Here is a 68,884-nt window from a genome sequence, read left to right on the forward strand (position 1 = left end):
TAGCAGCTGTTGCTCCTTCCTCAGCATTCAAACAATTCAAAGAGAGCATAATAGCATACAGTATCAAAATTCTCTGTCTATTTTCCATCTTTGTACAGCTTTGTTTTAACCTCTATTTAGTTTATTTTTACTTGTATTTTATATTCTCTGTATATCTTTGACCTGGAATAACTCTGTGGACCAGGCTGTCTTTGAACTCTCAGAGATCCGCCTGTCTCTGCCTCCCCGGCATTGGGATTAAAGGTGTACGCTACTACACCTTGAACTCACAGAGATCTGTTTGTCTCTGCCTTCTAGGCACTGGGATTAAAGGCGTGTGCTACCACACCTTGAAGTCACAGAGGTCAATCTCCCTCTGCCTCCCAAGTGTTGGGATTAAAGGTGTGTACTACCACACACAACTCTCTTCCCTTTTTTTTTGTTTTTTACTTTAAGAATTTTAACTTTTAGTCTGCATATATTTTTAACACACTGTAAATCATTTAAAAATTTTCTTTGTCTTTGATGCTCTCTTTACTGTATCTCTCTCTGTTTTTCTGACCACATGAGTCTTTAATTTACCAAGCAATATGGGTAGGATTAAAGGCGTGGCTTTGCCAGCTAGATCCAGTCCATTCCTTAACTTTCCAGCCTCATGGCTGAGGTACTGGCTGTAGACATGCTTACTGTCACAACTCTATGGCATTTCAAGGTCCCTGCCAGCAAGCGATGGCCCAGAAAGCCGGCATTTTAAAATGGCGCAGCTTTTTTCCTGCTACGGCTGAAAACCGAAAAGCACGCGTTCAGCTTTTTGTCAACACCATTTAAGTGTTACGTGGCAGGACCTCTTAATGAGCTGCAGGGTTTTGCAGCTAAAGCTGAGTCAGGAAGCTTCTCTTAGATGAGAGCGCTCGCTTGCCTCTAGCAAGCAGAGTGCCACAAATGCTTTAAAGTCAGAGTTCATGCTGGCAGCACAGCCCCAAGGAGCTGTGCTTTAAAATGACACAGTGTTTTTTCTGCTGCTGTTGCCGAATCAGGAAATCTCTCTACAGCACGCCACCAACAAACAGCAAAAATCTGTGTTAAACTCTCTCTCCCTTATTTTTAAGCCTTTTCAGGATTTTTAAGTGGGTTTAGTCCATCACGTCGGGCGCCATTTGTTGAAATAAGAGCGGCGGGGCTGCGTCCCCAACACCCCAGCCGCCTGGCTAGCTTATGCCCGAAATAACAACACACAAACTGTATTCATTTAATCACTGCTTGGCCCATTTCTATCTAGCCTCTTCTAGGCTAATTCTCACATATTAATTTAGCCCATTTCTAATCATCTGTGTAGCGCCCCTAGGTGCGCTTACCGGGAAGATTCTAGCCTATGTCCATCCTGGGTCGGAGCTTCATTGCTTGCTTTTGCCTGGGAGCTGGGAGCATGGAGTCTCTCTGAGGCGTCTGCTCCCGAGAGGAGAGCTGTGGAGTCTGAGCTCACTTCCTCTTCCTCCCAGCGTTTTGTTCTGTTTACTCCTCCCACCTATCTTCTAACCAATGAAATGGGCCAAGGCAGTTCCTTTATTAGCCAATGACCTTCCTCCCTCAATGTGTGATTACTGAATCAGCCTTTTCTCAGCTCAGGGCAGTTGCCCATTGGAAACCTGAAAATTGTCAATGGTGTCGTGTACAAATTCTGCAAAGTGGAACACATCCATCTGCCAGATTTCATTCCTTTGAGTACCTCTTTCTTTAAACCTTTGCAACTGACATGTTCCTTGTGAAACTCTGAGGCCTTCAGCATACTTTGCGTAAACAAGGAGCCCATTTCTGGTTACCTTGAGCTAGAGGACCTGGCAGACCCGCATGGGATCAGATGTGTGTTATGTACATAGGACAAAGCTTGTTCCTGAATATGTCTTGCACCTGGATAAATAATGAAGTCAATTCTGTGTCATCTGGTATAAATTCAGTGGTTTCAGTATGCAATACAACTCTGCATATTGTGAAACTGTAACTATAGTAAGAGGGTCTCTAAAACCCTTAGCACCACGAGAATAGCATATAATTCTGCCTTCTGGACAGAATTATAAGGGCTTTGTTCCACCTTACGTAATTCTTCTGACTTGTAACCTGCCTTCCCTGAATTATTTGCATCTGATAAAATGTACGGGCTCCAGTTATTGGAGCATCAAGTACAATTTGGGGAATAATCCAAATAGTTCTCTTCATAAGGTTAATTCTATCACTTTTAGGATAATTGCTATTAATTTCTCCCAAGAAATTAGCATAAGCTCTTCACTAGTCCATGTCTGCCTTTTCCTCCCTGCCTTTCAGGTGCAGGAGTTTGAACCTACAACCTTATGAGTGCTAGGAAAGTGCTCCTCACTGAGCTACAGCCCAGCCTGAATCTGCATCAGCTGACTGTACATGCTTGAGATATATCAGGGTAGCCAGCAGGGCTCACACGGAAGCCAGAGGGGTCCAAATGCAAGGCCTCCCGTAGAGTTCCTCCAGGACACCCCTGGAGACCAGTCAGGTGGTGGAGGACGGTGACATGCCTGCACAGATGCACCAGTCCTGCCTGGTCACCAGAGAAAAACCTGGAGGCACCATCCCATGCGCGGCGTTTCCTAGTTCTGATCACTCTGTGGTACCTCGGAAGAGGTCCCTGTTCTCAAAAGAGCACGTGGGTACCGCTGGGGCAGCAGGACCTCCAGCGGAGTTTCAGGGGCGTAGGGAAGCCACGCAGCCCCACCCTTGTGCTAATTGCCTTCCGGGAAAGCTTAAGACTGTTCCAGAAGAGAATAAATAGCAGAGCCCAGGAGATGAGGACAGAGCCCACTTGCTTTTGGTTAAAGAAATTCTGGGAACCTCGGGCTTTTGTTAGAACCAAACAGTCCCTTGGGGACCGGAAGGATTGGAATTTTCGCCGTTGTATTGATGGTTTCAACCCTGCTCTTCTACGGGGCACCAGTCTGTGTCCATCTCCTGGAAAACAGATATCCTTGATCTGTGGGACACCCGCGACTCTTTAGAGAGTCGACAGTCCCAGGAACGATGCTTTGGTCCTAAGCTCTGTTCACTGGTGGTTTTCATCCACGCAGGTCGTTGGGCACCCCTTATTGTTTGTAAACGCTGCCCAGCTGCAGGGAGACCTCGGCTCTAAGCAGGGAGCCTTTTCCTTGTAGTAGGGCACCGGTGGCCGTGAGTAGACCGCCACCTAGTGGTCATTATGAGCATCGCCACAATCTCGACTTGAAGCATCGCTGATCTGGAGCTGTTCAGGGGAGACCCTCCATCCTCAGGACCTTTCCCCAGACTCACGTAACAGGAAACGTGGTATCTGCTTTGAAATGGAGAGCCGGAGAAGTGCCAAGAACCAAAGCTAACGGGTAAGAAGAGCCAGGAAGCCCAAAACAGTTCCACAAACTGGAAACCAAGCATCCAAATACAACAGATATTCTCATTCTGTTTTGGGGTGACTAGGAGGTGTGGCCATGTTAGAGGAGGTGTGTCATTGGGTGTGACTTGGAGGTTTCAAACGCCCTCACCAGGCCCAGGCTCCCTCTCTTTCTGCCTCTGATTTGTAGGTGAGGTGTAAGCTCTTAGCTACTGCTCCAGAGCCTGCCTGCCTGCCTGCCTTGCTGCCGTGTCCCCATCATGGTGGTCATGGGCTCACCCTCTGACGCCGTAACCAAGCCTCCATTAAATGCTTTCTTTAGCTGGGCGGTGGTGGCACACGCCTTTAATCCCAGCACTCGGGAGGCAGAGGCAGGCAGATCTCTGTGAGTTCGAGGCCAGCCTGGTCTACAGAGCTAGTTCCAGGACAGGCTCCAAAGCTACAGAGAAACCCTGTCTCGAAAAAAATAAATTATTTCTTTTATAAGCTTCCTTGGTCATGGTGTCTCTTCATAGCAATAGGACACTGCCAAGGCCAGAAGATGGTTTAGATGCCCTGGAGTGGAGTTGCAGGCACATGAGTGCTGGGAACCAAGGAGGAGCAGCAAGTGCTCTTAACTGCTGAGTCACCCTCCTCCCCTGCCCAGTTAATCTATTCTATATAGCTACACCTGAAGTTACATGAACAATTCTCAGAGAAAAGGGTTTGAGGAGACAGTTAAGCAGCAGTGCTCCCTCTGGCTGAGCCTGTGGTGCCTCTCATCATGACGACAGCAACACACTTTGTTCCCCCTCTGGTAACCCTAAGATGAGACTGCACCTCCATTCACCACCAGAGTGTCCAGGGCCTGCAAGGACCTGTGTTAGCCAGGGCTCTCCTGGTACCTGAGGGACAGAATGAACATCTGTAGCAAAGGGCATTTATTAGATGGGCTTACAGAATACGGCCTATGTTGCAGTGGCTGCTGCGCTCTGCAGAGGCTGAGTCCCAGTCTGGCACTGAGGGCCTTGAGGGGTCCTGGGGAACCACCGGTCTTCGTCTACCCTGCAAAGCTGAAGGAACAGGGTCTGACGTCAGTGAAGGAAGGTGGTGGCAGAGGCCACGACAGAGTGGACACACTTGCCACAAGAAGCAAGGGCAGCAGGCAGCATCACTGCACGGACTGGAAAGGACTTCACCTCTGGGGGAGTGTTCCCCCTCACCAGTTAATCTCCCCTGGAGAGGCTCTTATAGATCAGCTAGGCCATCCCTTCGATGGCCCAAGATCCAATCATATTGACAGTCAAGGTTGGCTAGCACACCTGTCAGAAGTTGGGGTATCACCCTGGGTCTGGCATTTGTTGTGATCTTTGGACTGGCATTGTCTCCTAAAACCCTGTCTTAGTCAGGGTTTCTATTGCTGTGAAGAGACATCATGACCGCAACAACTCTTTTTTCTTTTTTAAAATTTTATTGATTTTTATTGAGCTCTACATTTTTTTCTAATCCCCTCCCTGCCTTTCCCCTGCCCGCTTCAACCCTCTCCCAAGGTCCCCATGTTCCCAATTTATGCAGAAGATCTTGTCTCTTTTCTACTTTCTACTTCCCATGTATTAGATCTACGTAAGTCTCTCTTAGAGTCCTCATTGTTGTTTAAGTTCTCTGGGATTGTGGTTTGTAGGCTGGCTCTCTTTGCTTCATGTTTAAAGACCACCTATGAGTGAGTACATGTGACAATTATCTTTCTGGGTCTGGGCTACCTCACTCAAAATGATGTTTTCTAGCTCCATCCATTTGCCTGAAAAATTCAAGATGTCATCATTTATTTCTGCTGTGTAGTACTCCATTGTGTAAATGTACCACATTTTCCTTATCCATTCTTTTGTCGAGGGGGATTTAGGTTGTTTCCAGGTTCTGGATATGACAAACAAAGCTGCTATGAACATAGTTGAGCATATGTCCTTGTGGCACGATTAAGCATCCTTTGGATATATACTCAAAAGTGGTATTACTGGGTCTTGACGAAGGTTGTTTCTGATTTTCTGAGAAATCGCCACACTGACATCCAAAGAGGTTGTACCAGCTTGCATTCCCACCAGCGATGCAGGAGAGTTCCCTTTTCCCCACAACCTCTCCAGCATAAGTTGTCATCAGTGTTTGTGATCTTGGCCATTCCTACAGGTGTAAGATGGAATCTCAGAGTTGTTTTGATTTGCATTTCTCTGATGACTAAGGATGTTGAACATTTCCTTAAGTGTCTTTCAGCCATTTTAGATTCCTCTGTTGAGAGTTCTCTGTTTAGGTCTGTACTCCATTTCTTTTTATTGGATTATGTGATCTTTTGGTGTCCAATTTCTTGAGTTCTTTGTATATTTTGGAGATCAGACCTCTGTCTGATGTGGGGTTAGTGAAGATCTTTTCCCATTCTGTAGGCTGTCATTTTGTCTTGTTGACTGTGTCCTTTGCTTTACAGAAGCTTTTCAGTTTCAGGAGGTCACATTTATTAATTGTTTCTCTTAGTGTCTGTGTTGCTGGGGTTATATTTAGGAAGTGGTCTCCAGTGCCAATGCGTTCAAGTGTATTTCCCACTTTCTCTTCTATAAGGTTCAGTGTGGCTGGCTTTATGTTGAGGTCTTTGATCCATTTGGACTTGAGTTTTGTGCATGGCAATAGATATGGATCTATTTTCATTCTTCTACATGTTGAAACCCAGTTATGCCAGCACCATTTGTTAAGTATGCTTTCTTTTTTCCATTTGATATTTTTGCTTCTTTATCAAAGATCAGGTGTTCGAAGGTGTATGGATTAATATCCAGGTCTCAGATTCAGTTCCATTGGTTCTCCTGTCTGCTCTTATGGCAATACCAGGCTGTTTTCAGTACTGTAGCTCTGTAGTAGAGTTTGAAGTCAGGGATTGTGATGCCTCCAGAAGTTCTTTTATTGTACAGGATTGTTTTGGCTATTCTGAGATTTCTGCTTTTCCATATGAAGTTGAGTACCATTTTTTTCTAGATCTGCAAAGAATTTTGCTGGTATTTTGATGGACATTGCATTGAATCTGCAGAATGCTTTTGGTAAGACTGCCATTTTTACTATGTTAATTCTGCCTACTCCAAGAGCATGGGAGATCTTTCCACTTTCTGTTTTTTTTTTTTTATTCAATTTTTAAAGTTCTTCGAAGATTTAAAGTTCTTGTCATACAAGTCTTCCACTTGTTTGGTTAGAGTTATTCCTTGATATTTTATGCTATTTGTGGCTTTTGTGAAGGGTGATGTTTCTCTGATTTCTTTCTCAGCTCATTTATCATCTGTGTACAAGAGGGATACTGATTTTTTTTAGTTAATCTTTTATTCTGCTACATTACTGAAGGTGTTTATGAGTTGTAGACGTTCCTTTGTAGAATTTTTGGGATCACTTATGTAAACTCTCATATCATCAGCTATAGTGAGAGTTTGACTTCTTTTCTATTTGTATCCCCTTGATCTCCTTTTGTTGTCTTATTGCTCTAGCTAGGACCTCAAGAACTGTATTGAATAGATATGGAGAGAGTGGACAACTGTGTCTTGTTCCTGATTTCAGTGGAATCGCTGGGAGTTTCTCTCCATTTAGTTTGATGCTGGCTGTTGGCTTGCTGTATATTGCCTTTATCGTGTTTAGGTATGTTCCTTGTATCCCTGCTCTCTCTAAGATCTTTATCGTGAAAGGATGTTGCATTTTTTTCTAAAGCTTTTTTGGCATTTAATGAGATGATCATGTGGTTTTTATTTTTCAGTTTGTTTATATGGTAAATTACGTTGACAGATTTTCATATGTTGAACCATCCCTGCATCTATGGGATGAGGCTGACTTGATCATGGTGGGTGATGGTTCTGATGTGTTCTTGAACTTGATTTGCCAGTATTTTATTTTATTTTATTTTTTTTGTTTTTCGAGACAGGGTTTCTCTATAGCTTTGAACCTTGTCCCGGAGCTAGCTCTTGTAGACCAGGCTGGCCTCGAACTCACAGAGATCTGCCTACCTCTGCCTCCCGAGTGTGTGCGCCACCACTGCCCGGTGATTTCCCAGTATTTTATTTAGTATTTTTGCATCAATGTTCATGAGTGAGATTGTTCTGGAATTCTCTTTCTTAGTAATGTCTTTATGTGGTTTGGGTATCAGGGCAATTGTAGCCTCATAAAAAGAGTTTGGCAATGTTCCTTCTATTTGAGGAGTAATTTGAGGAGTATTAGTATTAGTTCTTCTTTGAAAGTCTTGTATAATTCTGAGCTGAAACCATCTGGTCCTGGATTTTTTGGTTGGGAGACTTTTGATGACTGTTTCTATTTCTTCAGCAGTTATAGGTCTGTTTAATTTGCTTATCTGGTCTTGATTTAATTTTGGTAACTGATATTTATCCAGAAAGTTGTACATTTCCTTTAAGTTTTCCAATTTTGTGGAGTCCGGTTTTCGAAATATGACCTGATGATTCTCTATATTTCCTCCGTGTCTGTTGTTATGTCTCCATTTCATTTCTGACTTTGTTAATTTGGATGTTCTCTCTCTGCCTTTTGGATAATTTGGATAAGGCTTTGTCTATTTTGTTGATTTTCTCAAAGAGCCAACTCTTTGTCTCATTGATTCTTTGTATTGTTTCCTTTGTTTCTATTTTGTTGATTTCAGTTCTTAATTTGATTATTTCCTGCCATTTAGTTCTCTTAGGTGATTTGGTTTCTTTTTGTTCTAAAGTTTTCAAATGTTCTGTTAATTCACTAGTGTGGGATTTTTCCAGTTTTTTTTATGTAAAGCATTTAGTTCTATGAACTTTCCTCTTAACACTGCTTCATTGTGTCCCATAAATTTGGGTATGTTGTGTGGTCATTTTCATTGAATTTTAGGAAGTTTTTAATTTTTCCTTTTATTGCTTTTTTGAGCCATTGATGATTCAGGTGAGCATTGTTTAATTTCCATGTGTTTGTGGATTTTCTGGAATTAGTATTGCTGTTGACTTCTAGTTTTAAGTCATGGTGATCTGATAAGATATGTGGGGTTATTCCAATTTTTTTGTATTTGTTGGTTTTTTTTTAACCAAGTATGTGGTCAATTTTTGAGAAGGCTCATGAGGTGCTAAGAAGAAGGTATAGTCTTTTCTGTTGAGATAAATTATTCTATAGATGTCTGTTAAGTCCATTGGAGTCATAACATCTGTTAGTTCCTTTTTTCCTCTGTCAATTTTTTGTCTGACTGACCTGTCCAGTGGTGAGAGGGAGTGTTGAAGTCTCCTACTATTAGTGTGCAGGGTTTCATGTATGATTTAAGCTTTAGAAGTGTTTCTTTGACATATGAGGGTGCCCTTGTGTTTGGGGCATAGATGTTCAGTATTGAAATTTCCTCTTGATGGATTTTTCCTGTGACTATTATGAAATGACCTTTTTGTCTCTTTCGATTGATTTTACTTTGAAGTCTATTTTGTTTCTTAGGTTCATTTGATTGAAAGTTTTTTTCCCAACCCTTTACTCTGAGATGATGTCTGTCTTTGAGGTTGAGAGGCATTTCTTGTATGCAGAGGAAGGATGGATTCTGTTTTCGTATCCAATCTGTTAGTCTGTGTCTTTTTATAGGTGAGTTGAATCCATTTACATTAAGGGATATTAATGACCAGTGGTTGCTATCTCTTGTTAATTTAGTTTTCATTGTTGGTGGTGTGTTTTCCCCTTCTTTGGGATTGGCTGCTAAGACCCATCAATTGTCTATGTTTTTGTTGATGTAACCAACTTCCTTGGGTTGGAGTTTTCCTTCTAGTATTTGGTGTAGGGCTGTGTTTCTGCTTAGGTATTGGTTAAATCTAGTTTTGTCATGGAATGTCTTGTTTTGTACTTCTACGGTGATTGACAGTTTTGCTGGGTGTAGTAGTCTGGGCTGGCATCTGTGGTCTCTTAATGTCTGCATAAAGCTTGACCATGACCTTCTGGCTTTCATTGTCTCCATTGAGAAGTCAGGTGTAATTCTGATAGGTCTGCTTTATATGTTACTTGGCCTTTTTCCTTTGCTCTTAATATTCTTTCTTTACTCTGTATGTTTAGTGTTTTGATTATTATGTGGCAAGGGGATTTTTTTTTGATCCAGTCTGTTTGGTGTTCTGTAAGCTTCTTGTGTCTTCATAGGCATATCTTTCTTTAAGTTGGGAAAGTTTTCTTCTATGATTTTGTTAAATATGTTTTCTGTGCTTTTGAGTTGAACTTCTTCTATACCTATTATTCTTAGATTTGGCCTTTTCATGGTGTCCCATATTTCCTGGATATTTTGGGTTAAGCTCTTGTTAGATTTAATGTTTTCTTTGACTGATGGGTCTATTTCCTTCATTGTATCTTCAGCACTTGAGATTCTGTCTTTCATCTCTTGTATTTTGCTGTTTATGCTTGTGTTTGTGGTTCCTGATTGTTTTCTCATAATTTCTGTTTCTATAATTCCCTTGGCTGGTGTTTTCTTTATTTTCTCTGTTTCAGTTTTCGAGTCCTGAATAGTTTCTTTCATATGTTTGATTTCTTTTACTTGATTTTCTTTAAGGGATTTGATGATGTTTTCCAATTTTTTGTTTATCTTTTCCTCCATTTCTTTGAAGGAATTTCTCATTTCCTCTTTAAGAGTTTTAAACATTCTCTTGAAGTTATTTTTTAGGTCATTTTCTTCTGCTTCTTCTATATTTGGTTGTTCAAGTCTTGCTGTTGCAGGCAGTGATAACGCATGCCTTTACTTGAGAGGCAGAAGCAGGTGGATCTCTGTGAGTTTGTGAACAGCCTGGTCCACAAGAGCTGGTTCCATGACAGGCTCTAAAACTACAGTGAAATCCTTTCTCGAAAAAAGAAAAAAAGAATTGCATGCCGGGTGGTGGTGGCGCATGCCTTTAATCCCAGCACTCGGGTGTCAGAGGCAGACGTATCTCTGCAAGTTCGAGGTCAACCTGGTCTACAAGAGCTAGTTCTAGGACAGGCACCAAAGCTACAAAGAAACCCTGTCTCAAAAAAACCACCAACAACAAAAGTCTTGGTGTTATAGGGTCTCTAGATTTTACTGGTGTCGTGTTGCTCTTTGTGATGTTGCCTGTGTTTGTTGTAATAGGGAGCGTCGGGGCTGCGTCCCCGGCACCCGGCCACCCACATGGCTAGCTTATGCCCTGAAATAATTACACGGAAACTGTATTCTTTTAAACACTGCCTGGCCCATTAGTTCCAGCTTCTTATTGGCTAGCTCTTACATATCGATCTAACCCATTTCTAATATCCCTGTAGCACCACGAGGTGTCTTACCAGGGAAGATCTTAACCTGCGTCTGTGTCCGGTAGGAGTATCATGGCGACTCCTTGACTCAGTTTCTTTCTCCCAGCATTCTGTTCTGTTTACTCCACCTACCTAATTTTATGTCCTATTAAAGGGCCAAGGCAGTTTCTTTATTTAACCAATGAAACAACAGATAGAAAGATGACCCTCATCCATCATTTCCCTTTTTTCTGTTTAAACAAAGAGGAAGGCTTTAACTTTAGTATAGTAAGATTACATATAACAAAACAGTTATCAAGCAAGAATTACAGTTACAGTATTTATATCTATTTTATCCTTTATCATAACTAAGGAAAACTATAACTATAACTAACCATTCTTCAACTCCATCAAAGACTCCAGAAGGATATAATATTACCTAAGCAAACAAGAAATCCAAAGCTCTAGAAATGACAGAGACATCTTGCTGCCTGTACAGTCACCCAAAGTTCCTCTGTACCATTGGGGCATCCATCTTCAGCCTTCAGGCCCATAGTATCCAGCAGACATTTCCATGAAGCAGGAAATTTCAAAGACAGTTCAGTCACTATCTGCTGTGTCCTGCAGAATGTCTTGCAGACTCTTTCATGAGTCATGAACCCCAAAAGACCATCTCACCTTTAGGCAAGTTCAGCAGTCCTCTCTCTGTGGGTTCTCTGTGTCCATTTTATGCAACAGTCCAGGCAAGAGCAGTTTCTTGCCCAAATGGCTATCAAACTCCATAAGGATACTCTTCGATGCCCATCTTCCTCTCGAAGTAGATTGGTGCTGCCAGGAGCAGAGTGTCTCATTGTCATGAAAAAGTCCTAAGTTATTAAAATATTTTAAATGCCATATTCTGCAGCCTTTGAGAGATATGAAGAATGCGTATCTGAAATATATCTCTATATATCTAGAAAATCTAACTAACATGACTACAAGCTTTACTATTATCGATGATTATCCATTAACAACCTATATTTCTTAATTATACAGTACATTTTTAAATGAACTACACAATCACAATACCTTAATCAAGATCAAGAAATACATATACATATAACAAAATTGACCTTAAAATCCATACCAATGCAAATTATTCATATCTATATCATATCCCCCTTTAAATGTAAAAGAACATTTATAAACAATATTTTGGGAACATGGGCGCAGTTTTTTCTCTCCAAACTGCTTCCTGGTGAATGGGGGCACTGTTAATCAGATCATTTAGGGTGTAACCTGTGTGCCAGGTTTATCTCAGTTGGCAGTTGAGCGAAATAATTTTTTTGAGAGTGTTCACAGCAACTTTTCGGGAGGTCGTGGTCTATCATACCATATCGGGATAGAATCAATCCACAGGGTCTGGTCCTCTGTGAAAACAAAAGAAGACCCTCTCCAAAGCATCATATCCTTAGACCCAAATTTTGAAATCATAATACCCTTATATCCATTCTGGTTTAGCTTGGCAGCCCATGTAATGAAATGTCTCTCTGTACTTAGCTCCTTCACAGTCAAAAATTTTAAAGAAAACACAATGTACATAATCCAGACTGTCTGTGAATTTTCCATTTTTACGTGGCTTATTTTTCTTTATTTCTTTTAATCTCTTAACTATCTGTACTCTGTCTCTTTAAAGACTTTACCCTTTTTTTAAAGACATTAACTTTATTCTTTATATTCTTTTTCTTCTCTCTCCCAAGCCTACGTACATTCATCCAACAGTGTCTGAATCTGTTTTATTGTGAATCTGTAAATTTTCTTTTTACTATCCAGGAGCACTTTGTTTTGCGCCTTTAAATCACTAAGCGCTTAAGAATCTAAGCTGTGACAATTCCTAGGTCAAAAACAGGTACTACCTGCTCGTCCCACCCAGTCCAACATGGTGGAGCCACTTGTGACTGAATCAGTTGTGTCTCTGAGCTGCAGAGAGGAGGGCTGCTCTGAATGGTAGCTCCACCTCTCTCCAATATCAAAATGGAGGATGTACCATTTTCTACTAGCTCTGGGGCTGCCAGGTAGGAGCCGCACTCAGCACTTTAACTCTGAGACTGAGCATGTGGCACAGAAACTCTTTTCATCGAAGTTACATCCAAATCTGACACGCAGAGCACTGCACAGTCTGAAAACATCTCTCTATATGGCGGCAGGAATCCACCATGCTCTTCTGCCTGCCTAAGCCTGATTCAGCCGTCTGCCCAGGTGCAGGCGGGGAGCGCTGAGCCATCGGCATGGTCTCCGAGCACTCTCCTTCCAATCCAAGCGGGAACAGAAACATCCAGTCCCATAAAAGCCCTTGAAATGCTTTAAAGCCAGAGTTTGCACTGGTGGCACAGCCCCAGGAAGCCGCGCTTTAAAATGACACAGCGTTTTTTTTTCTGCTGCTGTTGCTGAATCAGGAAATCTCTCTACACCACACCACCAACAAACAGCAAAATTCTGTGTTAAACTCTCTCTCCCTTATTTTTAAGCCTTCTCAGGTTTTTAAGTGGATTTAGGCCATCACCTCTGGGCACCACTCTGTTGAAATAGGAGCGGCGGGGCTGCGTCCCTGGCACCCGGCCGCCCACATGGCTAGCTTATGCCCTGAAATAATTACACGGAAACTGTATTCTTTTAAACACTGCCTGGCCCATTAGTTCCAGCCTCTTATTGGCTGGCTCTTACATATCGATCTAACCCATTTCTAATATCCCTGTAACACCATGAGGTGTCTTACCAGGGAAGATCTTAACCTGCGTCTGTGTCCAGTAGGAGAATCATGATGACTCCTTGACTCAGCTTCTTTCTCCCAGCATTCTGTTCTGTTTACTCCACCTACCTAATTTTATGTCCTATTAAAGGGCCAAGGCAGTTTCTTTATTTAACCAATGAAACAACAGATAGAAAGATGACCCTCCTCCATCATGTGTTCTTGTCTGCTCATTTATCCTCTAATTGGTGTGGTTGGGGCTGTCTGTGATCCTGGTGATTAATCTTCCAGGTGCCATGGTTCTAGTTTCCCCGTTGGTCACTCCATGTTCCTGGAGGTCGCTCAACGCTCCCGGGCTTTGCTCGGCTCCTGTGGAGTTTCCTGTCTCAGGCCTGCTCTAGCCTAGGTTTTGGCTCGGACCTGTTTCTATAAATGTCCATGGTCTGGATCCATTCCTGCAGAGGTCCCTGGCTTGGGGTTGGTCCTGTAAAGGTCTCTAGCTCTGAACTCCTTCCTCAGAGTTCCCAGACTCAGATGTACCCAGAAGGGCAGAGGACTTGGCTCAGGCCTACTCACTCAGAGGTCCCAGACTCACGCCTGGACCTGCAGAGGTCTCTCATTCCTGCCTACTCCCTCTGATGTCTCAGATCGAAGCCCAGACCCACAGAGGTCCTGGCTCAGGCTTACTCCCTCAGAGTTCCCAGACTCAGAGGTACCCAGACGGGCAGAGGACTTGGCTCGGGCCTACTCCCTCAGAGGTCCCGGACCCTCATGACTGCAACAACTCTTATAAAAGAAAACGTTTAATCAGAATGACTCGTTTGCAGTTTCTGGGGTTCAGTCCATTGTTGTCATGGCAGGGAGCATAGTGGTGTGCAGGCAGACATACGCTGACTACATCTGGATCAGAAAGCTGTGTCAGGGAGCGAGCAAAGTCTGTCCCCATAGCGGCACACTGCCTTCAACAAGGCCACTCCTTGTGAGCTTATTGGGGTCAATTACATACAAACTACCACAGCTCCCTTAGTGCGGCCTCTCCCACACGCCCCTTGACCTCCTCTCAGTCCCACCCCAGGTGGAGGCTCTCGAGCCATGGGATGAGGGCCAAGGTCCTCAGTGCCCTTAGCTCCTTCCATTTCCAGGCTGGAGATGGGGGATGTGCTGGCCATACCCTGTGTCATAGCCATATTTTTATTATGAGGATGTAAGCTGGCGTATTTGGAAGGTGCTTCTTACATAGCTTGGTGGCGGAGTCTTCTCATGTCATGGTGCTTTGAGCTGTGAGGACCTAAGAGTCGGCTACCAGGAGGACACAGCTGTGAGGACCTAAGAGTCGGCTACCAGGAGGACACAGCTGTGAGGACCTGAGAGTCGGCTACCAGGAGGACGTAGAGCTCTAGCACCATCTCTGAGGGCGTACAGTTTGGAAGCCCCAGAAACGGAAGCCTCATCTTGGTCACTTGCTATCCGATTAGCTGGCTCCGTGGTCACAGAGTGGCTGCTTGAGCATCAGACATTAAAAACAGACCCAATTCTAACCAGGAAGAAGAGATGCGCTCTCTTTGAGGGAAAAATAAATAAAGAAAGAAAGAAAGAACCTGTCCCTAGAAATCTCCGTGGAACCCACAAGCCCATCGATGGGAGAGGTGCAGCCTCTGGTGAGATCCGAGTCTTGGCTTGACTCTGGAGTCCAGTGCAGATGGATCATCTTAGCACTCTGGAGGCTGAGGCAGGAGGAGCTTGGGTTCGAGGCCAGCCTGAGCTATATAGCGAGACCCTGTCACCCCTTGTCCCCCACTCCAAAAGAAAGACATGTATAGTTGGACCCTGAACCACGCACCTCAGGCTTAACTCCCAGGCTGGATGGAATGGGGCCTCAGAATCAATGGGTGGGCATTCTGTTACTGTGGCAACCACATATCCATTTGGGTGTTGAAGGAGTGGGGTTAAAGGGTTAGGAGGACCAAGCACATGGGGGAACTCGGTGAACGCAGAGCCAGTTTGCTCAGCAACCCTGTCCCGGAGGCCAAGACTTCAGGGGGGTCAGAGCATGGGCAGAACAATGGCGGTCTGGGGAATGGCAGTGTGGGCCCCCAGAGCACGTCATTTGACAGCCACTGGCTCCAGGGCTCCCAGGCCACCTCAGGGCTAGCCTCAGAAGACCCGGAGGAAGACATTCCCCAGGAAGAGGTGGCCGGGGAAGAGCTAGCTGAGGCTCCCAATCCAGATGGTGGTCGAGAGCTGGAGGTGGAAGTAGTTGAAATGAGGTAGGTGTTGGGGAGCAGGAGGCTCGCGCTGACACACCAGTCCACCCTGGCCATCTCATTGTCCTTCCCCTCAGAGTCCCCAGCTCCCCTTGAGGCCGGGGATGCTGTTGGGGTCCAGTGATCGCTGCTGAGAGAAGGGAGCGTGACAGCTCCCACATCATGACACAGAGACTTCATATTCGTTACGAATGCTCAGCCTTAATTTAGGCTTACCCCACTAGCTCTTATAACTCAGAATTAACCTGTTTCTCTTCATCTGTCGCCTCTTTCTGTGTGTCCTGCTTTCCTGAGATGGCAGCTGCCTGCCTGGCAGGCCCCAGGCGTCTCCCTGTCTTTCCCTCTTCTCTCCTCTATCCCTTTCCTGCCAGCCCCGCCTATCCCTCTCCTGCCTTGCTGTTTCCTGTTCAACTTTGTATTAGACCAACCAGGGGCCTTGGGCAGGCAAAGCAACACATCTTTCCATGGTTAAACAAACGCAATACAAACAAATGTTAACACCTTTACATACTTAAAGTAATATTCCACAATAAGTGAGCATTGTATTCTTCATTCTCTCACCGGCCCCAGGAGGTGGGAGCTGCTTTCTTCCAATTCCATGGGCTCAGGGCTCAGTTTCCAGACGTTGTGGAGCCTGGGTGACAAAGAGACCAGAGCCAACCAAAGATCCCTGATTGTGGGGGACTGTTCTCCGACACGTCAAGGTGGACCAGTAGACCCCTGACACCAAACTCTGTTGCAGCCAGCTGTCCATCACTGAGCGGACTCCCAGCATCTCCACAGCCAAGAGCAGGAGGAAAAAGAAGGGCCGGAGACTGCTGGAGCTGGCAAAACCCAAGACCAACTGGCAATGCCTGAGAGACAGGTGAGGGTTGGGGCCCATGAGGTGCTGAGGCAGTGGGAGCTCCAGGCCTGCTATGCTCTTCTGAACCTTGTCTCCAACCCGGTTCCCCTTCCCCGCATCACCATGGGCAGGGCACCTAGAGAATAAATGGGCCACTGGGGAGGCATCAGGCAGGACACCAAAGGTGGGGTCCTTGGGTGGTAGCAGAGGAGATTGAGGAATCTGGGAGCCAGTGGGGACCCAGAGGCAAAGGCAGGGCCTGGGACCCTGTCTCATCGCAGGAAGGGGTGCTGTTGTAAGGGCTATGCCTGGATTTCCCCACGTAAGAACAACTTGCAGTTCTGCCTGTATTGGTGAGTTGGGGTGTCCCCTCCCTGTGTCACCTGTCCATGTCAGGGACATGCCAGGCTCCAGGGTTACACCCGAGCTGCCTTTTCTCCAGGGATCAGGTTCTGGGGGTGAAGGGCTCTTGGCTGGGGGCTCCCGCGTGCTAGGATTGTCCTGCTTGCGCTCCCCTGCTGTGGACTGAGCCTGCTGGCAGTGTCTGTGTCGCTGGGGGTCCTAGGTCTCCAAAGGGCACTCGGCCTTCCCACCTGCCCCGTCTTGGTTGGACCTTGGGCATCGCTCTACACAATCTGTATTCCCTGGTACTCGCTGCCCTCGGTCGGCCCGACTTATGTCTCCTCCGGGCCCTCCCTCCAGTTTCCTTGGGCTGCCCTTCCTGGTTCCCCAGCTTCCGGTTCATTGTTCCAGGACCCCGGGCTTCCTTTCCCCAGCAGGGCGCAGGGCACAAGGCCTCTGCCCTGAGCTGCTCGGCTGTATTCCAGGCCTTCTGTATACTGGACCGAGCGGTTTATCGAGGACACCACCTTGAGCATCACAGTCCCCGGTAGGTCCCGTCTCTTCAGGGCAGCCTGGGTGTCCTCTGCCTGGCCTGGGACCACCTGATTCATCTTCCCAGTCTTCCCCCACCTCCCTGAGTGGCTCGAATCCTGCAGACACATCACAGGGCATGGGGCTCCGGGCAGTTTCCTGGGCAAACCTGGGCAGGGCTAGTATTTGTTTCACAGAGAGTCCCACCTTCCCCCCGAAATGGGATCCATCTTCTTTGAAAGCACAGACTTTTAACAAGAGCTCCTGTGTGGATGAGCGTAGCAAGCAGGGTCTCTCTTGGGGCTCCAGATTCAGTCACAACCCACAAGCACTAGAAATCCTAGGCCAACACTAACTTCCAACAAAAACCCAGTTTCTGAGCCTCTTGTGCTCAGCCCTGGACAGGGAGGAGCTGTAGTCCTGGTGCCTGATGTCCATTATGTATGCTGTCCTCCCTATGAGAAGGTGTCTGCGGACACCCATGTCTATGGCCTGGACCGGTGGAGGGTTGATAGGACCCCTGGGGTAGAGGGTGCTTCCCACTGAGGCCCAGTGTAACCATGGTGACTGGACCATTTCTGTTCAGAGGTATCCCGCCGAGTGGAGGAGCTGTCGCGGCCCAAGAGGTTCTACCTGGAATATTACAACAACAACAGGTGAGAGAGGGCAGGCAGACGCCACAGCTTGGAGGCCCTCCTCTTCCTCTCCCAGATGGGTTTTGCATGTTCCACTTCTGGGTCTTGATCTCAAGAGCTCCTAGCCAACATCCGACGGTGGACTGACCTCAGGGGTCACGGGGACCTGGCCTCGTGTCATTGCTGCTCTTGACTGAAGGCTATAGAGGCGGGACCTAGAGGACAGCCATGCTTTCTGAAGCCTGTCCTCAGAGCCACTCAGACAAAGCACAGAGACGATAAATCCCCACTGATGGCTGACGCAAGCCCCGTGCCACCACTGTGGAGTCCTGGGTTTCCATACCTGTGTTTATGCCGTGTTGTCACCTGAGGGGGCAATGCCCTGGCACTAGAGTGGATTTCAGGGTGAGCCTCTGGCAGCCAATGGGAGAGGTGGCTTAGCAGTCACAGAAGCCCAGGTCGCAGCAGGTTCTTGTAACAGTGTTTACTCCTGGACAGGGAAAACAGGGACCCGGTTTTACCCTTTGAGCTCAGCCTTTCGGGGTAGCCACAGGACATGTTATGTCTGTGTCTTCATCCCCATCAGGATCCTGATAGGGATGGAGCTGGCCACTCTACTCTCCGGGCGGGACATCTGGGAGAGGCCTGTTTTGACTCTCGTTGGATGTCCCAGTGTCCCCTGGCTCCCACATCCAGGAGCATTCTGAGAATTCTAGGAAGACCACACACACTGTTAGTCCCTCACGGGGGCCCAGAGGTGTGGGGTGACGGCGGAACTCGGGGTGCCTTTTAGGACCACGCCCATCTGGCCCATCCCTCGATCCACTTTGGAGTACCAGCCTTCTAACCGGGTGAAGCAACTGGCTATTCCTAAGGTTCGCAACAACATCTGGAGCATCGACATGTCTGAGGTAGGTAGCGCTGGCCACACTCCGAGTGGGGGGGACAGCGGGGACAGCTGCATTTGGGTGTAGGTGAGGGGGACAGGGATGCAGCCTTACGGAGTGGGTGGGTTCCCCCTCCCCCACCCCGGAGTCCAAGGACCACCCCCAGTCAAGCCAGCATCTGGCCTCTGGCTAGGGTGGGGTTCCACTGAGAAGTGACACCACCCAAAGGGATGTGACCAGTCACTCTGTGTGGTCATTTGAACCTTCTTTTTAAATAATTTTAAAGCCCAGGTGGGGTTCCCTGGCCAGACAGTCTAGCTGAGTCACTGAGCCCCAGCTTTAGTGAGAGACCCTGTCTCCAAAACCAAAAACATGTCAGGCATGGTGGTGGTGCGAGCCTTTAATCCCAGTCCTGCAGAGGTAGGAGGAGGCAGGAAGAAGCAGGTGGATTTCTGTGAGTTCAAATCTAGCCTGGACTACATAGTGAATTCTAGGACAGTCAGGGCTATGTAGAAACCCCGTCTCAAAAACAAAAACAACACACCCCCCCCCCAACGAAAAAGCAAATTAAATTCCCTGCTTATCTCAGAGGTGAATTTTGAATTTGGTTTTCCTTTGGATCCAAATGAGAAGACGGTTCTTCTGACCCACTGCCTCCTGTCCCTGCCCTCACACTCGGTGTGACACACCCAACCTCCTTCCTGCTGGGTCCTGCATTCAGGTCACTTCCAGTGCCTCAGGGTTGCAATCCCCTCAGGCCTCTGTGGTCGCCAGGACCCTCTGAAGAGTCCAGGTTCCCTGGCCTGGAGTTGAGGCACCACGGGGGACTTTCTGTCCTTCTCAAGCGCTCCCTCTGAAACAGGTGAGGGTCTAGCCTCAGCCAAGCCCTTCTGTCCTTCTCAAGTGGCTCCCTCTGAAACAGGTGAGGGGCTAGCCTCAGCCAAGCCTTTCTACCCTTCTCAAGCTCTCCCTCTGAAACAGGTGAGGGGCTAGCCTCAGCCAAGCCTTTCTACCCTTCTCAAGTGGCTCCCTCTGAAACAGGTGAGGGTCTAGCCTCAGCCAAGTCCTTCTACCCTTCTCAGTGGCTCCCTCTGAATCAGGTGAAGGTCTAGCCTCAGCCAAGCCCAGGCTTTGCCTAGTCACACTGGTCCTACACAAGGCCCAACTTGTGTGTGTCTCGTTCCTGTGCTCCCTGGCCTGGTCTCTCGGGTCACAATCCATCCGTTGTCCAGAAACCAGCTCGCCAGGGCTAGCACTGTGTCTTCCTGCATGCGTCGGCTCTTGTGGAGCTCAGCAAGTCCCGCTAGTATCATGTCTGTGCTAGTATATCCAGTCCGTGTATCAGCATATACACGCAGGCTTCTCTCTGGGCCCCTGAGAGTGTCAGTGGGGAAGACTCAGGCTGGGGAATGCAGCAGCTTTTCAAAGGTGGATGTTGAGCCACAGCCACGGATCTAAAGCTGAGGCCGTGGACAGTGGGCTCAGTTGTTATTAGCCCTGGCTGTTCTTCTGGAGGACCTGGGCTCCACCCACAGCACACCCCTGTGCTGACTCCAGTTCCAGAGGATTTGGCGCCCTCTTCTGGCTACTGAAGGCAGTGCACACATGTGATGCACAGACTCAAATACACATACAAATTATAAAAATATTTTTTAAAAAAGAACGTACCGTAGGAGAATATGTCTTTTGGCTTGCTTCCCTTTCCTTCCTCAGCAGCCCCTCCACGTCCTCCCACCTCTGCCTCAGCAGCCCCTGCGTAGCCTCCCCCTTCCAGGTGAACTCAGCATTGCTACCCGCTGGCTTTGCATGTGTGTTACGCATTGATGCCAGAGCTGCGAGGTTCACTCTGAGTCACAGGAAGCTGTGTAGAGTTTGCTCTCCTGCTCTGGTATCTGTAGCCTCTGCGACCACACTGTCACCAGCGATAGCCTCTTTTCTCTCTGTTTATTATTTATTTGTTTATTTTATTCATTTTGAGACAGGGTTTCATTCTGTAGGCCAGCCTGGCCTCGGACTCACAGAGATCTGTCTGTCTCTGCCTCCCCAATGCCAGACTAAAGACATGTTCTGCTATGCTGGGCTATTATTATAGTATTTCTGGTATTTCGCTTGATGATTTCCTTCTCCAAGTCAACTGAGAGCACTGTCATTTTGTTCCTGGATGGGTTCTTTGTGTACTAAGGTCATTAATCCTTGTTGACCACATTGCGAACCTCACTTCTCCCCAGGAGAAGGGCACTCTTGCTCCACAGACTTGAGGAATCGTGTCTGCTTCACTCTTCCTCCTGGTCCTGTTTTCAGGTTTCCCAGGTGTCCAGAGCAGCCCAGATGGCAGTCCCCACCCCACGGACCCTTAGCCTGGCAAAGCCTAGGCCCCCAGCCATCCTCATGGAAGAGTGGGACCCTATGCCGAAACCCAAGCCTTATGTGTCTGACTATAACCGTCTCCTCCAGCTGGCAAGTGAGTGGCTGCCCTCCTGCTGTGGGGTGGCTGAGGAGCCGGGTGGAGGCCTGCACTTGCCAGGGCTGTGCCTTCCTTGGGCTGCATCCCCCGCAGCTGTAGACTGGTTGTCTGAAACCTGGAACTATCAGAGGGTACAGCAGGCAAAGTGGGCGCAGGGCATGAGGTTGAGGGCAGGCACCTGGCAGCCAGGCTGAGCTGGTAGGGCTGGTTTGAAACAATTATTTGTTTAATTCCCTTCTGTGTGAAAGTCGAATAGCCATTCACCAGTGGCAAAAGTAATGCGTACTGTTCACAGGAAAAATGAAAGAGGCTAAAGAAGAAAGTGAAAATAACATTTAGCGTCACGGCTTAGAGGCCACACACACTGCAGTCCCCGTGTGGGCTGGTTCATACACCTCTTCCAGGCTATCCCCCACTCTCATACTGACCAGTGGGCTGAGCCGTTGGCATGCTGGAGCCCCGTGACTTCCAGGGCACAGCAGTCAGTGGGCTTTGGTGACCGTCACTGGATACCTTGCGTGCTGTTGGCCTCGGGACTCCCCTTCCTGTGTCTTTCCTGCACCCTGTCCACCTCAGACACAGAACCCTGGCACAGTTTACGTGCTTTCTGCACATGGCGTGACCTGTACGCCATTTTTCTGGTCACTGTGTGCTGGCCCCGAGAGTCCACCAGCTCGTAGAGCCGCTGGTCTGTGCTGCCCTGGGCCTGTGCCTGCACAGCTGGGGGCTTCCCCAGCTTCTCCTCAGCTGCCTCTGTCCCAGGTTCTGGTTACAGTTTGGAGGTCTCTTTATGGAGGATGGTGGCCCCCTGAGGTGATGCATTCCAATCCACTTGTCCTTTTACACGTTGCCTGTGGGGTTTTCTGTTTGTTCTCTCAACAGCAGATGGTGAGGGGTGAGGCAGAGGTGGCGTGAGCATGTGTGAGCATGCATGTCTTTGTGTGTGTGTTCCCTCTCACCCAGGCCTTACTGTGTACGCTGTGGGCTAGGGTTTTGCTGCCCAACACGAGTGCCCAGTCCAAAAGACTGTGACCAACACTTCCAGGCGCTGAGCTTTCCAGACGCTCCCTCTGCTGCTGACAAGTGGGGTGTGCTGAGCGGTGTGTGGGAGCGTGCACCCAGTTCTGCTTCTATCAGTCCTGCCAGAGCAGGAGGGGGCGGGGCTCTTCTCCGCTGTCACTCTGTGCTTCAGAGTTTTAACGCCCAGATGTTGGGGTTAGAGAGATGGCCCAGTGGCTGAGAGCATTGGCTGTTCTTCCAGCGGACTGGGATTCGATTCCCCCTAGCCCCCATGTGGCAGCTCAAAACCAGCAGTAACTCCAGCTCCAGGGGACCCGGCATCTTCTTCTGACCTCTGAGGGCACCAGGCACCCACAGATATGCACAGATGTGCATATGGGCAAAAGCATTCATAGATATTAAACAATAAAATTATTTTGAAGCAGAGATAAGCTCAGGCGTTACCATTGCTGGAAAGCTCAGGTGCTCTGAGTCCAGGGAGTGTAGAGTCTCCTGCCTTGGGGCCGCCGGCTCCCAGACGCTGGCTCAGTTTTGCCCCAGGACCTTTGCTTGTAGAGCTTTGATCCAACCTGAGGTCCTTCTGGGTTTTGAGGACAGGGCTTGTGTTAGCTGTTTACCCCGCAGTTTGAGGACACAGCCCCAGGGTTGGTGCCCCCACATTCAGGGTGTTCTTTCCTGGCTCTGTGAGAAAGGCTCTTGTAGACATGCCCAGAGGCGTGTTTCCATGGTGATTCTCCATCACAGGGTTCCAGTTCTCTCCCCAGGGCCTCTGTGGAGTAGGGCTGTTGACCCTGGTGTGTGTGTGTGGGTGGAGGGCTCAGGCAGACAGGGACTTGATAGAGGCTGTGGCTGCTGTTCTGGGAGGATGGGACTGTGAGGTGGGCTGGCCAGGAAGAGGCCCATGGCCACTGGCCAGGGAGAAGTATTGTAGCCTTGTACCCCATCTCATAGTGATGCCAAAGGCGTAGAACACACAGACCAGGGTCGTCTTCTTTCCACCACTGCCACCAGGTCCAGGTGGAGAAGGATCCATGTTCTCCCTGGTGCCTGTGTCTCCTTTCTGAGCACCATGACCAACTAAAACGTCTTCTCAATTCACCCTCTTAAAAGATGGTTTTTGATATATTCACCAAGTTGTCCAATTATCACCTATCCAGCTCTAGAACATTCTTTCACCACAAAAGAAAACCTTGTCCTCTTGAGCAGTCTCTTGCACCCCCGAATCCACCTCCTCTTTTGGGTTCCCCTGTCACGGACTCCTGTGCCATTGTGTGGTTTGAGTCTGGTCCTCTCACAGCCGCTCACGCGATTGTCTCCCAGCCTCGCTTGGTTCTGGTCATGGCTGTGTGTGTGCACGTGTGTGCCGTGTGCTCCAAGTGACACTGAGCGTGGCCCACACGATTCTGTCACTCATTTGCTGGTGGGCAGACCCAGCTTGGAGCTTTGCCTGAGAAGGCTGAGCCTGGCCTTGTTCCTCTCTTCTGCCCTCCAGCTCCCAAGGCTCTGTCAGAGAAGTGTGTTCCTGACCGCAGCCCTCAGTGGGAGGTCCTGGAAGTCACCAAGAGAGCAGTGGCCAGTTCACGGATCCTCTCCCTGGCCCAGCCTAAGATCCGCAAGGACCTCAACGAGGGCTACAACCCGTACTACATCTCTCCAGCCTCTCTGGTGGCCCAGGCGTCTCCTCGCATTTATGAGCTAGCCACCCCCAAATTCATCACCAAGAAAGTGTGACAGCCAGGCCCGACCTCCGGCCCACCCCCAGTAAACACCCAAGTGCATCCTCACCTGTGTGCCTGATTTGCTGAGCTTCGTGGCCTGGGCATGGGCGGGCAGGGACGCCTCAGGCCACAACAATAATAACGCTATTTTCACATTCTACCTGCAATGTGCTGCCCTTTTATTTCCCATCTCAAGGGACTCTGAGGCTGGGCCTCAGGCCCTTGCCCCATCTCCCTGACCTTCCCATCCTGTTGCCTCCCACATACCCACACGGACCTCAAGTTCAGCCCCATGGCATGCTGGTCTTCCTCTTATGGGGTTCCTGCCAGCGTCCCGAGTTTCACTGTTGAAACTGTCACAGGGTCATGGTGTTTGGAGGGAGGATTGGGAGGCTGGGAGGGGAGCACTCTTGGCCACTTCTGCCATCCGAGGGTACGTCATTGCACAAGCTGAAGGCACACAGCAGGACATGGCTTCCAGGGATGTCGGAAACAGACTTCTGTCTGTCAGGTCTTCAGACGTGGCAGCTGGTTATGCAGACGTGTGGAGCAGGCTCCGGGTTCCCAATGAACCTCCGCAGAGTCTCTCATCTCTCAGGTCCATGAGAGCTGAATGAAATAGAGGTACTTCTTTCTGGTAGATCCTGGGAGCACATACTGGTCCCGTTGTCCCAGAGTCTCAGGGGCCATATTAGCACGAGTCCCTTCCTTCCTCCTCTGGAGCCAGCAGCTCCTGTCTCCCAGTCTCTGCTCCAAGTCTCCTCTTCTCTGAGGATCCCATGGTGACACTTGGTCCACTATGGTCCCCAGTTTAGGGGTCTTTACCTAATCTCAAGGAGAATATTCTAGAGGGGGGAACTGCACAGGAGAACTCTCCCTTATTGTGGAACCTTCCATAGAACCTCCTGGGTGGCTGGCTGTGTCACGGTGAGCCAGCTGCCCTGGTCATGACAGTGAGAGAGGTCTGCATTATCGCTGTAAGCATCATCTCACAGATCCTGGGCTAAGCCTGGGAATCCGACAGTCTTGCTTGTGAGTTCTCGGAAAACATGAACTTTTCTGGTAATTCAGAGGATATGATTGAGCACTTGCTGCCCAGACCTAGACCAAGAGTCAAAAAGTCGGCATCCAAAATGAGACAACGGGGATGTCTCTGAACGGAGCCCCTCATGTTGTTGGAGGCGGCCGTTCTCGCAGCGCTGGCAGCTGCCAGGCAGAGGTGGCCAACCAGGACAGTGGGGGTGGAACTGGGGGAGGTAGTTGGATGTCTTATGTGGCCTGAATGAGGCTCTACCTCTTTAGAGACAGACCGTGCTCAGATCTGGTTAGTGCCCTTTGGGGCACAGACTGTGTGTGGCTGCTGCCTGTGGTCATGCTCCTCCTTCACAGACGCCTGGGGTCCTGAGCTGGGGGTAATATCTGATCACAGGTGGGTTCAACAGATTGCAGGACGGAGGCAGAGGCCCTGACAAACGGAATGATGACCATCTCGGGGTGTCAGAAATAGGTTAGTTTGTTTTCTGTCAATGAACTAACCAAAAGACAGGAAAAAAATGTTCCAGGAAATCTCAGGAAGTCCCAGAAGAGTCATCATATGATACCTGGGAAATTGGGGCCCCCCTCTTTGGGGTTCCCAGTCTTATTCATAAAAGAATTTAAGAATTGCTACAAATGGCAGTTGGAGGACCATTTATTAGAGTTTCAGATGGAAACTCCAGGGCAGGCAAGCTGAACAAATCAGAGCTGCCTGGAAGGGGCTGCGGGTGCAGGGGAGGCGGGGGAGAGAAGTAACAAAGGCTATACAATCTGAGATAAGGCAGAGAGTAGTGGCAGGAGGGCAGCTAAGGTGGACAAAGGAGAAGAAGTTCAGAGCATTAGTTCAGAGGTTGAGGCTCTGGACCAGCATCTGGAAGAAAAAGATACTTAAGGGAAAAGGAAATAGTTCCTTCCGCGTCAGGCCTCAGAACAGCCTCACAGTGGCTCCCAGGGGCTGCACTAGGGGCAGGGAATTTTGAGAGGAAAAGGTCTATTATCTCAAGGTGAATCTGCCTCCTTAGGGGTGGTTCCCTTCTGAGGTTCCTGGCAAGCTCTACTGTCTCTACCTAGAGGTAGATGTCATTCCTTACAGGGGCTCTGTGTCACCAAAGCAGAAATCATCAGTACAAACACAGGAGGCGACCAAGGAAGGGAGGAGAGCAACCCAATCACCTGCTCAGGAACATTCTGATCTTCTGGCCTGGGCCTTACCGTTTAGTTCAGGCTGACCTTGAACTCAAGGTATCATTCTGTCTGTACTGGAATTCTGTAGACCAGGCTGGCCTCATACTCACAGAGATCTGCCTGCATCTGCCTCCTGAGTGCTGGGATTAAAGATGTACGTCACCATGTCTGGCCTCTAGTTTTGCAAACAGACTTGCTCCAGAGGGCAGCTCTCTGTGTCACTCTCTCTGGGGAAGCCTTAAATGCTGAGGTCATCACGGGCTCTTGCCCACTGCCTGGCGGTTCCCTGACCTTCTGCCTCCACGTCCAGAGATATCCTCTCCCCATTATGAGTCTCTGTTTGCTTCTGTCTTCATCGAGGCTTCTACTGCTGTGATAAAACACTATGACCAAAAGCAGCTTGTGGAGGAAGGGTTTATTTAGTTCACACTTGCACATCACAGTTCATCATGGAAGAAAGTCAGGACAGGAACTCAAGTAGAGAAGGAACCTGGAGGCAGGAGCTGATGCGGAGACCACAGAGGGGAGCTGCTTACTGGCTTGCTCCCCATGACTTGCTCAGCCTGCTTTTTTTAATTTTATATTTATTTATTTTGGATTTTTCGAGATAGGGTTTCTCCGTAGCTTTTGGTTCCTGTCCTGGAACTAGCTCTTGTAGACCAGGCTGGCCTGGAACTCACAGAGATCCGCCTGTCTCTGCCTCCCGAGTGCTGGGATTAAAGGAGTGCACCACCACTGCCCGGCTCAGCCTGCTTTCTTATAGAACCCAGGACCACCAGCCCAGGGATGGAACCACCCACAAAGGGCTGAGTCCTTTCCCAACTACCACTAATTAAGAAAATGCCCTACAGGGGTGTCTACAGCCCGATCTTTTGGGGGCATTTTCTCAACTGTTGTTCCCTCTTCTCAGATATACCTACCTTGTGTCTAGTTGGCCTAAGAACTAGCCAAGGCTGCTTCCTAGAGAGTATGACCTACAAAAGGATGGGAAAGGCTGACTCCCAACACAGGAGCTTTTGGCGGCCAGGCTGTGTCTGGCAGCGACAAGGCACAGTTGTGGGACCTTGTGCTGGTGACTGGGAGAATAATGCAGACACACGGGTTGCTCCTGGATCACAGCACACAGTAGGCTGTCCTGCCATGCATTCTGAGGGCAGCTCTGACACAGCTGCTCACAGGACTAGGTGCCATCTTGTTTGGGGACATCTTTCCTACTGTGATGCTTCTTGTGACTCAAATGACGGTGCCCTTTCTGAGATTCATTCCTAATGTGACATTGTTAAGAGGGTGATTGAGTCTTCATGGGATTAGCACCTTATAAAAGGGTTTGAGGTTGAGGAGGTGGGGGCTGTTTGCTTGCCCTTCCACCCCTCCACCACGACAAGACACAATCAAAATATGCCCCTTCTGGAGGACCCAGCACTCGGGGTCAGCCACTGGCTAGACTGGCCAGCCAGTGAGTTTTGGGACCTACCTGTCTCCACATTCCCAGAGCTAGCTATAGACATGTAGGTCTGGCTTCTAGATGGTGCCAGGGATCCGAACTCAGATCCTCATGCTGTGTGTCAGGCACTTTACTGCAACTTCTCCCCTGCTCTGGGAAATGCATTTCCGTGGAAGCAGTCTTTGAGACTGGATCTCCTGACGTCAGCCTTGCAGGGGCTAGGATTAACATATGGGCAATATGCCTATTTTTTTTCCTGTAACTGTAACTTGAGTTACAGGCAGTTGTGAGTTGCCATGTAGATGCTGGGAATAGAACCTGGGTCCTCTGGAAGGGCAGTGGTACGCTCACAACTGAGTCACAGCCCTGAGGGTTTTTTTTTCTTCTCTATACAAGGTTTCTCTGTGTAGGCCTGGCTGTCCTGGAACTTGCTCTGTAGACCAAGGTGACTTTGAACTTACAGAGATCCGCCTGCCTCTGCCTCCTGAGTTCTGGGATTAAAGGCGTGCGCCACCACTGCCCAGCTCAAGAAGCCAGTTTTAATTTATGTCCTTTATAACCCATTTGTGGCATCGTTATTATCGAGAAGTGTCTTGTGGTGGTGAATGAGAATAGACCTCCACAGGCTCCTGTCTGAACAGTTGGTCCCCAATTGGTAGAACTGTCTGGCAAGGACTAGAATGTGTGACCTTGTTGGAGGTTTTAAACACTCACACTATTCCTCCTAGTGCTCTGCTCCCCTCCCCCCTCTTCCCCTCCCCCGCGCCATCCTGGGCTGTGGTTAAGATGCCTGCTTGCCTGCTGCCCCCCTGCCATGATGGTCATGGATTCACCCTCTGAACTGTAAGCCCCCGTTTGAACACTTTCTTTTGCAGGTTGCCATGGTCATGGTGTTTTGTCATGGCAATTTAAAAGTAATTAAAATACCTTGCTACACCACCACATTGTTCTTGAACTCTTGGGTTCAAGTGATCCTCCTGCCTCTGCTGTAGGAGGCTGCTTGTTTGTTCCCAGCCAGTTAGACCAGAAATAACCACACAGAAACTGTATTCATTAAATCAATGTTAGGCATGTTTCTATCTCACTCTTATCTCTTAAATTAACCCATTTCTATTATTTTATATATTATCACAAGGCCTGAGGCCTACTGACAAGGTTCTGGCTGTTCCAGCTGGCAGCTTGCATCTTTCTCCTCTGGCGGCTCCATGGCATCTCCTTGACTCTGCCTACTCTCTCTATAGATCTCTTCAAGCCTGGCTATATTCTGTTAAGCCACTGGCCGAGAGCAGCTTCTTTATTCATTAACCAATAAAAGCAACAAATATAGGAAAGACTTCCCACACCATTTCCTCTTTTCTGCTTAAATAAAAAGGAAGGTTTTAATTTTAACATAGTAAAATTACATATAACAAAAACAGGTATCAAGCAAGAATTGCAGTTACAATATTGATATCTACTTTATCTCTTATTATAACTACGGAAAACTATAACTATCTATTCTTCAACTCCATCAAAGACTCTAGAATGATATAATATTACCTAAGTTAATAGGAAGTGCATTGTAAGCAACTTCCAAAACTCTAGAATCGACAGAGATGTCTCACTGCCTGGACAGTCACCCAAAGTTCTTCTGTAACATTGGGAAATCCATATTCAGCCTACAGGCCCATAGTATTTGGCAGACTTTTCCATGAAGCATAAAGTTCAAAGACAGTTCCGCCTATATTGGCAGTTTGTCAGTCACTTTCTGTGTCCTGCAGAATGTCTAGCAGACTCTTTTATAGGTCAGAAACCCCGAAAGACCATCTCACCTTTAGGCAAATTTAGCAGTCATTTCTCTGTGGGTCCTGAATGTCCAGTTCATCAAGCAGTCCAGGCAAGAGCAGTTTCTTGCCCAAATGGCTAACCAAATCCATATGGAGCCTCTTCAATGCCCATCGTCCTCTTGAAGTAGATTGGTGCTGCCAGGAACAGATGTGTCTCATTGTCATGAAAAGTCCTAAGTTCTTAAAATGTTTTAAATGCCATATTCTGAAGGTCTCTGAAAGATTTGAAGAATATCTATCTAACTGAAATGTATCTCTATATATCTAAAAAACCTAACTAACTTGACTACAAGCTTGACTATTATAGATGACTATCTACTAATCTGCATTTCTTAATTATATATTACATTTTTAAATGAGCTGCACAAACACAATACCTAAATCAAGAGCAGATACACACACGCACACACACACAAATTGACCTTAAATTTGTATCAACAAACCAAGATCCATACCTATGCAAATTTCTATAGCATATCCCCCTTTAAATGTAAACAAACCTTTATAAACAATATTTGGGAATATGGGCATAGTTCTCTCCAAACTGCTTCTTGCTTTTTGTTGGGTGAAGTATATTTGGCGGTGTTCATGGCAACCTTTTGGGGGTCTCGCTCCATCAGACCACATTAGTCTGGAATTAATCCACAGGTTCTCATCTTCTGTGGAAACAAAAGCAGAACCTTTTTTCCAAAGCAACAAATCCTTAGACCCAATTTTTGGAATCAAGATACATTTAAAATATATAGGCTGGTTTAGGTTAATAGCCCATACAATAAAATGTTTCTCTGTACTTAGCTCCTTCGCAGTCAAAAAATTCAGAGAAAACACAATAATATACATAATTCAGATTCTCTGTGTATTTCCCATCTTTATGTGGCTTATTATTACTTTTTTACTCCTTTTAATCTATGACTGTCTGTACTTTGTCTCTTTAAAGACTTTGTTTTTAAAAGCCATTTAAACTTCTTTTTAGAACTTCTATACCCCCTTTCTTCTCTCTCCCAAACCTACATACATTTATCCAACTGTGACCCATTTAGAGGTCTTTTTTTTAAAATCTAAATCTGTCTTTATTGTGTATCTGTATTTTCTGACCAGAAGCATCTTTTTTTTCTTTTTCTTTTTGCTAAGCGAGTATGGCTAGGGCCAACAAGCAAGGCCCTGCCTGTTGGCTCTGCCCAGTCTCACATGGAGGAGGCATGTTCATTGCCTCTGAGGCTGCCTGGTGGGAGCCATCCTCACCACCTCAACTCTAGGAAGCACCGTGCAGCATTTAAACCCTTTTTATCTGAGTAAAAGCTAAATCTGCCATGCAGTGCACTGCATGGCCTGGGAATATCTTTGTGTATGGTGGTGGGAACCCGCCATGTTCTCCTGCACATCTAGCAGACCTGATTCTGCCGCCTGCCCAGGTGGGGAGTGCTGAGCCACGGGCATGGTCTCAGTTTCCTACTGACCCTGAGTGAGCACATAGGCATCAGGACCCTAAGTGGTCAGCCACAAACGTTTCAGACCACATTGGTGCTCCAATTTGTTGTAGGAGGCCGCTTGTACATTCCCTGCCACTTAGACCAGAAATAATCACACAGAAACTGTATTCATTAAATCACTACTTGGCCTATTAGCTTATACATATTTCTAGCTCACTCTTACCCTTTAAATTAACCCATTTCTATTATTTTATATTGTACCATGAGGCTCATGGCCTACTGGCAAGGTTCTGGCTGTTCCGGCTAACAGCTTGCATCTTTCTCCTCTGGCAGCTCCATGACTCTGCCTACTCTCTCTATAGATCTCTTCAAGCCTGGCTATATTCTGTTAAGCCATTGGCCGAGAGCAGCTTCTTTATTCATTAACCAATAAAAGCAACACATGTACATAATGGGTTCCCACACCATGCCTCTGGCTGCCAAGCAGCGAAGATGTGCACCTCTCCTATCTCCAATGTGGTATTGTTGGAGCAGCACTGACACATCAACATAGTCCTCCAGTCTGTTACTTCAAATCTTTAAGAATATGATTCAAGGGACTGGAGAGATGGCTCAGTGGTTAAGAGCACTAACTGCTCTTCCGGAGGTCCTGAGTTCAATTCCCAGCAACCACATGGTGGCTTACAACCATCTGTAATGAAGGTCTGGTGCCTTCTTCTGGCCTGCAGGCATACATGGAGGCTGAACACTGTACATAATAAATAAATAAATCTTTAAAAAAAGAATATGATTCAAGCCATATTATGACATAATAGACTTAGAGACATTATGGGCAGGAGGACACTAAGATCACCATTGGGGTCAGCCTGGGTGCAGTGGAATACTGGCCTTCTCCTGAGCCTAACAGCCATCATCATTTTCATGAGGGCAGTCATGAAGACTGTAAGACATCCTCAAGGTCGGGCCTGTTGATTCTCCCTCACAGAAAAGTTGAGAACTGTCATTAGCCCTCCTCTGAGATGCCATTCCTTCCTACACCACCCTCCCATCTGAGTGGTCCCAGTCTGTTCACGGCCTCAGGAGCTGATAGAGTTCACAGGGTGCAGGGGGATTGTCTGAAAGGAGAATCCCATTTACACAGACATTATCATCATTCCTGGGTAAGACTTTTGATTGTCCAGCTGCCTTGGGGTCATGCACAACTCTCTGTGAACCCAATACACTCACTGGCTTGCCAAGTCTGGCTTCAGGGAATAACACACAGTCTGTTGTAGGAGCCCTAACGGTGAACCCCTGCTTGTAGAGAGAAGTTTATGTGATACTGGGCCAGACGGTGAAGGGGGCGGGGCTGTGTGGAGGAACGACGGTGGCAAAGCCTCTGGAGTTACGGATGGTTGGGAGCCGCCATGTGTGTGCTGGGAACCGACCTTGTCCCTGCATCTCTCCATGTGTGTGCTGGGGACCGACCCTGTGTCCCTGCATCTCTCCATGTGTGTGCTGGGGACTGACCGTGTCCCTGCATCTCTCCATGTGTGTGCTGGGGACTGACCGTGTCCCTGCATCTCTCCATGTGTGTGCTGGGAACTGACCCTGTGTCCCTGCATCTCTCCATGTGTGTGCTGGGGACTGACCGTGTCCCTGCATCTCTCCATGTGTGTGCTGGGAACCGACTGTGTCCCTGCATCTCTCCATGTGTGTGCGGGGACCGACCCTGTGTCCCTGCATCTCTCCATGTGTACTGGGGACTGACCGTGTCCCTGCATCTCTCCATGTGTGTGCTGGTGACTGACTGTGTCCCTGCATCTCTCCACGTGTGTGCTGGGGACTGACCGTGTCCCTGCATCTCTCCATGTGTGTGCTGGGAACCGACCGTGTCCCTGCATCTCTCCATGTGTGCTGGGGACTGACCGTGTCCCTGCATCTCTCCATGTGTACTGGGGACTGACCCTGTGTCCTCTGCACCTCTCCATGTGTGCTGGGGACTGACCGTGTCCTCTGCATCTCTCCATGTGTGTGCTGGGAACTGACCCTGTGTCCCTGCATCTCTCCATGTGTGTGCTGGGGACTGACCATGTCCCTGCATCTCTCCATGTGTGTGCTGGGGACTGACCCTGTGTCCCTGCATCTCTCCATGTGTGTGCTGGGAACTGACCGTGTCCCTGCATCTCTCCATGTGTGTGCTGGGAACTGACCGTGTCCTCTGCATCTCTCCATGTGTGTGCTGGGAACTGACCGTGTCCTCTGCATCTCTCCATGTGTGTGCTGGGAACTGACCGTGTCCTCTGCATCTCTCCATGTGTGTGCTGGGGACTGACCGTGTCCCTGCATTTCTCCATGTGTGTACTGGGGACTGACCCTGTGTCCCTGCATCTCTCCATGTGTGTGCTGGGAACTGACCGTGTCCCTGCATCTCTCCATGTGTACTGGGGACTGACCGTGTCCCTGCATCTCTCCATGTGTGTGCTGGGGACTGACCGTGTCCCTGCATCTCTCCATGTGTGTACTGGGAACTGACCCTGTGTCCCTGCATCTCTCCATGTGTGTGCTGGGGACTGACCGTGTCCCTGCATCTCTCCATGTGTGTGCTGGGGACTGACCGTGTCCCTGCATCTCTCCATGTGTGTGCTGGGGACTGACCGTGTCCCTGCATCTCTCCATGTGTGTGCTGGGGACTGACCGTGTCCCTGCATCTCTCCATGTGTGTGCTGGGGACTGACCGTGTCCCTGCATCTCTCCATGTGTGTGCTGGGGACTGACTGTGTCCCTGCATCTCTCCATGTGTGTGCTGGGGACTGACCGTGTCCCTGCATCTCTCCATGTGTACTGGGAACTGACCGTGTCCCTGCATCTCTCCATGTGTGTGCTGGGGACTGACCGTGTCCTCTGCATCTCTCCAAACTGTTTTTTTCCAGATTTTTATTTTCTGTGTATGCATTTGAATGCATGTAATATGTACCACATTCGTGCAGGTACCCTAGGAAGCCAGGTGACAATGGATTCCCTGGGTCTGGAGTTACAGGTAGTTGTGAGTTGCTATGTAGGTACTAAGGTGTGGAAGCCCATATGTGACTCAGTTTCCATCTCGAGCTCATTCTGACTTTTAAGTCATTTGAATTTAATCTTGCCTACTCTGCTTTTTAAAATAACCTTGAGGGCTACAAGGGCCGAAAAAGAGCACTGCTGGCGACCCCAAGGCGGCTTCTGAGCAGCTCGTGTTGGAGGAGGACAGGGACGGTCTTGTGGTTGGTAACTGACTGACTGTGCCTTGCTTTGTTCTGCTTTTGTATATAAGCAAGTTCTGAAATAAACTCTGGGCTGTTTGGCTGTTTCGGCATGACCAAACAGATCGCCTGATTCTATCCTGTGTCTTCTGTCTCAGCTTCTTTCATCTGAAATTTCCTCAGCTTTGATGACCCCAATCCAGGAACCCTAGCTGACTTTGTAGGAGTGGGTTCCTACACTAGGGATGGAACTTGGGTGCTCTTTAAGAGTGGCAAGGGGCAACTGAGTTGGTCCCCAGCACCTTTGGGCAATGTTTCAGCCTATATCCCATGGTGAAGTGACTCTGTCGCCCAGACTGGCCTTGATTTGACAGCAATCCTCCTGCCTCAGCCTTGTCAATGGCGAGATTACAGGTGTGAGTTACCATATCTGGCTTTACTGTGAATTTTCCTTTTTTTAAAAAAAGATTTATTTATTTATTATGTATACAAAATTCTGCCTCCATGTATGCCTGCACGCCAGATCTCATCACAGATGGTTGTGAGCCACCATGTGGTTGTTGGGAATTGAACTCAAAACCTCTGGAAGAGCAGAGGTGCTCTTAACCACTGAGCCATCTCTCCAGCCCATGAATTTTCAAACAAGCATATTCTCTTGCAGATCCATAAGACAGTCATCAATTTTGGGAAACTCAACACTGATCCAATCCTTTACATCTAGACTTCAGTTCTATCCATGAAGTCTGAGAGTCCTGTGTGGCATTTCCCTTCCCTCCTGGGTCACTAAATGTCAAGTATTGCATGTTGTTGATGGAACTGGAAGACTTCTACAGCTCCCAGTCTTCCAGCATCGGCTACAGAATGTTCCTTTTCAGGCTTGGTCTGGAGCCCACGCCTCTGTCAAGTTTCGGCAGTCTGGATGAGAGATGCATCCCAGCACCACCTGGGAGGTGCAATGGCCACCTGCTTTCAGTAGGGATACTCACGCTTGCCACTTGGCCAAAAGGTCACCTCAGTTCTCCATGGTAACCATTGAGTCCATGGGGAACAAAGACCCCATCTTGAAGAGTTTTTCTCTTCATCCACTTGTCCAATTGCTTAACCTCCCGTGATAGATTAATTTGGTTTTTGTTGTTTCTGGTTTGTTTATTTTGATATATGCAGCCCTGGCTGGTCTGGAACTCGCTGTGTAGACCAGGTTGGTCTTGAACTCACAGAGATCCACCTGCCTCTGACTCCTGAGTGCTGGGATTAAGGGTGTGCACCACCATACCCAGATTTAGTTTGGTTTCTTGAGGCAGGGTCTCGAGCCATAGCCTGTGCTGGCCTCAAACTGATAATGACGCTCATGTCTCAGTTCGCCAGGCATTGGAGTTACAAGTGTGAGCCACCATGCCTGGCTTTCTCTAGCGATCCTGTCACACAGCTCTGTGGGCAGGCTCAGCTTTTCTCCTGAGCTCCCTCTTGTGCTTGTTGAAGTGTCTCAAACACTCACGGGACTTCTGGATTCAGAATCCAGGGGGCAGTAGTACATGCATTTAGTTCATGGAATGAATGAATCCACAAGTTTTTTTTTTTTCTCCCCTTTTCCTGAGTAATCCCAACCACAGGGCCCAGCAGATGTGATGGCTGTGAACAGGGGAGTGGAGGAGGGGGGCGCTGGCGCAGGGGCAGGAAGCAAACCTTCTGTCTTGGGTTGGCAAGTTCTCAGGGCCAGGGCAGAGCCTTTTTCTTCCAGCACCCAGTGGTGCCTTCAGTTCTCAGCTCAGTTGCTCCTGGCCCCAGTGGGAAGGCTCATCGGGTGACCTCTGTAGACCAGAGTACTTTACCTCCGCAAACCCGAGGGTCTCCATGTATCTCCCGTTCTGTGTGCCTCCTCCTGACAAGGTCTGAGCACCTGTTCCTGAAGCTCCCGTGTGCGCCTGCCCTCTGCACCTGCTGGTACCGTCCCTCACCACAGGACCACCTCCTCATTCCCCGCCCCTGTGAACTGTATCCCTCATCTCCGGACTAGCCCTCTTCCCCATCACCTCTGGACCATCGCTCTGACCTCCAGGCCACCCATTTCACTTCGGGACCAACTCCCGACAGACTGGCCCCTCACCTGTGGGACATCTTCACTTGTAGACTGTTCCTCCTCACCTGTGAGCCACTTCCATTCCCCTACAGTTCTGTCTGCCCCCCTCACCTGTGGCTGGGCATCCACACGAGAATCAGCAGGTAGGCTGATGCCGGAGTGGGGTACACGGGCTGAGCTACAGCCCTCCCCTCCGCCCCAGCACACCTACTACGTGCCTGCTGCGGCCCGCCCCACCCCGCCTCCCAGCGCCTCCGCCAATAAGCACGCTACACCGCATCCGGGGACCCGCTTGGCCGCCGCCTCCCGCGCGCACGCTCGGCCATGGCGGAGGTGAGTGCGCGGCTGGGCAGCGGCCCCTCCCACACGCTGCCCTCAGTCGGCCTGGTCTGGCTCATGCTCTCCCAGCCCGAGCGCCCCGAGCCTCCCTTCCACCCCCGGGCCGGAGCGTGAGTCCCGTGGGCGCCCGCCGCGCCCCAGCTCGGCCACGGCGCGCATGCGCGGGTGGGCGAGGGGGAGGGGCGCGAGGCGCGGGCGACCGGGTGCCGGGCCGAGACCCGGGGCCGCGCGGTGGGAGGGCGCTGCGGACGGGGTGGGTGGGCGGCGCTGGCGTCTGGGACGGCGACGCGGGGTCCGCAGCCGAGCGCGCTGGGGTGAGCACGGAGCGGAGTCCGCGGCGCTTTGCGAGTGGAAAGTTTCGCGCGTGGAGTTCGTCTGGCTGTAGGAGGTAGGGCGCGGGCCTCCCCGCGGGCGCGGGGTTGCGGAGCTCTGCCCAGAGCCCACCTGCACCACTGGGTGCGGCCGCTGAACCCCGGAACCGGCCCCCATCGAGGCGCCGCGAACCCGCCACTCCAGGACTGCAGCTCAGCACGGTGGGCGAGTGGGGCCGCTTGGGTAGCAACAGGCCCGCGCGCGGGCCACAGGGTCGCGTTCTGGAAGTCCACTTGGACCTCTCTGGCTGGTTGATCCGGAAGGCTCTTACGGGCGTAGTTCCTTCTTTAGGGGCCTTTTGGGGAAACTGAGGCAGATCATCAACCTTCGGGACATGGTGGCCAAGTGGGTGCTGTTGGGCCCCAGGCTACTCTGCCCTGGGTGACATGGGTGGTGGAGACTTAGCAGACTGCCTACGTCCTGTTCTGGAGTCTAGGATTTAGAAGGGGTCAGTTTAGAAGGCCTCAGTTTCCCCATCTCAAGTGGGACCGTGTTGGTATCTTCCCATAGCTGAGAGGTCCAGCGGAGTCCTGATGCGTCGTCCTCTCATGTGGTGGCGTCTATATATCTTTAAGTCATAGAAGTGGACACGGTCATCTAGAAGTCCTCTTTGTTAGTGCTTGTTAGTGTGTGGCTCAGTGACGGGTGGAACCGTCTTCGTCTTCACAGGGAGACGGCCACCAGTCTCAGCTGTGGGGGCCCTGGTGGCTTGTCCTGCTCTTAGTCTAAGCTTTATCTACCTTTGCTGCCCTCCTGAGACCACCCACCCCATGGAGATCTCCCTGGTACTCTGAATTCCCATGGAGCTATCCCCCAGTTGTCGCACCTCATCTGGCCCTGGGATGCCTTCTGTGACCCCATTGCCCAGCCTCCACCTTGTTTTATTCATGCCTTCATCGTTTAGCCCCCATGTATTGGTCGGCCTGTGTCCCAGATCCACGTGGGTGGAGACAGGCTGAACCCGTCTCTGGGGATGTCCTAGGTACCACAGTGGAGGGGTGAGGCTGGGACACAGGGGGTACGGGGGCACTTGCCTGGGTGTGGACGAGTCTTTCTCTGTAACTCCTCAGCATTCATTTGACCTCATAATTCTTGGAGTTTGCTTGAGATCTTGTGAGTTGCCATTGTAGGTAACTGGATGTAGAACTAATGCTGAGGCTCCTTCCCATGTATGAGGTCTCTGCACGGCTTGGGCTTCCTCACATCATGGCGTCCATGCTGTGAAAGATGCTCTGTGGAATGCTGGGGACAGCCTCCGAAGTTAGTACCTGTCCTAACAGTCTCAGTCTGGTGGGTCCTGGGTGGAGACCTGCCTGTGAGGCGCTGCCTGCACTGTGTCTGGGCTTCTGACGGTCAGGGTGATGGTGGTCATGCTAATCCACTTGCATGCTCATCCTCTGTTCTCAGGGACCTGGATGGGGGGCCCTGCTTGCCTCTGGCCTCTTCCTTGGGTTTCAGCCTCTAGTGTGTTTGTCACCTGTGTTATCTTAGCTCCGAGGGGCATTGCTGTCCTTTGTCTTTCCTGATGTGGGGAAATAGGGCCTTGGACCACCCTTTAAAGTGATGTACTTGGTTTTCCAGTGATCATGTCTATCTTGGGGATGTTGAACTTGGCCTGGTTGGCAAGTAAGAAACTGTGTGGCTCCCCAGTTGGCTGAGCCTCTCACTGTTCTTAGCTCCTCTCTGCTTGAGCCTGTTTAGGTCTGACCCCACTGAGGAGCCCTGACCTCTGACCTGAAACAGGACATTTTTCTCATTTTGTCTAGATAATGAGACTGAGACTGTTGCTAGGCTGCTGTGCAACTGTGGAGCCCTTTGGGGTCTCCCATCTTAGTTAGGGCTCCTGACTGTAGGGAGAGAGGCCAGTCCTTGGGCATAGTTCCAAGGACACTGGGACACCCTCCCCGTGCCTTCACATCTGCCTGTTGATCTGCTTGTAGCCTGTGTTCCTAGAAGGTTAGGACGCCTTGCCTCACCACACCAGGTACAGCCTGCCTGAAGCCTTGTTCTTTCCCTGCCTTCAGCCCCTGCGGCTGTCCTAGGTGGGTCCCTTGCTGAGTGAGCAACTTGACCTCTCTGGGCTGTAGTTTACTTGTTTCTTTTCTGGGAGGGATGAATGCTTCACCTCTGAGGTTCTCTGAGGACCTAGTGCTACAGTGCTCTAAGTTTTAAACTTTCTTTAACATTCTAACTTTTTTGGGGGGAAAAATGTATCTTTATTTCTTGTGTATTAGTGTTTTGCCAGAAGAGGGTGCAAGATCTCCTGGAATTGGAGTTACATGGCTGTGAGCTGCCATGAATGCTGGGAATTGGACCCCAATGCTTTTAACCACTTAGCCACCTCTTCTGCCCAAATAATAATAATAATAATAGTAATAGTAATAATATTAATATTCTTAGCAGCAGCAGCTTTGCTGCGGTACACCCTGTCTGTCTCCCTTTTAGTGTGTACAGTTTGGTAGCTTCTGGTGTTTTTGAAGTTGGTATAACTGCCAACACAATCAGTTGAGAGTGTTCGGTCACCTCTAAAGGAAACCCTGTCCCAATGAGTAGTCACCCTGGCCCCTTTCCAGCACTCAGCCAGTACAAACCTACTTCCTGTCTCAGGATTCACCCCTAGTGTGCATTTCCCATCATGGTGCCCCCACACTGTGTGACCTTGTCTTTGTAGTGCTCACAGGTCCCCCTTGGTTCTAGTGGCATGTGTGAGAGAGCCTTGCTTGTTCATGACTGTGTGATACTCTGTGGAGTTTCGTTCATCTGTTCCTCCCACTTCTGATTGAGGTGAATGACTCTCCTGGAGTAGAGGTGCTGGTCACATGGTGGTGTGACTTTGGGGATACTGCCAAGCCGTTCCTGGTGCTACATTCTTGTCTCCAGGAATGCAGGCTCTGATGTGCCTTCCCTGTTCTGGGCTTACTCTTGGAGTGCGCTCTGTTCTCATAGGAGCAAGATATGTGCTTTGGGCCTGAGACATTGCAGGCAGGACCATTGTCTTTCTCTTCGCTCAGTAAACGGTCTGTACATGCTTGTGCCTCTTTCCAGATATGTCTTTGCCAGTGTTTCCTCCCCATTCTGTAAGTCCTGTCACAAGCGTCGGTCTGCTTGTTTGGTTAGGTGTGTTGGACTCGTGTGTCCAGGCCATTGGGGAGTTTGTCTCAGGTCCCAGTTGTGCCTCTGACCTGAGCCTGTCTGTGGACGCATACCGCCCTGCTGAGATGTCTCTGATAGTCATCTGTGAAATTGGGAGCACCCTGTTGCAGGATGGTTTTAGCTCTTCTGCGTCCCCTTCTGTGTGCTGTTTGGAATTGGCTTGTCGATTTCTACAATTTAGGTGGTATTGGCTGTCTAGGTCACTTCCGAGGGTCTCCGTCTTCCAGTGTGGGGACCTTGGCCAGGAACATGGTTATCTTTTCTCTCATACCAGTCGTTTCTCTGTCAGCAGAACATGGCTGTGTTCTTAGGGAGCATATGCTGTGTGCACCCCAGCTGTTGTGAGTGGAGTTGTTTCCTTAATTTACGGAATCTCCATAGCTGGAGTTTGGGACCAAGATGGCATTTAGCCCTGCTGAACCGTCTCTGTGCCACCACCTGGAAGAGGTGCCCGTCCTCTGTCCCTTCATTTCATTCTCTTGCAGTGACACTGGAGCCTTAGCTGGTGTTGATGGAATGGGGGATGTGTCCAGGCTCAGCCCTGAGGTCGCTTGGTCCCGGTTTCACAGACATGGCCTCAGTTTGCTGCCACTTGTCACCTCCTCTCAGTACAGTGGGACCGGTGTAGCTGCTGCTTTCATTTCTAGAGCTGCTCTCCCCAGCCAGCAGAACCCTTGAGTCCAATTCCACTCTCTGCTTTGTCAGGAGTGCTACAAGTCTATCCTGTGTCTTTATCTGTCGCCAAGCCCCATGTTTTCAAGGTCCCTCCACACAGGAGCTGTGATTGGGCAATCCCCAGACTGCTTTCCCTGCCGTCCTCAAAGTTACCCAGTGGCTGGGCTCTCACCAGGGCCTCAGTAGCTGCGTGAAGTCTGCTTGTGGGTTCTGGCTCCTGAACCAGCACCACCTTTCTTTCTTTGCAGGCCTCCTCGCTGGAGAGGCAGAGTCCTTGTGTGGCCCCCTGCCTTGCACACAGCCTGTGCCCTCGGGAGTGCAGCTTGCAGGCCACAGCAGGTAACCATCCTCACCCTTGTGCCCTAGACCTCCAGAGACAGAGCCCGTGCTCAGCCTGACTGAGAACACTGGGCAGCTCAGTGTCCCCATCAGGTGGCGTCGCGCTCAGGGGTCAGGACGCTCCCTCTCCTTGGAGCCATGGGGCGGTGGCTAGCTAACTGAGAATGACAGGCGTGGCTACATGCCTGATGACTCTAAGGTCTCTGGCCGGTCTGCTGGTCGTCTGCTGTGGGCCCTTGTGGGTGAAGTGATGGAGGTTTCTGCCACCATAAATGTCACATGGATGGGCCCTGCAGATAGCAGAGCTTGGTGCAGCTACAGTGACTTGTGTGGTGTTGCCTATGTGGCCCCACATGTGAATTGGGCACCGTGTCCATATTGTCCATAGCCCAGAACCAGGGCTATGGCTGTGGGGCCGGACCTGGGACACCTCCGTTGCCTTCCACGGTCACCTGACTGATGCCTCCCCTCTTCTAACCCCAGTGCCCTTCTAGACCCATCTGCTTCTGCCCAGTCTCTGGGCCCTCCAGACCTACCCCTGTTCAGTCCCCACACTCTGCCTACCTGCTGAACTCTCCCACAGTGGTATCCATGGGCTCTGCAGACCACCGGTTTAACCTCGCCGAGCTCTTGTCACAGAACTACAGCCTCCGAGAGGGCTGTGCTGAGGCCCCGCAGTGCCCTGACAAGCCGGAGGACCAGCTGGACAAGGACTTCATCGCACAGGTATGGTCACTCACCAGTCTGATCCAGTTGCTCCCCTTGTTCTCCATGTGGTTTGCATGGTGCTGTGCTGGCCCCGCCTCAGCCTGCTTATCTCCTCTGTGGTCCTGATGCAGTTGTAGTGCCCCATGGGGACTTACTGAGGGGTGTCAAGGGGTCCCAACTGTGGAGGTCAGCGGGACTCAGGCACAATACTAGGCTTAACCTCCCACATGGGTCCGGTACTCCTTCCCCAGAGCAGTGACATGCCCCTGGATGAGCTGCTTGCACTGTATGGGTACGAGGCGTCAGACCCTATCTCTGAGCAGGAGAGCGAGGGCGGAGACGCAGCCCCAACCCTCCCGGACATGACCTTGGACAAGGTGAGTGGAAGTGCCCCTGAAAGGCCCCCAGGGAGCCACTGGTTGCCCTGAGTTGGAGGTGAAGAGCAGGGATATCAGGCCCAGGATGGGGAGCTACTCAGTCAGCAAGTGCAACAGTTGCCCAGGGTTGCTCTGCTGCTCCGCCCTCTCTGGTACAACCACAGTGACCCTGCTCTGGGGTAGGGCTGACACCCATTCTGGTTCAGGTGATGGATGCCATCCAGGGGAACTGTGGTAGGGAAAAGAGCTGGAGCCCCAGAGGGCATGTGGAGTCTACATCTTGGGCCAACACAGACAGTGTCTTGAGACCCCTCCGCCTGGCAGGCTTGGCGTTTTTTGTTGGTGTAGATAAAGTAATTGCCACACTTGATTTGCTGTCCCATTCAAAGGAGCAGATAGCCAAGGACTTGCTTTCTGGGGAAGAGGGGGAAGAGACACAGTCCTCCGCTGATGACCTCACCCCATCTGTCACCTCCCACGAGGCCTCGGACCTCTTCCGTAACCAGAGTGGGTATAGTGTCACTGTCACTGACATTGCTGCTGTGTGTCACCTGGGCCTGCACGCACAGAGATGCTATGGTGGCCCAGGGTGGGGCTGGGGGCCCCTGGAAGGGCCGACCGTACTCTGGTGGGTCCCCTTACTGCCTCTCTCTCTTCAGCTCGGTTCTTGGCTGGTGATGATGGCCCAGGCTCTTCGGTCTCCTCCGACACTGAGGACACGCTTCCTGCCAACAAGTGCAAGAAGGTGTGGAGCTGTGTTGCCACGCGCCTCGTTGTGTCTCTGCTGCTCTGGGGATGACTGACCCAGCATCCTTCAGGGCAGGGCAGCAGAGTGTTCTGTCTCACCCACCAGAGTACAGAAGGGGGCATTGTCTGGCAGACCCACAGTTCTGGGTGGCAGCCTCTGCTTGGAGTCCATGGTGCCTGTGGGTCCCAGCTTCATGTCTGCCATTCACTTCCTGACCCTCTCTCTGGTGCTTGCCTCTGCAGGAGATCATGGTGGGGCCTCAGTTCCAGGCTGACCTCAACATCCTGCACTTGAGCCGACATTGCGACAAGAGTAAGTGGTCCCGGAGGCCTGGGGTTTTGTCCAGGGACTCCGGGATTAGGCAGCACCTCAGCAAGTTTCTGTTTGCTGTCCGCAGGTGGAGTCCACCAGCCTTAGCAGTCCCTAGGGTAATGTCCCTTGCCCAGGCTGTGGATTCCCACTGCCCCGTGTGTACTGGCACTACCAACAGCACCCTTCCCTGGATGGGGCTAGTGTCTCTTCCGGGCCTACCCTGGATACGATATGCTTGCTGCTCCTGTGTCCCCTAATTGTTCCTTGATCTGGGAGGTCACTTTCTGTCTGGACTTCTTGCCTCCTGCCTGCAGGGCACTGCCAATTGAGCACTCTGCTCTGCCCGGCAGCAGGGGTCAGAGACCTTGCAGGGGATGACTGCTGGGTTGTGGACTGTGCAGGGTGTGCCCACTTAGGGTGTGGCACAGAGACACTTAGTCAACAGACACCTACACTTGCCCCGCTGTGTCCTTGAGCCCGGACTGGTGTGCACCCAGCTCTCAATGTCATTCAGGCGTCTTCGTGGCCTCCAGTGGTTGTCCCTCTGTGGACTGTCTGCTGCCTGTGCAGTGGGTGTCAGCTATTCCTTAGTCTCACATCATCTCTTGGCTGTGTCACATTGTCCCCAGGTGGGTGGAGAGTTCCTGGACTGTGGATCCAATGCTTTATCCAGTGCCCATATGGTTTGCAGGAGTTATTTATTTGCATGTTTGGGACACAACACAGGTTGATTCTGTTCCTGGTAGTTGTCAGCTCGTGGCTTCCCTCCTGCTGGCAGGGTGGTGTCAATCTCTGTCCATTTGTTCAGTAGCTGGCCGACGCTTTGTGGGTCGTCTGTGTGTATATTTTGTGCAATTCACTGGGGACATAGTGGCCTCTTCCTTTGCATCTTTTCACGTTATGCCTACATTGTGTGTGTGTGTGTACACCAGGTTACACTGCCTTGTGGAAGTGTTGGTTGCCATTCTTCAGAGGCAGGAAGACTCTGCTGTCCCAGGAAGTATGTGTGTGTTCTGCTGCGAAGCCATCTGGGTTGTGCTTCACTTCTGGTTTTACTCATTTCAGTTTTTTAAAACAAAAAGTTTCTCTTTGTAGCCCAGGCTGACCTGGAACTAGTTCTGTAGACTAGGCTGGCCTTGAACTCACAGAGAACTGTGAACTTTTAGCTGAGTTCATAGACTTCAGTGTGTGTGTGTTCTCTTGTTTATTTCCCTTTTTGAGACAGGCTGGCCTAGAACCTTCTGTGTATAGATGGGCTAACACTCTCAAGTGCTGGGCTCCTCGGTGAATGCCACCATTCTGGTCCAGCTCTGCTGCTGTCCCCTTTGTTTCCGCTGTGTTTACTGTGTACCAAAGCTCTGCCTGCAGCTGGGCATACCAAATGGTGCTGCCTCTGGGGCCCTGTTCACTGACTTCACACCCCGCCGTTTTGTTCCCTCAGTGCCCATAGCCCCCTTGGGTGCAAGTGCCAGGAGCTGGTTTCACCCATTGGGAGGCTCCCCTGGTGTGGGTGGCCATTGTCACCCCTGACTCCCAGCCTCTTCCACAGTCTATGAGAATGAAGACCAGCTGCTGTGGAGCCCCAGCGTGCTCCCGGAGCGGGAGGTGGAAGAGTTCCTGTACAGGGCAGTGAAGCGGAGGTGGCAGGAGACGGCTGGCCCCCAGATCCCAGAGGGCGAGGTGGTTAAGGACAGTGAACAGGTAGGGGTCACACACTGGGCACATCCTGGGAATGGTCAGGCAGTGTGCTCGTAGGGTGGACTTCACATTGAAACAGCTTGTGGGGGGGCAATGGTGTCAGTCTGATCACACCTGGGGGCCTTGGTGTGGGTGCTGTGGCCATGGCTCTGGGGCTGTGGTGTGGGTGCGGTGCGTGGTGTAGGTACCCTCCATGCTGGCCCTGGTAGGCTGGTGGAAAAGCTAAACCACTCTGCCCTAGGCGCTGTACGAGCTGGTGAAGTGTAATTTCAACGTGGAGGAGGCCCTGCGCAGACTGAGGTTCAATGTAAAAGTGATCAGAGGTGAGCTGCAGCCCTGGGCTCTTCTTTGTTCCTGCTGCCCCCAGCTGCCTGAGCGCCCCCTCTCTTTGCAGACGGGCTCTGTGCCTGGAGTGAGGAAGAGTGCAGGAACTTTGAACATGGCTTCCGTGTTCATGGGAAGAACTTTCACCTGATCCAGGCCAACAAGGTGGGTGAGGTTCACTGTCCTGGCAGACCTGCCCTTCCTGTTGATGGCTCCCCTGGGTCTTGGCCACGCTCACCAGGCCCCTTTCTCACCCCAGAGTTAGAGGCTCCTGTCCCTAGCTGGCTCCTTCTCACCCACACCCTGTCACCTTTTTGTCATCCAGTGCTGCACACTGGAACGGGACGCCTGGGTCTTTCTTCCTTCGCAGACCTGGATCCCCATGGGCACCTGCTCCGCTGCAGTGCCACTGGCCCTGCTCTGGACTGACGTGTGCACAGGCCTCTGCCTGAGTTGTTAGGTTTTGTGGCTGCTGGCAGCCTAGCCCTGCGCTAGCCTGATTGCCTGGAGACCGGTTCACTTGAGGAGTGTTGCGTTATCTTTAAGTGAGTGGTGGTGCAGGGGTGACTGTCACTGTGCTGGGTGCTGGCCAGAGTCAGTGCTCAGTCCTGAACTATCCCACGAGGAGCGCACTGCAAGGTTGGGTTCCTCAGATGATGACCTGTGCCTGTGGAAACCGGCCCTGCCTATGCATGTGTAAGGCCTGCCTTCTGGGCAGGAGGTGTAGATTCCGGGCCTCTGTGAAGTGCTGTGTCCTGGACAGGGGTGGGGCCGTGAGTCAGAGGATATCAGGTACGACACTACTGGGGACATTGGAGTAGCAGTGCCATAGGTCATAACTTGGCACAGCTCTGGGATTTGGGATGCATGGTGGCCATTGTATGATCTGCCACCTGTAGTCCAGTGTAGTAAGGGAGCTGCGGGCTGCGTTCCTGCCACCTGGCTCCCGGCTGTCTGGCTAGCTTATGCCCCGAAATAATTACACAGAAACTGTATTCTTTTAAACACTGCTTGGCCTATTAGTTCTAGCCTCCTAATGGCTAACTCTCACATCTTGCCTGACCCATATTTAGTAATCTGTGTAGCACCAGTCTTACCAGGAAAGATTCAGCATGTCTGACCTGGCGGCTTACTTCATCGCGGCTGCCCTGGAGAGGAGAGGCATGGCATCTGCTTAACTTCCTCTTCCTCCCAGCATTCTGTTCTGTTTACTCCACCCACCTATGTTCTAACCTATCAGGCCAAGCAGTTTCTCTATTGTTTAACCAATGAAATCAACAGATTGATATGACACTCCCACATCACTTCCCCTTTTTCTGTTTAAACAAACAAAAGAGAAGGCTTTAACTTTAACATAGCAAAATTACATATAACAAAACAGTTATCAAGTAAGAATTACAGTTACAATATTTATATCTATTTTATCTTTTACCATAACAAAGGAAAACTATAACTAACCATTCTTCAACTCCATCAAAGACTCCAGAAAGATACAATATTACCTAAGTAAACAAGAAATAAGCAACTTCCAAACTCTAGAAATGACAGAGACATCTCATTGCCTGTACAGTCACCCAAAGTTTCTCTGTACTGTTGGGGCATCCATCTTTGGCCTACAGGCCCATAGTTTCCAGCAGACATTTCCATGAAACAGGAAATTTCAAAGGCAGTTCAGTCACTATCTGCTGTGTCCTGCAGAATGTCTCGCAGTCTCTTTCATGAATCAGGAACCCCGAAAGATCATCTCACCTTAGGCAAGTTCAGTAGTCCTCTCTCTGCGGGTTCTCTGTGTCCAGTTTATGCAATAGTCCAGGCAAGAGCAGTTTCTTGCCCAAATGGCTATCAAACTCCATAAGGAGCCTCTTCGATGCCCATCTTTTTCTTGAAGTAGATTGGTGCTGCCAGGAGCAGAGTGTCTCATTATCATGAAAAGTCCCAAGTTATTTAAACATTAAATGTCATATTCTGTAGTCTTTGAAAGATATGAAGAATGACTATCTAAAATATATCTATACACATCTAGAAAATCTAACTAACATGACTACAAACTTGACTATTATAGATTATCTATTAACAACGTATATACATTACATTTTTAAATGAACTACACAATCACAATACCTTAATCAAGATCAGAAATACATATACATATAACAAAATTGACCTTAAACTTGTATCAATAAACCAAGATTCATACCAATGCAAATTATTCATATCTATATCATATCCCCCTTTAAATGTAAAAGAACGTTTATAAACAATATTTGGGAACATGGGCGCAGTTTTTTCTTTCCAAACTGCTTCCTGCTGTATGGGGGTGCTGTTAATCAGGTCTTTCATGGTGTAACCTGTGTGCTAGGTTCCTCTCAGTTGGCAATTGAGCAAAGTAATTTTTTGAGGGTGTTCACAGCAACCTTTCAGGAGGGTGTGGTCTATCATAGCATATTGGGATAGAAGCAATCCACAGGATCTCATCCTCTATGAAAATAAAAGAAGAATCTCTTTTCCGAAGTATCTTATCCTTAGATCCAGAATCTGAAGTCAAGGTATTTTCAAAATATCTATCTTTTATAAACAAATATCTTTTAGCAGCTGTTGCTCCTTCCTCAGCATTCAAACAACTCAAAGAGAGCATAATAGCATACAGTATCAAAATTCTCTGTGTATTTTCCATCTTTGTGTGGCTTTGTTTTAACCTCTATTTTGTTTATTTTTACTTTTATTTTTTGAGACAGGTTCTCTGTATATCTTTGTCCTAGAATAACTCTGTAGACCAGGCTGTCCTTGCACTCACAGAGATCCTTCTGCCTCTGCCTCCTCAATGCTGGGATTAAAGGTGTATGCTACCACTACACCTTGAACTCACAGAGATCTGTCTGTCTCTGCCTCCCAAGCATTGGGATTAAAGGCGTGTGCTACCACACCTGAAGTCACAGAGGTCAATTTACCTCTGCCTCCTAAGTGTTGGGATTAAAGGTGTGTACTACCACACACCCAACTACTCTCTCCTCTCTCTCTCTCTCTCTCTCTCTCTCTCTCTCTCTCTCTCTCTCTCTCTCTCTCTCTCTCTTTCCTTTAAGAACTTTAACTTTTAGCCTGCATATATTTTTTAACACACTGTAAACCATTTAGACATTTTCTTCAACTTTGAATCTTTCTTTTACTGTATATCTCTCTTTTTTGACCACATGAGTCTTTCATTTACCAAGCAATATTGGTAGGACTAAAGCCATGGCTTTGGTGGCTGGATCCAGCCCATTCCTTAGCTTTACAGCCTCATGGCAGAGGTACCGGCTGTAGCCATGTTTATTGCCACAACTCTATGGTGTTTCAAGGTCCCTGCCAGCAAGCAAGCTGCAGCACTCTGCTCACAGGCCACACTCAATAGGCCTGCCTGTCTGAAAGAGAGTTTGCCCTGGCAGTATGGACCAGAACACCAGTATTTTAAAACAGCACAACTTTTTTCCTGCTATGGCTGAAAACAAACAAGCATGCAGTCAGCTTTTATCAACACCATTTAAGTGTTTCATGGCAGGACCTCTTAAGAGCTGCAGGGTTTTGCAGCTAAAGCTGAGTCAGGAGGCCTCTCTTAGATGAGAGCACTTGCTTCCCTCTAGCAAGCAGAGCAGACCTGAGAAATTGCCGCTACCAAAAAAATGCTTTATTCTTTCCCAAGCCTTCTCAAGCTTTCTGTGGATTCAGTCATCCACGTCTGGGCGCCATTCTGTAGATGGAGTTGTGGGCTGTGTTCCTGCCGCCCGGCTCCCAGCCACTGGCTAGCTTTACCCAAAATAACAACACACAAACTGTATTTATATAAACACTGCTTGGCCCATTTCTATTAATTTGTATAGCACCACGAAGTGGTGACTTACCAGGGAGATTCTAGCCTATGTCCATCTTGGGTCGGAGCTTCATGGCGTCTGCCCTGGAGAGGAGAGGCATGGCGTCTGCCTAACTTCCTCTTCCTCCCAGCATTCTGTTCTGTTTACTCCACCCACCTATGTTCTAACCTATCAGGCCAAGCAGTTTCTTTATTGATTAACCAATGAAATCAACAGATTGATATATGACACTCCCACATCATTCCAGCCTACCTGGTGCACCACAGATGAAGCCTGGCATCTGCACCTGTGTGCTGTCAGTCACTTCCTGTCACTGCACCTGTGTCCTGCCAGTCACTTCCCTGTCACTGCACCTGTGTCCTGTCAGTCACTTCCTGTCACTGCACCTGTGTCCTGTCAGTCACTTCCCTGTCACTGCACCTGTGTCCTGCCAGTCACTTCCTGTCACTGCACCTGTGTCTGCCAGTCACTTCTTGTCACTGCACCTGTGTCCTGTCTGTCACTTCCTGTCATTGCACCTGTGTCCTGTCAGTCACTTCCTGTCACTGCACCTGTGTGCTGTCAGTCACTTCCTGTCACTGCACCTGTGTCCTGTCAGTCACTTCCCTGTCACTGCACCTGTGTCCTGTCTGTCACTTCCTGTCATTGCACCTGTGTCCTGTCAGTCACTTCCTGTCACTGCACCTGTGTCCTGCCAGTCACTTCTTGTCACTGCACCTGTGTCCTGTCAGTCACTTCCTGTCACTGCACCTGCACCTGTGTCTGCCAGTCACTTCTTGTCACTGCACCTGTGTCTGCCAGTCACTTCTTGTCACTGCACCTGTGTCCTGCCAGTCACTTCCTGTCACTGCACCTGTGTCCTGCCAGTCACTTCCTGTCACTGCACCTGTGTCCTGCCAGTCACTTCCTGTCACTGCACCTGTGTCCTGCCAGTCACTTCCTGTCACTGCACCTGTGTCCTGTCTGTCACTTCCCTGTCACTGCACCTGTGTCCTGTCTGTCACTTCCTGTCACTGCACCTGTGTCCTGTCAGTCACTTCCTGTCACTGCACCTGTGTCCTGCCAGTCACTTCCTGTCACTGCACCTGTGTCCTGCCAGTCACTTCTTGTCACTGCACCTGTGTCCTGTCAGTCACTTCCTGTCACTGCACCTGTGTCCTGCCAGTCACTTCCTGTCACTGCACCTGTGTCTGCCAGTCACTTCTTGTCACTGCACCTGTGTCTGCCAGTCACTTCCTGTCACTGCACCTGTGTCCTGTCAGTCACTTCCCTGTCACTGCACCTGCACCTGTGTCTGCCAGTCACTTCTTGTCACTGCACCTGTGTCCTGCCAGTCACTTCTTGTCACTGCACCTGTGTCCTGCCAGTCACTTCCTGTCACTGCACCTGTGTCCTGTCAGTCACTTCCTGTCACTGCACCTGTGTCCTGTCAGTCACTTCCCTGTCACTGCACCTGTGTCCTGCCAGTCACTTCCTGTCACTGCACCTGTGTCCTGTCAGTCACTTCCTGTCACTGCACCTGTGTCTGCCAGTCACTTCTTGTCACTGCACCTGTGTCCTGTCTGTCACTTCCTGTCATTGCACCTGTGTCCTGTCAGTCACTTCCTGTCACTGCACCTGTGTCTGCCAGTCACTTCTTGTCACTGCACCTGTGTCCTGCCAGTCACTTCTTGTCACTGCACCTGTGTCCTGTCTGTCACTTCCTGTCACTGCACCTGTGTCCTGCCAGTCTCTTCCTGTCACTGCACCTGTGTCCTGTCAGTCACTTCCCTGTCACTGCACCTGTGTCCTGTCTGTCACTTCCTGTCACTGCACCTGTGTCCTGCCAGTCACTTCTTGTCACTGCACCTGTGTCCTGTCAGTCACTTCCTGTCACTGCACCTGTGTCCTGCCAGTCACTTCCTGTCACTGTACCTGTGTCCTGTCAATCACTTCCCTGTCACTGCACCTGTGTCTGCCAGTCACTTCCTGTCACTGCACCTGTGTCCTGCCAGTCACTTCCTGTCACTGCACCTGTGTCTGCCAGTCACTTCTTGTCACTGCACCTGTGTCCTGTCAGTCACTTCCCTGTCACTGCACCTGCACCTGTGTCTGCCAGTCACTTCTTGTCACTGCACCTGTGTCCTGCCAGTCACTTCTTGTCACTGCACCTGTGTCCTGCCAGTCACTTCCTGTCACTGCACCTGTGTCCTGCCAGTCACTTCCTGTCACTGCACCTGTGTCCTGTCAGTCACTTCCCTGTCACTGCACCTGTGTCTGCCAGTCACTTCTTGTCACTGCACCTGTGTCCTGCCAGTCACTTCCTGTCACTGCACCTGTGTCCTGCCAGTCACTTCCTGTCACTGCACCTGTGTCCTGTCAGTCACTTCCCTGTCACTGCACCTGTGTCTGCCAGTCACTTCTTGTCACTGCACCTGTGTCCTGCCAGTCACTTCTTGTCACTGCACCTGTGTCCTGTCAGTCACTTCCTGTCACTGCACCTGTGTCCTGCCAGTCACTTCCTGTCACTGCACCTGTGTCCTGTCTGTCACTGCCCTGGTGCTGTGGTAAGATGCTGTGTTACGAGGGGTTCAGGAAGGGCCTGTGTTTGCCTTCCAGAGTGAAAGGCTGTCACTCATGCTCACGTTCCGTCCCCTGCTTGTCGTTGCTTCCCCTTTATTCACCCAGAACCACTACTTATTGGATGGTGCCTTCACATTCAGGGTGTGTTCTCCATACCCAGTTACATCTCTCTGGAGACTCTTGACACGCCGATTATGTGTGTCACTTAAGTGACTGGACACTGGAGTTCCCTTTCTCCTGGATTCTTCCTGAAGAGAATGCATCCAGTTCCCTGTACCTCTCTCTGCATAGCATTTATAGGCTGGGGAGATGGCTCCGCAGTCAAGAGCACTGGCTGCCCTTGCAGGGCAGTGCCTCACAATGCCTGTCACTTCAGTTCTGAGAGATCTGTTCCCTCTCTGATTTCCAGGTACACCACGCATACACATGGTGCACATACATACATGCAGATAAATACTCACACATAAATTGCTCGGCATGGTGGCTCATGTCTTTAATTTCAGCACTCAGTGAATCTCTTTTTAAGTTCAAGGCCAGCCTGGTCTACAGAGCGAGTTCCAGGACAGCTAGGGCTCCATAGAGAAACCCTGTCTCAAGCAAGAAAACAAAGAAAAGCAAAACTCTAAGCTCCATACTCTGTCCAGTGGGGCTCAACATGGAGTACTGTTCTTTCTGCATGAGCCAAAAGCACTGTTGAGACCCTGCTTGGCTGATCCCACACGCCACAGCTTGTGTCCTGCTCCTGATGACTTCATAGTCCCGCCACTGTAGCTGTGTTGCCACAGCTCCACCCTATGCCTGCCGTTTTTCCTGGTTCTGGTACCTCCGGCACCCTGGCATCTCCACTGGACTTGGGCTTTACCTTCGGAGCTTGCAGTGGCTTTCCAGCATGCCAGTGCAGGCCTCCGTGCCCTCTTGCACTCGGCATTTTGCATCTGCAAAGACAGCGCTTGTGCTTGTTGCTGCTGGGTTTTCCTGCCAGCCCAGCTTGTGGTAGCCCTTGGTGCCAGTGCTTTGGTGCCTCTGCTCCTTGGCTGCACCTGGGGAGCTAGTTTGCTTGGGCACTTGCTTTGAGGAAGGGGCCCTGTCAGCAACCTCGGTCCGTGCTCCTTCCTCATGGACTTAGGCTTCAGTGGACCTTCTGTGCTGGTTTCTGTGTCTGCTCCACTCTCCCATCGCAGGGCTCAGGGACACGGTGCTCGAAGCTGCACTTGCAGCTGGGGATCTCACTTGAGGTCTGTGTTCCCACTGAACCTCACGTTCTCTTCTCTCTGTTCTCTGTCACTGTTGATCTGAGCAGGTGCAGTGCACAACGCATGTGCTGCAGCTGTTGCGGCCGTTTCTGGACAGGGTGCAGTTCACAGTGAGCGCACTGGTCTACCTTGAAGTCTTCACGGAGCAGCTGTATCTATATTTTGAGATAGGAACTCTCTACCTGGCTGTCCTGGAACTCACTCTGTAGACTAGGCTGGCCTTGAACTCAGAGATCCGCCTGCCTCTGCCTCCCTACTCCTGGGATGAAAAGTATGTGCCACTGCCCAGCCGTGTCTGTTACTTTTGAGTTCAGCCGCACTCCAGTGTTCAGCAACCAAATAGGAGGAAGCTAGAGGTTTTGCCAAAATGTAGCCAGCCTTGTTCCCTATGGGAACCTCGGCTTCCACTGTGCATGTTTCTCTCCACACTCTGCCCTTCGGGGTTCCTACCAGAGTGGTCACTAAACTCTGCTAGGCGCTAGAGCCTAGAGCTTTTAACTCAAGTTTCAAACTTTTTCACTGTCCTCCCAGATACTTGAGGACCACACGGTCAGTCCAGTGACATTTCTCAGCACTGGTTTTCTGTATTAGTCACTTGCTTGTTGCTGTGACCAAACCTCTAGCCACAAGCATCTTAAGGATGTCTGTTATTGGTCATGATTTGATGGTGCAGTCTACCATGGTGATGGGAACAAGAGGTGATGGTCACATGAGTTCTCTCCCAGTCGCCAGGTGGATACTGGTGCTCGGCTGGTATCTTTCCTGATTCATCCTGGACCCCACCCGTATGCAGCTTGTGGCTTCCTCTTGTAAACCCAGAAACACCCTTGTAAATTATGTGTGAGCTGTGTCTCCTGGAGGTTGACTGTGGATGGTCCAGCAGTGCACGGCCTCAGCTGTGTGTGTCCTCAGGACGGCTCCAGTCCGTGTTCACACTAGCCGCTGACTCCCGGGACCCCAGCAGTGTCCTCAGGACGGCTCCAGTCCGTGTTCACACTAGCCGCTGACTCCCGGGACCCCAGCAGCCAGCAGTGTCCTCAGGACGGCTCCAGTCCGTGTTCACACTAGCCGCTGACTCCTGGGACCCCAGCAGTGTCCTCAGGACGGCTCCAGTCTGTGTTCACACTAGCCGCTGACTCCCGGGACCCCAGCAGTGTCCTCAGGACGGCTCCAGTCCGTGTTCACACTAGCCGCTGACTCCTGGGACCCCAGCAGCCAGCAGTGTCCTCAGGACGGCTCCAGTCCGTGTTCACACTAGCCGCTGACTCCCGGGACCCCAGCAGCCAGCAGTGTCCTCAGGACGGCTCCAGTCCGTGTTCACACTAGCCGCTGACTCCTGGGACCCCAGCAGCCAGCAGTGTCCTCAGGACGGCTCCAGTCCGTGTTCACACTAGCCGCTGACTCCCGGGACCCCAGCAGTGTCCTCAGGACGGCTCCAGTCCGTGTTCACACTAGCCGCTGACTCCCGGGACCCCAGCAGTGTCCTCAGGACGGCTCCAGTCCGTGTTCACACTAGCCGCTGACTCCCGGGACCCCAGCAGCCAGCAGTGTCCTCAGGACGGCTCCAGTCCGTGTTCACACTAGCCGCTGACTCCTGGGACCCCAGCAGTGTCCTCAGGACGGCTCCAGTCCGTGTTCACACTAGCCGCTGACTCCCGGGGCCAGCATCCTACACTTGCACTGCCCTCTGGCTGGAGGCTCTGTCTGTGCACCTCATGGGGAGCAGCGCAGATGTCCTGGGCGCATGGAGCCGAGATGCAGGAGGCAGTTGCCCACGGGGTGAGACCGGTTCTCACCGTGTCAGGAAAAGAAGGCTGGGAGCTAGTTGATGGAACAGGTGGGGTCTCAGAGGTTCCTGTGGGGAGCCTTTCCTGCTGCCCTGTGGCCGCAGCTGTGCGGTAGGCCCAACACATGCTTGTGGTCCATACAGGTGCGCACGCGGTCAGTGGGCGAGTGTGTGGAGTATTACTACCTGTGGAAGAAATCTGAACGTTATGATTACTTTGCCCAGCAGACGCGGCTGGGCCGGAGAAAGTTCGTCTCCTCTGGAATCACGTGCGTGCCCATGCTAGCCATTGGCCAGGGTGGGTGTGTGTGGGATATGAGGCAGTCCCTCCTGCTGGAGCCCTGCTTCCCTGGCTTCCTTCTCATAGCCCTCTCTCCACAGGGATGCTGAGCAAGACCTGGATGGCCTTGACCCCGATGGCCCTGCCCGGTTGCGCCCTGAGCAGGAGTCTGAGGCAGGGGTGCCCATAGGTGAGTTCTCATGAGGCAGGGCTGTGGGTAAGGACAGGGAACCCAAGCCTTGCAACACTGTCTCTGTAGTGAGCAGTGGGCCTGCAGGGTCTCGCTCCTAGTCCAGCCGTGCTGACCCTGGCTGGAAGGGAACAGAAGTGTATTCACGCAGGGCACATGATTAAGGACTCTGTTTCTACGTCTGTCTGTTGGCAGAGGCCTCATCTCAGTGCTCTGGCATCGGGTCTTCATGGTTTCCTGTGTGGTACTTGTGGGTTCGCAGGACTGTCCAGTGTTCACACTGCCCAGCAGGGTCCTGTTTCATTTCTGTCCACTGAGCTAGTTTACAAAGCCATAGCTTGTCCGTAGACAAGGCCTGCTCCTGACCTCAGTCTCTGTGGCTGGGCTGGCTAAGGCCCCACATCCGTGAGACCCAAGAGGAGCATGTGGGGCTGTGGGGGCTGATGCCATTCCCCTGTTCTCCCTTCAGAACTACCGAGTGTGGACATTGCAGCTGGTGGTCTCGATCAGTCCGGAGTGGGCTCAGCTGAGCTCCCATCCTCAGAGCCAAAACCATGTTCGTTCCAGCCTCTGGAGGAGCCCCCTGCCGTGGCCTCGCTCCAGCAGCCCAGCAGCCTGGCCACTCCGGCTGAACCCCCACTGGTGGTGGCCGCTGCCGCTGCCGCTCCAGAGCCGGGCACCAGCCCCAGACTGGCTGTGGACCTTACCCTACCTGAGGAACTGCCTCTTGTGTCCAGCCCTGTGGGTCTGAGCGAGGACACTGCAGAGCCCATGGCTCCAGCACAGATGGCCTTGTCAGTCACTGAATTTGGACTCATTGGCATCGGAGATGTGAACCCCTTCCTAACTGGCCACCCCACGTGCCCAGCCTCCACACTGCGCTCGGAGCCTTTGTCACAGTGAGTGCCATCCTTCGCACCTTCTGCGGGCTGGCCAGTGCCAGGGCACAGCTGCCTCCAGTGGACTGTGGCTGCCCTGTCTATACCTCTTCTGTGGCTTCCTTAGTGCTTGGCATGGTGATATGTTCACATTGTTCACAAAGCTCCAAGCGGGCGCAGGCTCCAGGCTCTGTCTAGGCAGAAACCAGAGCCGTGCTCTGGGTGGGAGCAGTGGGTGGTGATGGGCAAGGCCTGGGTCACTCAGCTACTGACCCTTTCTTACGATTTCTCATAGGTGCAATGTGATGACCTGTTGACCCCTGGTCATCTGTGGGCACACGTGCTCAGAATGGACATGGCAGCACTGCCAGGCCTGCCCGTCAGTCTTCCTGACCCCTCCCACGCAGGCCTGCGTGGTGCCTCCTTTGCTTCAGAACATGATGGGACTCAGTGAAGTGGCCAGGGCCACACAGACCCCAGACCTCAGCATCCAGTACCGCCACAGCCCCTGGCTGCCACCATGCCATGGAGTCACCCTGGAACTGGGCTCAGAGAGGGCCCATCCCCACGTGGACCCAGCCATTGGCCTCAGCCTGCAGGGGCTGGGCAGGCGGTGCTGCCTGGGCTTTGGGCAGACTCATTGTGAACCAGCAGCCTCTGCCCAGGCACCCTCCACAGGCCAACTCCTTCCCCACCTCAGCGGGGTTGTGGCCGCCAGCCTCTGCTCAGCGTGGGACCCTGGGGCACAGAGCCATATACCTCGCCCTGTGGCCGCCCTTTCTCAGCCCTTTGCCGTCTCCACTTCAGGAAAAGCCGCACTTTATACCCCACTGCCTCCTGCCCGCACCCCTCCCCTGTGCTGAGGTGGGGCCTCAGCAGCCCTGGTGGGTGAGGAGCAGGTGGTCCGTTCCCTTTCTGCCCCTCTCCTTGGGGCACCTTGGGGTACCGCTCTGGAAGCACCACCGTGCCGTCCCCCTGTCCTGAGGGTCTCATTTCTTTGGAGGCTCCTAGCAGGGTGGCTGGGTCCGTCCGTCTCGTCCTCGGCCTCCCTCATTTTATTTATGTTGGTGTTTACAATTCGGAGTGGGGTCCCTGGGCAGGCAGCTCCGCCCGGTGTTGGCAGTGCGGTGCTGTTTGAGCCTGTGTGGCTGGACTGGACCGTCCCTCGCCCCACCGAGGACACTGTGATGTGAGACTGCCTTTGCCCAACTCTATTTTATTTATTAAACTTGATTTGAAGCCCGGCTGTCTATGGTGGCTTGGCAGGAGCTGGGAAACCTACATTGCCCTTGTTAACGCTTAGGGACTCTGGGTAAGAGTCTGGCTGCACAGCAGAGCACATCTGAGAGGTGTGGGGTCAACAGGTCACACAGGACCCCATGGCATAGGCCCAGGCAGCCTGGAGGTTGCCAGTAAAGCTCAAACGTGGAGTATCAGCCAACTTTGGGTGGAGCCAATGGCAGAGGAGACACTTGGGGCAGAGCCCTTGGGTGGTGGGCAGAGGTCAGTGTTTGCTGAGACAGTAGGTTGGGAAGGTGTTCTGTGTGGCCACCATTGGAAACTTGTACCTGGCATCACTTCCTTGGGTACTGCAAACAGGCTGGGCAGGGACAGGGCGATTGGACCCAGACAATGGGGCCCAAGGCAGAGAGGAAGGAAGGCAATCTGGGAGAGAAGAGAGAGCGCGTGGGATCTGAGAGTCCCATGCTGTGGGAGGCTTTTCTTCTGTGTGGACAGTGGGTCTGTTCCCATCCACCCCTCTGTTCATATGGCTCCTATTAACCTGGCACAGAGACCTGGCATCTTTTCTGATACTCCAGGCCCATTCATAGTCTTGAAATCTTTTTTTTTTTTTTAAAAAAATACTTATTATGTATACAATATTCTGTCTGTATGCCTGAAGGCCAGAAGAAGGCGCCAGACCTCTTACAGATGGTTGTGAGCCACCATGTGGTTGCTGGGAATTGAACTCAGGACCTTCGGAAGAGCAGGCAATGCTCTTAACCTCTGAGCCATCTCTCCAGCCCCCTCTTGAAATCTTAAATTTTTCTGCTAAAACACTCCGTGTTGTGTCTGCTGTCTCTTTGTATTCTGTTACTGTTGTATTTTATGTGTTGGTTTTCTGTTTTGTTTACAGACAGAGTCTTGCTGTGTAGTTTTAAGATGCAGAACAGTCTGGTCTGAAACCTGCCATTCTCCTGCCTAGGAGGGGGAAAGGAGAGAGGGGAGGGTGTGTGTCTGTCCATCCTTCCTTTCCAAGTTCTGTACCACGGACATATTTCCAGTCCTGTGTTTTCTATTTATATGTATGTATACTATGGATGTACCCATGTCATGGGAGGTCAGAGAGTAGCCTGGGGTTGGTTCTTGCCCATCTTGTTACCAGGTCTTCTGTCCTCAGGCTGCTGCTGAGCCAGCTCTCTGGACTGACCCCAAACTCACTGTGTAGCCCAGGCTGGCCCATGCTAATCCCCTTTTCTCAGTTTGCTGAGTGCTGGGATTATAGGCCTGAGCCGCCACGCCCAAAATACCTGTGTAGTTTTGACAAGTTTTGATTGCTGATTCGGGTCCTAGAAGACTCCGCCGACTTCCCCATTCCCTCAGCTCACTTGCTGCCACATCAGCCTTACTTCGTGTCTGGCTGTTTCTGAGGATCTGAGTCTATTTTTTTTAACTTAAATTAATTTTTCTCAGGCCAGGCAGTGGTGGCACACACCTTTCGTCCCAGGATTTGGGAGGCAGAAACAGGTGGATCTCTGAGGTTGAGGCCAGCTTAGAGTGAGTTCCAGAGAAGACTCCAAAGCTACTGAGAAAACTGTCTTGAAAAACTGGGGACCCGAGAGATGGCTCAGTGATTAAGAGCACTGTCCTCTCTTCCAGAGGACCTGGGTTCAATTCCCAGTACCCACGTGGTAACTCAAGACTGTAACTCCAGTACCCACGTGGTAACTCATGACTGTAACTCCAGTTCCAGGGCTCTGACACCTTCACACCAATGCATATAAAATAAATTTAAACAAATTATTAAAAATTATTTTTTTCTCATATAATACATCCCTCCTCACCTCTCTGTCTCTCCTTTCTTTCCTCCCACCTCCCATCCACTCTTCTGGGGGCAGGCCTCCCGTGGGTATCAACCAAACATGGCATATCAAATTGCAGTACGATTAGGCACTTCCCCTCATATTAGGGTTGGATAAGGCGACCTGGTATGAGGAAAAGGGTCTGACAGCAGGCCAAAGAGTCAGAGGCACCGCCACTCACATTGCTAGGAGTCCCACAAGGACACCAAGCTACATAGTTGTAATATATGGACCTAGAGGACCCAGGTCAGACCTGTGCGGTCTCCCATGAACCCTAGTTAGTTGGCTCTGTGGGTTTTCTTGTGGAGGCTGCTGGGAACGGGTCATCGCCTGGCTTGGGGCTGCAGCCCTGCATCTTCCCTGTGGAAGGCCTGTGTCTTTCCACTTCTGCCAGCAGGTCCTTGGGTGAGATTTCCTGGGTCTCATGTCATAGATGGGATTTTCTGGTATGAGTGCAGGGACAGTTGAGACCCCAGGGAAGTTGCTGTGTCTGTGGTGTGTTCTGCTTGGTTCTGGGAGCATAGACCAGCTGCAGGACACGCTTCTAGGCCAAGAGGTTTGCAGATCTTTATATGGAGCCTAGGAGGGCCCTGGGCTGCTGCAGAAGTTACGTTGGGACACCAGGGGGGCTGGAATTAAGAGGAGCACCCTGAATTCTGCATCATGCTGACTGGTGACTTCACAGCATCTGTGCCTTGTACAGGACACTGACGACTTGGGGATCAGAACTGGGCTGGCAGCCCTCACCATCTGCAGCTGGGGCAGATGCCAGGCCACCCTCATGAGTTCAAATGGCTACAGGTCGTTCCTACCAGTGCTGTCCCTGTTTTTTTAGCCTAGCCCTCAGGCTGGTGACAGCCCTTGGCCCCAGGCCTTTGTGTACAAGAGTGGGGGTCTGTGCTGGACCAAGCAAATGGATGTTGGCTTGCAAACCTGGATGGGGCTTCTCCAGACAGCCTTGGAAGAAGGAGAAAGCCTTCCAGAGCTGGAGGATCTGAGCCTGCCACTGCCCTGAACTCAGGCTCTCTGACTTGGTCAGAGCTCTAGGATATGATGGACCCAGGCCTGACTCCGTTGTCTAGACTTCTGCTCAATTCTCAGTGGTCCTCAGTCTCCCAGTCTGTAGTTTCTTGATGGGGTCACCGGGTAAAATATGGGTACTCAGATTCCCCTGAAAACCAGCTATTCACTGCCTTGGCTCCACATTACCAAGAATCATGTTTCTGCTGATAACGGCTTGTTAGCCCGTTGCTCAGACCCTCTGGGCTTTGTACTTTTCGTTTGCTTGGTCCACAGCCCCACCCCGGGCAGTCATCTGGTCCAGGCCTTGTGGCTGGTATGAGGTCACAGGAATGGTGACTTGAGGGGGATGTACAGAGCCTCCGTGTAGACAAACTGAGGGCAGGTGGTCTGCGGGGCCGGGAGTCACTCCCTGCTCCTTTGGAGCTCTGCCCAGCGGACACTTGTCACACCCTGAGGGACTAGCAATAACAGTGGGGTCACAAGGTGTCTACCTCGTGTTCCAGAGCCCTCAGCTGGCTGCCACGGAGTCCCTCTGTGCCTGCCCCTCAGTGTGGTGCTTCCGCTTTTTATTTTTGTATGTACTAGGTCCTGAGCAGCAGCAGCAGGGAAGGAGGCAGCCGTGTGAGGAAGGGCTGTGTGGGGACTGCAGTGCTGCTCACACCTGCCCTGTCCCACTGTGTGTGAGAGCAGCGCACCACTGCACCACTGCAGCCAGTGCACCACTGCAGCCAGTGCCCTGCTCAGCCGTCCCCAGTCCTGCACGCTGCTGGTATGCATCCTCTAGCCGCTGCCTCCTGGTGCTCACGCAGGGGAGTGGCTAGGTAACGGGCAGGAGCTGCCCAGCTTGGACCTTGCAGGTGACTGGCGTGGGGTGAGGACTCAGAGAGGGCAGAAGGTTGGTTCTGCAGTGCACTGGGTCCTATTGCTGATGGTGGCCCACTGCCCTCTGCTTGCGGGGTGCTTCCTGCTGAGTATTTCCAGGGGTCCTAGGCTGCAGGGTCTGTCCACAGGGATGCATCCAAATTCCCTGCCTTGGCCTTCATCTTGCCTGCATCAGACTGTGTGGAACCCTTACCCTGACTCTGGGGAGGGGAGCCCTGAAACACCCTCCAGATCCCCAGGGAAATGGAGAGCTGAGGCCACCTGTATGCAGGTGGTGTCTAATAACTGTAGATCCCGATGGCCACTTTGAGTGTCTTGCAGCATTTCTTCAGAGACACTGAGTCCCCAAGGCTGGAGCTAAGTCTGAACTCCATTGCCCCAGGAAAAGGCCACTCCTCCCGGGGGGGGGGGCTGTGCAGGATAGGCAGCTTGGCCTAGCATGGAGGGAGAATTCTGCTAGGGAAGTTTCTCACTATTTGTGGCCACGTTGGTAATTGATTAGGAGCCATGACCCCAATCCTAACCTTAATCCTAATTTTTGCCACCTCCACAAGGTTTTAACACTGACCCCAATCCTTCTGAGCTTGTTCAGGCTTCTCCTCCCCCAGTCCCTCCCATTCATCCCCTCTAGGCTCACCCTCCTCCTTCCTCACACTCCCCAGCCCTGCTCCAGCCTTTTCTCTCACTCCCCCTCCTCTCAGCACACAGTAGGCATTCAGCTTAAGGGACCCTAGCGTATTTTACACACAATTGCAGTGCTGTCCTAACCTGCTAAGACTTTCTAATGGTTAGGTCCCAGGTAATCAGAGGTTGAAGGGGCAGAGAGGATGCCACTATTCATATGAATGGTCAGGAGCCGGCCCACAGCCACATGTCATGTGCCTCCAGCAGCAGCAGCAGGGAAGGATGTCCTCTACACTTGTGTGGATGGTGTGAGCGAAAGCTGGCATCGGGGAGCTCTGCTCACACTGCTGTCAGAGTCCAGTCCTCAGAGTCCAGCCTGCGGCCTCGGTGGGGGTGGATGCTGGAGATGTGCAGACAACCTGGAGCCAGGTTTCTGCACAGTCCTTGTCCAGACTCAGTGGCTGGCAGGTTACTGTGTGTCGAAGGTGCTGCCTGCCAACTTCATAGGTGACGTCTAGGGTGCAGGGGCCCTCTCTTACCCATGAGCAAGTCACTGTGCTTCCCTGTCCCAGCACCAAAGGGCAGGCAGTTGGGTTCTCTCCGGACCTCTCTGCACAGTCCTACACCAGATGACATCCTGCAGGAGCAGGTTGGGGAATCTTGGACTTTCATCCAGGGTCTGGGCCTCTCCTGTACTCCCCTATCCTCAAGTCTCAACCATCTTGAAACTCAACCCTGTGATGGGAGAAAGGCTGATGGTGGCCATGAGTGTGGCCTAGGTGGAGCCTCAAGGAGCTGTGATCTCCGGAGTGAAAGGCTTCGTGAGGTGGCCTTTTACACATGCATTGGAGCCTGAACTTCCTCTCCAGTGTCCACATGCCCACTGACTCCCAAATGTCCCTGGCCCAGGGCTCCAGGACACCCCTGGGACAGGGTGGTCTGGGGCTGCATTCATGGGTCAACCTCAGAACCTCTGTGGTGGTGGATCCCTACAGTGTGCTAAGGGGCGTGATCCTGACGGGAATGTTAAGGAACCTCTTTAAATGTCAGGGACCACAAGATGCTAGCTTAGAGGAAAGGCGGGTCTCTGTCTGAGCCCGGTCACCCCGTGCTGGTTTCAGAGGTGTCAGGTGCCCTCCCTTGGAAAGGCTGAGGAGATCAACTCCTGAGTGTGAGCTCAGTGCTGCCCAGGCGGCTGTCGGCTTGCTCTACCCGCAGCTCTCTGCACACCGCAGAAGTGCTCGGGACGCTTGGGTGACCTCCAGCCTGAATCCTAGACATTGGGTGGCCAGAAGACTCCTTTCCAGGTGAGAGACCCCAGTCAAGCTTTGGAGGCATATTCTCAACCCGGAGAATCCAGAACCAGCCTGGAGACTTCTCCCAGCTAGGAGACTTCTGTTTGTTCTGAGACCCCTCCCAGCCCAAAGCCCCGCCCTTCCTCGCCGGGGTAAAGGTGGTAAACACACCTCTCAGGGCCTCCGCCCTCTCCTTCCCCCTCCTGCCTCTGCACTTTCTCTTCGTGCCACGCCCTCCCCCAGCCCCGCCTCCGCCTCGCTCGGGCCCTTTTTTCAAGCCCAGCCCTTTCCCTGGGCCGGGCAGTCTCCACGGCCATGTGATCCTGGGGCTGCTGGGACGCTCCGGAACAACTGGGACCAGCGGGAATCGCGGGCGTCCCTGGGCGGGGACGACATGGAGCGGAGGTGGGTCTTCGTGCTGCTGGACGTGCTGTGCGTGTTGGTCGGTAAGAATCTCGGGACCCGGGGACGGGAACTCTCTCCCAAGTGCACGCTCCCACGGTCCCTCCTGCCAGTGCGCGTTCGGGATGCCGACGGTGGTGACCGGTGCTCCCCACTTCCCTGTGCACGCCCTGCCAGCCCTCCTTGGCGCTTGGCAGGATCGGGGCTGCCTCTCTACCTGTGGCTATTCCTGGGGTGTGGGTCCCAGCAAGCCAGCAACAGGAAGTCGCTCTAGTACCTCGGGGCGACGTGACTCACTTGGGCGGGGCGGCACCAAGACCCTGCAGGCCAGTGACTCGTGGCCAAGGTCCAGCACGGTGCCCTCGGAAGGCGGGGACGTCCAGGCTCGCACAGACAAACCTGCCAGTCCGGTTCAAGCCGTGGGGAGGAGCATTCCGAACCCCCAAGGCGCGAACAAAGGCCAAGTGTTTGTTGGGGGGGGGGGGCCAGGAGACAGTGAGTGACTGGATCCTACACCGAAGGCGTTGACAGGGTATTGTCTGTCCTCCCCTATTCTGCATCTCCCTCTCTTGGTTCACCTTCCGTATCCCGGAAGGATACGTTATTTAGCTTCGCCCTTTGGCAGCCAAGAGGCCCCGAGGGACATCCCCGAGCCTTGGGCACACTTTTTGACCGTATGGGTTTATTAAAACATTTCTGTTGCTTTAACTCTGTGCTAGGGGCTGGAGGACTTGGAGATAGTTTGCATTTTTTCCTTGGGAAGTCCTGGGTCCCCAGAGGCGGAGTTACCCAGGGAGTCACAGCAGCAGGAGGAGGCCAATGCCAGCCCGTTCCCCTTAGTCAGCACAGACTTCGGGTGCTGGCAGGGAGGCCCTGCGATCACCAATGAAGGAGGCCCTTGCCTGTTGATGGATCCCGAAAGATACCCAAGGAAGGAGGAAGGGAGTCGGTGCCCTGGCTCACACCTGCCATGCAGCCCAGCCATGCTCTGAGCTTTAGGTCTGTCCCTGTGCCTGTGGTCTGCCCTGGATGTTCACTAAGCAGACTCATTGACTCCAGTGTCTCCCGGGATGATATCACCAGATCCTTTGACTTTCCACTTCCTATAAACGAGATAAGGGATTTGCTCAGACCTCTCTCCTCTCACCCTCCACCCTTTCTCCTTCTCTCTGACCACCCCTGCTCTCAGCCTTTCCCTCTCCTCCTCTGTGGTCATCCTACCTTGTCCTCTGACCTCTTCTCCTTCAAGCCTTCTCTCACTGTCATGAAGCCTGACCCCTCCCAGGGGACATTGCTGCTGTCACCCTTACATTTTAGTCCTGCCTCTTAGCTTCATGATGTTGGCACCTTCCTGGATCATGTCCCCTCTGGGCCTTGGGATGGCTCAGCCATGTCAGGGACTGTTTTCTGGCTGTCTGCTTCCCCTTTCCATGCTGAGGGAGGCTATCTCCTTGTGTTCTCCTGGCACTCACGGCCTGAAAGCTGCGTCCTCCACACCCAGCTTCCCTGCTCACGGGCAAAGGGCACTTGCCCAGGTTTGCCTCTTTGGGGTGTCTGTCTTCCCATGCCTGTGGAACAAGGTGCTGCTCGCTGTCCTGTCCTTGTGACCTGATCTCAGGTTGCAGCTCCGTTCACAGCTTCTCTGCCAGGTCGTTTTCCAAGAGGTTCTGTGTCTCTGGGCTCTGGTCTGAGCTTCCCAGATCCAGGGCTGGGTCCATCTTGTCCAGTGTGTTGCTGTCAGTGGCTCAGGACTTGGAATGAAGGCAGATAAAGAAGCAGAAACTAGGGGCTGGAGAGATGGCTCAGCACTTAAGAGCACTGACTGCTCTTCCAGAGGACCCGGGTTCAATTCCCAGCATCCACGTGGTAGCTCACAAATGTCTGTAACTCCAGGATCCAACACCCTCACACAGTGCAAAACATCAGTGCACCTTAAAAAGGGCAGACTCTAGGGAGAGCCTCCGACCGTGCCCTTGATGTGGTGACACAGCCCCACAGCCCTGCAGTCTCGCCTTGTGTTGCTAGATGATCTCACCTACCTTCCTAGGCAGTGAGCCCCCAAAAGTGCCTGCTGCAAACACAGCAGGCATCTTGGTGTTCTTATGCAGATGGAGCAGTCCAGCCAACTGTCGCTAAGGCGACAGGAGCCATGAAGGGCATCAGGGGCTGGAATGAGATGGGAAGAACCCATTGTGCTTCAGTATGGTGTGTAGAGGCTGTGGTTGGTGGTGCTGAGTCAGCCCGAGGGAGGCCTAAGGTGGGGCCAGAGTGCAGCATGGTAGAGTAGCTCAGTAGCTGGGCTCATTAACAGAAGTCACTGAGGAGTTTCCCATGGGGTCATGGCAGAGCGACCATGATCCCAGGACAGAAACCATGTGGGCAGGATTTGCACTGTGTGCCTTCCCTGGCTTCCCACAGCCTCTCTGCCCTTCGTCATCCTGACTCTGGTGAACACACCATACAAACGAGGGTTCTACTGCGGAGATGACTCCATCCGGTACCCCTACCGTCCAGACACGATCACCCACGGACTCATGGCTGGGGTCATCATCACGGCCACCGTCATCCTTGTAAGGCGGAAAAGTGCTCGGGTGGGGGCCGGGTGAGCCCTGCCCTAGCAGGATCCACCGTGGGAGCGGTGTCTGCCGCCTGCTCTGCAGCTGTTCCGTTGGCAGGTCTCATCGGGAGAGGCCTACCTGGTGTACACAGACCGTCTCTATTCACGATCCGACTTCAACAACTACGTGGCCGCCATCTACAAGGTGCTGGGGACCTTCCTGTTTGGGGCCGCTGTGAGCCAGTCTCTGACCGACCTGGCCAAGTACATGATCGGCCGGCTGAGACCCAGCTTCTTGGCTGTCTGTGACCCTGACTGGAGCCGGGTTAACTGCTCTGGCTATGTGCAGCTGGAGGTGTGCAGGGGCAGCCCTGCCAACGTCACTGAGGCCAGGTGGGTACTGACTGCAGCCCAGGCAAGGCTCTGAGGGACAGAAAATCTGGGGTCTGGTCAATGAGAAAACCTGTCAGCAGAGGCAGGCAGAGAAGCTGGTCATGGGTCTTCCTGTGTGCAGGCACATAGTGGGCAGATAGTCTCAGGATTCAGGTGCCTGGGAGGCAGTGGTCCGCCCTGCAGAGATGGACTGGCTGCCGTTTGCGCCTCCAGGCTTGTGACTGAGTTCTTTCCTCTTCAGCGTCCTCTGTGGTGAGCTTGTTTGCTGTTGGCACCATTTCCCTGCCCATCCTGCTCTTCTGAGCTCTGCTGCTCATGTCTGGTGTGGCCTGTGTGTCCGCACCCACGCTCTGTTGTCTCCGCTGACCCCTCTATCTGCTGGCTCTGATCAGCCATAAGTCCTTCCAGTGCTTTCTCTCCTTCAAAACTACAGGCATTTTCACACCCATAATGCAGTTTTAGATTTTTGAGACAGGATCTCCCTGTGTAGCCCAGAATGACCTCAAACTTCTCGTCTTTCTGCCTTAGTCTCCCGAGTGCTGGGGTGACAGGCTTGTGTCACTGTGGCTGGCGTAGACTGTCTCCTCGGCTTCTGTTTCTTCTGTCCTCACAGATGTTCTCATCTCTGGATATTTCCGGTGACTGGTTGAAGTGTCTGTCCCCAAGCTTGGCACTTGCATCTCCTTATAGACAGCTTTATGTGTGTGTGCTTGTGTGTCCACATGTGTGTGCAGGCCGGTAGTCAGTCAATGGCAAGTGTCTTCCTCAGCTGCTCTCCACCACACACGTGTGTCTTCCTGCATGTATGTACGTGCATCACATTTGTGCAGGAGTCCATGGAGGTCTGAGGAGGACATCAGATCCCCTTGACCTGGAGTTACAAGAGGTTGTTATCTGCTGTGTGGGTGCTGGGAACTGAACCCTGGTCCTCTGCAACTCCAGAGCCACGTCTCCAGTCCACATTTTATTTTAAGACAAGGTTTCTTGCTGAAGCTGGAGATGTACAGTTCTAGACTGGCCAGCAAGCTCCAGGGAGCCGTCTGTCTCCAGCTCCCCAGGCCTGGGATTACGGGCGTGTTGGGATGGAGTCTGCAGTCCCAGGATTACGGGTGTGCTCCACACCTCACTTTCCCTTGAGTGCTGGGATGGAGCTCAGGTCCTCATTTACAGAGCAGGCTCCTCTCTGACCATCTCCCCAGCTCCTTAGACAGCTTGTTTATTAGTCATGCTAAGTGTGTGCATGTTTGTTTTCTCAGTATGTGCTCTCTCTCTCTCTCTCTCTATATATATATATATATATTATGTATGTATGTATGTATGAATCTATGTATCTAAGTATCTATCTCTATCTATTTTCCTGCAAAACAGTGATTTTTGTCTGTTTGTCTCTTTATGGCCTTACTGATGATCAAATCAATGGCTTTGACTCACACACGCCAGGCAAGTCTCTCTAACACCATTTCCCGGGGAGAATGGACAGTGTGGTCACCATCTACTTAGTGACTTCCTTGAGGGAACAATGTAGATGGCCATGTCGTGAGGGTCTGCTGTCAGCTGGTTGGCAGGATTGACATACATTTCTCTGTTCTCTGGGTGCTAGGGTGGGGCTAGGGGTTCTGCCTTAGCCCTACTTTGTCTGCCAAGGTTGTGGAGTGGCTCTGGGGGTGCCCTGGGGGTGCCTGGTCCTTCTGAGCCTCCAAAGCATAGCCCCCAGGTTGTTGCGTGAGCTCTGAGGCAGCAGTGACTGATATCTTTATAAGCCGAGGTGATATCAGTACCTTAGACCACCAGCTGTCGCAACAGAGGCCGTGACAGTACTGGGTTACGGTGGCCGTACTGGGTGATTGCCACCCTCAGTGTGGTCTTGCTGGCCAGGCCTGCTCCAGGAGCAGGTAGGAGCAGGTCGGGGAGTTGGAGTTGGGGAAGTGAGAGTGAGGAGGGGAGATGGCCGCTCCATGGTGAGTGTCCTGTGTGTGTAAGCCTTCCCTCAGGCTAAGAGACAGGAGAGATGGCCCAGTGGTTAGGACCACTCTGCTCTTCCAGAGGACCTGGGTTAGATTCTCAGAACCCACAAGGCATCTCACAACTATTTGTAGCTTCAGTTCCAGGGGATCTGATGCTCCCTTGTGGCCAATTTCAGGCACTGCAGGAATGTGGCACACAGACATAGATGTAAATAAAACACCATATACATAAAGATATATAAATCTTAAAGATGATTTATTTTTGGTCTCTCTCTCTGTCTCTCCCTCTCCCTCTGTGCATGTGAGTGCTGCTGCCCTCAGAGCATCAAATCTTCTGGTAGTTGTGAGCAGCTGATGTAGGTACTGGGTGATGTAGGTACTGGATGATGTAGGTACTGGGAACTGAACTTCGGTCATCTGCAAATGCAGTCAGGACTCGTAGCTGCTGAGCCATCTCTCAATCCCCGCTTCCCATAGTTTAGATTTGCACCCCTCTGTGGCTGCCAGCTCCCCAAGGGGTTCCACTGACTGGCTTGCCCTCCCTCCCAGGCTCTCCTTTTACTCCGGACACTCCTCCTTCGGCATGTATTGCATG

The 68,884-nt window shown here is 51.2% G+C and overlaps 3 protein-coding genes across 10 annotated transcripts in view; all 3 read left to right on the forward strand.

The window, feature by feature from the left end:
* The first annotated feature begins 15,275 nt into the window (after positions 1 to 15,275).
* On the forward strand, positions 15,276 to 24,148 carry Spmap2 (sperm microtubule associated protein 2). Of its 3 annotated transcripts, none has more exons than XM_075977779.1 (8): positions 15,276 to 15,571; positions 16,311 to 16,433; positions 16,694 to 16,765; positions 17,240 to 17,301; positions 17,872 to 17,941; positions 18,714 to 18,831; positions 21,109 to 21,268; positions 23,784 to 24,148. In XM_075977779.1, the coding sequence occupies exons 1-8, from the start codon at positions 15,276 to 15,278 to the stop codon at positions 24,020 to 24,022; spliced, it is 1,140 nt and encodes a 379-aa protein (XP_075833894.1). In that variant the 3' UTR covers positions 24,023 to 24,148. The 3 variants fall into 3 exon arrangements, with proteins under 3 accessions (XP_075833894.1, XP_075833897.1, XP_075833896.1); XM_075977782.1 differs by lacking the exon at positions 23,784 to 24,148 and adding an exon at positions 22,464 to 22,471; XM_075977781.1 differs by lacking the exon at positions 16,694 to 16,765.
* A 12,363-nt stretch (positions 24,149 to 36,511) lies between these two features.
* Mier2 (MIER family member 2) lies at positions 36,512 to 57,312 on the forward strand. Of its 5 annotated transcripts, none has more exons than XM_075975633.1 (14): positions 36,512 to 36,560; positions 41,015 to 41,105; positions 41,689 to 41,831; positions 42,065 to 42,190; positions 42,586 to 42,697; positions 42,850 to 42,935; positions 43,181 to 43,250; positions 44,800 to 44,951; positions 45,190 to 45,271; positions 45,343 to 45,437; positions 54,863 to 54,987; positions 55,100 to 55,188; positions 55,658 to 56,087; positions 56,362 to 57,312. In XM_075975633.1, exons 1-14 carry the CDS (start codon positions 36,552 to 36,554, stop codon positions 56,381 to 56,383), a joined length of 1,632 nt encoding a protein of 543 aa, XP_075831748.1. In that variant the 5' UTR covers positions 36,512 to 36,551; the 3' UTR covers positions 56,384 to 57,312. The 5 variants fall into 5 exon arrangements, with proteins under 5 accessions (XP_075831748.1, XP_075831747.1, XP_075831751.1 ...); XM_075975632.1 differs by having other exon boundaries at positions 36,513 to 36,560; positions 42,580 to 42,697; XM_075975636.1 differs by having other exon boundaries at positions 36,534 to 36,560; positions 41,589 to 41,831; positions 42,580 to 42,697.
* A 5,947-nt stretch (positions 57,313 to 63,259) lies between these two features.
* The window catches only part of Plpp2 (phospholipid phosphatase 2), a 6,976-nt gene continuing 1,351 nt past the window's right edge, over positions 63,260 to 68,884 (forward strand). Inside the window, exons 1-4 of one of the 2 annotated variants that reach the window (XM_075975638.1) lie at positions 63,260 to 63,419; positions 65,794 to 65,945; positions 66,051 to 66,325; positions 68,839 to 68,884. The exon at positions 68,839 to 68,884 is cut by the window's right edge and continues 12 nt beyond it. In XM_075975638.1, coding sequence (XP_075831753.1) covers positions 63,368 to 63,419; positions 65,794 to 65,945; positions 66,051 to 66,325; positions 68,839 to 68,884 — 525 coding nt within the window. In that variant the 5' untranslated portion in view covers positions 63,260 to 63,367. The remainder of the gene's footprint in view (positions 63,420 to 65,793; positions 65,946 to 66,050; positions 66,326 to 68,838) is intronic. The other variant, XM_075975639.1, reaches the window with a different exon arrangement.

The sequence above is a fragment of the Microtus pennsylvanicus genome, chromosome 6 (genome assembly GCF_037038515.1).
Source record: "Microtus pennsylvanicus isolate mMicPen1 chromosome 6, mMicPen1.hap1, whole genome shotgun sequence".
Classification (NCBI taxonomy): domain Eukaryota; kingdom Metazoa; phylum Chordata; class Mammalia; order Rodentia; family Cricetidae; genus Microtus; species Microtus pennsylvanicus.

Excerpts from the sequence above, each read along its gene's own strand:
- Spmap2 (XM_075977779.1), top strand. The coding sequence starts at position 15,276 with ATGGGGGAACTCGGTGAACGCAGAGCCAGTTTGCTCAGCAACCCTGTC. Across the intron at positions 16,434-16,693 it reads TGGCAATGCCTGAGAGACAG|GAAGGGGTGCTGTTGTAAGG; the intron begins GTGAGGGTTGGG and ends GTCTCATCGCAG. Across the intron at positions 17,942-18,713 it reads GAATATTACAACAACAACAG|GACCACGCCCATCTGGCCCA; the intron begins GTGAGAGAGGGC and ends GGTGCCTTTTAG.
- Mier2 (XM_075975632.1), top strand. Across the intron at positions 42,191-42,579 it reads CGGACATGACCTTGGACAAG|GAGCAGATAGCCAAGGACTT; the intron begins GTGAGTGGAAGT and ends TCCCATTCAAAG. Across the intron at positions 56,088-56,361 it reads CGCTCGGAGCCTTTGTCACA|GTGCAATGTGATGACCTGTT; the intron begins GTGAGTGCCATC and ends GATTTCTCATAG.